Genomic DNA, 72089 nt, shown 5'->3' on the forward strand with positions numbered 1-72089 from the left:
TACATAAGTCATTATTAATATTCTATATAATAATATAAATGTTAAATATGTTAATATAAAAAAGTAAATGAATTTAAAAAAAAATAGATATAGAGATTATTATATAAAAATTAATTTAAAGCTAAGGTACAAAGACTTAAGGGTATGGTATTAAATTGATTAAGTGAAAAATATTAGTGAGTTAAACAACTAAGACATAAATTAATCACATAGTAAAAAATAATACATATAAAATTACTAAATTACATAATATTTTTTTTATTTTTTTTAAGCACATATCTCACATATATAAGTATAATTTTTTAAAATTTTGGGGGAGAGGAGGTTCAGGCCACTACTCGCCTCCTTCTAAGTTCGTCTCTGATATGATCTTCTATTAATTAATAGTGTAAAACAAAATAGAATTGTCCACGTATTTCATTGCTACCACATATGCATAGAAACGATACAGTTTTGGATAATGAATAATTTATTTTTTTTTAATTTTTTTATACCCTTTATTAACTATTTTTTATTTATCATAAATCCTACCAAAATATGTGAAGTTATGTTTCAAAAATTATTATTTATGTAATATCAGAATAATTATCAGTATATATAAATATCACAGTTAAATTTAATTGATAAATTAATGAAAAGATATTACATATTCACTATTTACTATTATAAAAAACTAAAGAATAATACCCCAAATAGATTTCCAAAGATTTGGCCATACGACAGATTTGTACCCTAGAAAAATTATCTAAATCCTTGATCCCTAAAATTGTTAGATATATGCCATATATGTCCCTAGTCCAGGTTTAGTCGGTTAACCGAACACTCTCTCTCCTGCGTGGAAGTGATCAGTGTGACGTGTCAGGTTACAGGCTATGCGTCACTTTCAGGACACATTGGTCCCTGCACACGTGGCCAAAACGACGTCATTTTGGTGCTTCTTCGAATGATGTCGTTTTGAGTGGGACAGATTAGTCCCCAACCTTTCTGATGGAAGTGTTACAAAACGATAACGTTGTGAATGGGAACCTAGTATAAAAATGCACGTCCATTCCCCTTTGTCTCTGTAAAATTACCTGAAACCCCAAACCCTCACCCAGATTTTACAAAGTAACCTTCATCTTCCTCAACTTCATTAACGTTGACTGAAGTCTGTAACGGCGGTTTGATGGAATTGACGGCGACTGACTGATGGCGGTGGTGTGTCGTGCATATCGCCATTGTTGGAGGTACGTTTATTAATTTTTTTTTCTGAATTAATTTGGAGGTGAAGATTGAAGTATGACGAACATGCATGTCATGTGTAGGGTAGATCAAAGATAGTGTGTTGCTAGTGTAAGTTAAGTCAGAGTTGTAAAGTGATTTAGGTTGTGCCGTTTCATAATAACGTTAACAATGTCAGTATTTAAAAATTGGATTCTGTTTTACTGCTCTTGTAATGTGTTTGTTGCTTGTTGAAGTTATGATAGATTTTTATTTTCTTATATTTAGATGAGTGAAGACATGGTATCCGTATTTCACTACGATGTAAATTTTGTTCGAGACAATAAAAGAGTACTTGTGTACATCAATGGAGAAGTCAAAAAGTTTCTCCCAATGGACATTGACTTAATATGTTTTTTTAACATGAAAAAACTGTTTTTGGATTTGGGTTACCATGACTACAAGGCAATGTTTTGGTATGATCCTACTTCTGCTAACCTGAAATCCGGTCGTCACCCAATTCACAGAGACAAAAAATCAGAACTTTACAAAATAATAAGATGCTAAATGAGGATAATGACAAATTTTACATCTATTTTGACCATCCTATCATGGAAGATACGGAGTTCATTGATGACTATGATGATATTAGTGTTGAGGAGGTGAATGTGCAAAAGGTTAGTGCAAAAGATGATGGACTTGACAATGATGCAGATGTTGAGAGTTCAAATAGTCGACAGAAAATGCATTGTATAAGCCCCTACCTTCTGGATATGGTTTTTCCGATTCAAGTGAAGAGGAAGAGCCTGTCGAAACTGGTAAGAAAGAAAAGAATAATGGAAAAAAGAAATCTCCAATGAAAACTCTGCATAAGAAATTAAAAGTTAATAAGTCTGTTAATGGACCAGTTAGCAAGGGCAATAAGAAGTTAAAAAGGACACGCATTCACAACGCTATCGTTTTGTAACACTTTCATAAGAAAAGTTGAGGATTAATCTGTCCCCTCAAAACGACGTCGTTTTAGTGCTTTGAAACGTCGTTTTGGTCACGTGTGCAGGAACTAATGTGTCCTAAAAGCGACGCATAGTCTATATCCTCACACGTCACAGTAATCACATCCACATAAAAAAAAGAATGTTCGGTTAACCGATTAAAACCTAGATAAAAGACGTGTATGACATATATCTCTAACCATTTTAAAAATCAATGACTTGGATCATTTTCGTGAGAAATAAATCTATTCCTACAATTAAGTTCTTAAATAAATCTATTCCTACAATAAATCTATTTGAGGTATTACTCAAAACAAAATTGATAAAATCTTGGAGGAGTTAATTCTCACATGACTTTACAGTGTATTATTCCTTTATTCAAGATTTTATGGTGAAATACTGAAATGAACTACACTACCAGCTTCAAGTCCTAGCCTCCTAGGGCTCTTCAACTGACTATCTTTCTCTCAATCTCCTCATTATTCCCTTTCCCACCTCCAATGCTGCCGGCAAGGAAGCGGCGAGGGCGACGGCCACGGACGACACAAGTTGTTAACTTTGGGACGCCGAAAAATGAAGTTCCGAGTGATAATAATGTTGACCTTGACAAAGACGCCAAAGACGATGATGGAGCTACAAATTCCTCTCTTGTTCAGAACTCCAAGGGAACAAGGCAGGACAGAAAGCGAAAGATGGCGAAGATTTCTAGTAACGTCGGAACTAGCAGCAGAAGCAGGGCTGAGAGTGAAGAGGATGAAAATGGTTATTCGACGGCGACGGAAAGTGAACTTCCGAGTGATAATGTTGAGCTTGGGTTGGATAAAGATTCTCAAAAGGACGTCGCCAACGGCAGGAGGTTCCTACTTCGGAAGCATCCACAGGAGACACCCAAATTCATTAGGAGAGGCCCTAAAGTTCGTTATTCCCTTTTCTTTTTCCTTTTGATTAGATGTTCAAAATTTGGTGTTAGGTGATCATGTATATTGAAATTGTGGTCAAAACTTTGTTTCTTAATCAACAGTTTTTTGAAGAGGAGAGCTTAATGTGCCATCAATGTCAGAGAAATGACAAAGGTGACGTTGTGAGGTGCAAAAATTGCAAGCGGAAAAGATTCTGTATGCCTTGTTTGGCTAGCTGGTATTGATTTCTGTTTTTTAGTTATATATATATATATTTGGAGTAAAGCTATATTTAATGGTCAATGTCTCGAATATTAGAGTTTTTGTTTTTTATTCTTTAGATTTCTTCTTGAGAACATAATTTCGAGTGACAATGGCAAGAGCAGTAACCTATAAACTGTAAAGTTATTGCAAGTTTAAGCTGTGCTTGGATTGTCTTTCCATTTTTAGTGTTTCTTTGTTTTCACTTGTTTCTTATAAAATCATGAAAAAAAAAAAATTGAAGATGAAACTGCAACCAAATTGACCCCTAGATTTTTTATGATGAAGACTTATCATGCTGTCAGTTCTTGATATTTTTGCTGTTGCATCTTTAGGTATCCTGAATTAAAGCCGGAGGATGCAGTGTTATGTCCGGTTTGCCGTGGTAATTGCAACTGCAGAGCATGCTTGCGATCTACAGAATTAAGTGAGGTCAGTATATCCCCCCTTTTATATTGGCTTTACCCGTGAATTACTGTATCCCAGATTTACAATATGGCCATTTGGTTTTCTGTAGGCAATGAGGCGTCGTCGTGTGCCAAGGAACGAACAGGAGAGATTTGAGCATTCTAAGTATTTGCTAAAACGGCTTCTTCCTTATTTAAGACAGTTGGATAAAGAACAAATGATTGAGAAGGATATAGAAGCTAAGAGGAAAGGTAATATTTTGATTGAGGAGTCTCTGTTGTGGTCACCGATGTGATGTACATATAAACTTTGCTCTGAAATAAATCAATTTGATCCTGATGCAAATTAAGTTGGACTAGTGTATATGCATTTTTCAGTACTCATATTTCTTTAAATGACTATAAGTCTATAAGGATGTTTTGAATGAGTGCCATCAATAGTTCAATACACCTATTTGCGCGATGAGGGCTTCAACAAAAAGTAAAAAGTGTTGTATTTTATAAGATTTGACAAGCAAATCTTGCCTCTTGCAAACCATGTTTTCCAGTTTTTCCCTTCCTCATATTACATGGTTTGCTTAGTTAGTGTTTTCTAATTCCTGGTTTTGGTTCTTTACTTTTAGGATCAAGTGATTGGCTCTCTCTCTCTCTCAGATTATTCTGAATTAATTTGATAATGCTTCTTGTATGTACCTTAGCAATATAGGTCATCTCATGCCACCGTCAAAATTCAGTATATATATCTACTGTTATTTAGTTTGGTTGTGGGATGTGCACTGCAGGGCTTTCACTCCCGAAGCTAAATATTGAAAAGTCAGAGTACTGTAAACATGAACGTGTCCACTGGTTGGGATTTTTCTGATTCTCTTTTCTTTTCAGTTATCCTCATATTCTTTTAGTTGGTTGACCTTATATTCTTTTGTAGTGATAACTGCAAGACGTCAATATTTGACTACCACAGATTCTGTAGAAAATGTTCTTTCCGCCTTTGTCTTATCTGTTGCTATGAGCTTCGCAATGGAGAGCTACTAGGTGGTGCAGATCCAGATGAGCTTGGATTTGTCAACTGGGGTATCAATTATCTGCATGGTTGTGAATATATAAGTGGAGTCAAGTCGAATTCAGCACATGAGGATGCTAAGCCTGACTCTAAGAAGAATTTAGCGCATTCTGATGCTAAGCCTGATGTTCGTGGATGGTCAAGATCTGGGTGGCATGCAAAGAGCGATGGCAGCATTCCTTGCCCAAAGAATAAGTGTCGCAACAGGTTTCTTGAACTGAGAAGTGTACTTGGTCCAAATTTTATCTCAGAGTTAGTACACAAAGCAGAAGAAGCAGAAGCACATAAGCTTCACAATGCAGTTGAGAATCCTGTTAGCTGGTGTTCATGTTTGAGGCTCAGCAGAAACACAGATTGTAGAAGTAATAATAATACACTGAAGGCGGCTTCTCGTGAAAATTCCATTGACAACTTTTTGTACCATCCTCAGGCTATAAGTCAAAAACCTGAAGAGTTGAAACATTTTCAATGTCATTGGAGTAGAGGCGAGCCTGTTATTGTAAGCAATGTGCTTGAACGTACATCTGGTTTAAGCTGGGAACCACTAGTCATGTGGCGTGCATTCCGATTGACTAATATGGGCAAGGGTAATCAACATTTGGATATGAAGGCACTTGACTGCCTAAATTGGGCACAGGTTTGTTTAATTTCTCAATCCTAAGTGTTGACTTCTGATGGCTTTATTTGGAAATTCTATTTTTATATGGATTCTCAAATCTCATGGCTCTTATTTCTCATAACACTTGCACTGATTCTCATAACTCTTTGATGCCATTGTCTTCCCCTGAAAGATTTAGTCCTTCCTCTATGGTTGCTTCACTGTGTCCTATTGAAGCTACAAACTTACCTATAGCCCATGGAAAATATCACCCTATCCACAAACTTACCCATGGAAAATATCATCCTTTTGAAAATGTAATTCCTACACTGCTTGCCCCATTCATAATTTGCTTACTTGTCTTCATCCAATTATGTGTTTGCTTTTGCTTTATCCTCTATTTCCATCCCTGAAATTGTTCATGAAGCACTTGTCCATCAGGTTGGTGATAAGTGATGACTCTTGAGATGTTTGGATTCTGATTTGACGTGTATTCGTGTTTCATTACCTCATGGGATTTCTATAGTTGGTTGTCATTAAGCCTTTATTATTGAGATTGGCCTTGATGGTTAGGTGGATCATTTGAAGGCCGTATAGCTAAATTCTAGAAAGATATTTAGACTCGGTTACGGTGACATCTCCGCTTTCTAAAATGGCCACTGCTTGTCTCTTCTTGTAATCTTGTCTAAGGTTGCCATAAAAGCTGGCCCTTGTGTCAGATAGATGCCAAGCCCAAGAGAAGTAGAGAACCATGAGTGCCCAATGTTTGTTGCATAGGGAAGGGAGTGTTAGTCCTATACTTGTCCATTGTGCAATTTCTTAAGATGGTCTTAAGTATTCTCTTCAAGCATGGTTTTGGATGTTCAGTAAGGTCTTACTATATGCAAGGAATATTCCATTTAATCTCATTTTTTCTAAGGGCTCATATAAACAGGGACATGAATCCTGATTAGGAAAACTTATGCAATGTAGGACATAATTAAAATTTTAGAATATAGTAACTCAAAAAGAAATTGAGTTAAATAGTAGAGACCTAAATATTAATTGAACCTTAAATTTATGAACAACAAAACATGTGACAAAATTTCCCAAATAATTATCAATCAGAAGAAAATATTTTTGTTGATAATCAATGGATCAAAAGAATTTTCGATAGGTGATTCTTTTTATGGATCCTTTCTGTTGAAAATTTTTTTTCTGTAAAATTAACTTTCATAGGTATTTAAAAAGTTTCTTCAATAATTCTAATGGTTTTCTGCATTTTTCTAATAGTGTAATGTGTTGATGGACTATGCGACTACAGGAAAGTTATTGATAATAAATAGAAGAGTATAGTTTGTTAAAATATTCTAATATAGACTATCAAAGAATGGGGTGCAATACTGCGGTAGTGCGGTGCTATTTTCAGAAATCCCAAATTCCCAATAGGGTTTTGTGTTATTTTCCCAATTTTTAATATTAAATTTTACATCTTTGAATTTGATATCACCATCTTTTTTTTTAATGAGATTTGAGAAAAATCTTTTTAAGGGAAGCTTTGGAGCAACGGTTGAGTTGTCTTCGTGTGACCTCATCATGGTCACAGGTTCAAGCGTGGAATCAACTACTGATGTAATTAACATGTTAGACTGCCTATATTATATCCTTTGGGTGCGGGCTTTCTTCGGACCTTGCGTTAATGTGAGATGCTTGTGCACCGAGCTGCCCTTGAGAGAAGTCTTTTGAAATTTTTGAAAATTTACAACTATTTTTTGATGGATTTCATGTCAGAAATAGTTTCTAGACATTCTGCTGTCATGGTAAGATTGAGATTTCGGTCAAGTTGGATATTTATCAACACAAAACACCCATTTTGGATGGCATGGTAGATGCTTGTTGCCAGTATGTTGTTTCTCCTCGCCCTGTCAACAAATACAAAACATATTTGATCAGTTTAGAATGCTGTTAGTATTGTCATCTTTATCCCTTCTCGGTTTTGCTTCCGATCTTAACATTTTACATTTACAACTTATATTTCTTTCTGTTATCCCTGTCTGTTTTGCTTTCAACCATCCAAATGTTTTGTAGTTTCCCTTTCATCCTCTATTTCTGGTTTCCTACTATGTTTTCCATTTTGTTTCAGTCTTACAACATCTAGCTTATGTTGGATAAGGCGTACATCCTGTTTACATTTTCTGGTACAAAATATTATTTTCCATCTGTACTAATTACTTTCTGTTCTATGATTAGAATGAACTAAATCATATGTGCTTTGTTTTTCAAATTCTTTATAGTTTTCACTTAATATGTCTGTTTTGTTGCTGGTGATGTATACTTTCTCTACTTAAAAGCAGGGAGATATTAATATCCACCAATTCTTTACTGGGTACACAACTGGTCGTTGGGATTGGTGTGGTTGGCCTCAGATGCTGAGATTAAATGATTGGCCCCCTGATTTCTTCAAGGAACGTGCACCACGTCACTATGCAGAATTTATGTCTTTATTGCCCTTTGGGGAATATACACATCCTTTTGGAGGTGTTCTTAATCTTGCTTCTAAAGTACCACGGACTGGTTCAACACCTAACATGGAGCCAAAAGCATATATTGCATATGGATTTCCTCAAGAGCTTGGACGTGGTGATTCTGTGGTTAAACTCCACTATGATATTTCTGATACAGTATGTTTTATTTCCTCAATTCTTATTTGTTGAAGGATATCTCTTTTGAACTTTTTGAATTCTTTTCATGTTTATCTTCGAATGCAGTCCCACATATGAAGGATTAATGTTTGTAGATGTATAAATGTATACATTTGTTGCTTCCCTTAAGACTATGCATTTCTCTGTGCTTTTATGTATGAGCAGATTGTCATTTCAAGTTCTCGTCATAAATTTGTGCTCATTGTGTTGTCCATACTCCATAGTCCATAACCTCTCATTTCATGCTATGTTTTCTTGGGAGATTTGATAATTTGTGAGATGAATCTACTTAGGATTCGCAATATACAACATCACAAAACCTTATCCCATTGTTTGGGATTTGTTACATGGAGAAAATGACAACATTGCATCCTGTCATGTATCATATCTGCGGTAAGCCCATTTATACTTAGATCTTTGTTGAATACCTCATTCAGAGACTTCTTAGGTTTCCCTTTGCTCCTAACCCCTACTCAATCTTTCATCAAATTTAGCTTCTCCACTAGATTTGTTGTTGGTTCCCCCTCCCCCTACTAAACGTGTCCAAATCACATAAAACATGATTTCACCATCTTTTCAACAATTGGCGCACCCTTCACCTTTTCTATCATGTCCTTATTCCTTACCCTGTTCATTTGCGTATAGCCACTCATCCATTTAAGCATTCTCATTTAGGTCACACTAAATTTATGTTTGTGTTCACCCTTTACCACCCAACACTTTGTTCTACACAAGTTGGTCTAATGACAGTGTGATAAACTTTATTCTTAAGTATTATAGGTTATTTTTCGTTTCAAATGAATTTCGAACCAGTCTTTCACTTTGACCAACCTATTGAATCCTATAGTTTATATCATCCTCTATTTTTCCATTGTCTCGAATAATTCAATTGAGATACATAAATCTCGACTTGTGGTGTATGGTGTTTTCTCCAATTTTCTTTTATATGTTAAACTTCTCTCTTCTCGTGCTGAATTTACACACGTAGCTTATGTGTAAACCATGTACTTGTAAAGCTTATTTCCACAAATCTAATTTTTTATTTAAAATCTTCCTTTGATTTTCCCATAAAAATGATGTCATTTGCATCATGGTATGGGTTCCTGGATATGCTTAATAATTACCACAAAGACTAGTGTGAAAATGTATCAGGGTAGAGATTACCCCAACTGTAACCTACAACAATAGGAAGTTTCTCTATTACACCTCCTTGGGTTCTCATATTGTAATCCTATTGTGCATATCTTTAGTTACACAAAAATATCTGCTACCTTAACTTTCCACAGGACACCCTATCATATGCCATTTCTAAGTAAATGAGAATCACATGTAAATCTTTCTTATTGTTCCAGTACCTCTCCATCATTTCTTCTGAACAAGCATATTGCATCACTGGTAAATCTACATAGCATAAAACCAAAAGCCGACTTTCCAAAGTCCAAGTCTCGTGTCTCAACTTTCGCTCTATCACACCCTTCCATAATTTCATGGTATGAGTCACGAGCTTATCTTTATGTAGTTTCCACAATTATGTATAAATTGTTTTTGCATATGGGAATCAAAGCGTTTTCTCTCCATTTGTTTAGCATCTTCTTAGACCAACCAATTAATGCCTTTTTCTCGTAGATCTTTCCTAATTGATATATATCTTCTGACCCACTGCTCCACTATTCTTCATTCATTTTCGGGCCTCTTAACTCCAAACTCTCGCATTCTCCGATAGTGATAAAATTTTGGGTCCTCCTTCCTTGTGTGTAGCAGATCCAAACACCAGAGAGTCTCATATCTCTCATTGAATAATTTGTGATATTAGTTCTCTATCTTTCGTTAATGCTCCTTTTGTGACCAAAACCTTACCCTCCTCATCCGTAATACACTTGTTCTAAACCTCGTTATTCTTTCTCAATCCTCTGCTATTTGTGATTTAATCTCATCAATTTCCTTACCAAATCTTTCTTAACATTGTATTTGTTGCTATATATAGTGCTAGGATTTATATGTATTGAGATATGAAATTGTGTCTCCTTTCTTTTATATTAATTTGGCCATTTTAGGTTAATATTTTAACTCATACTGCTGAAAAAGTGAGGTTGACATCTGACCAACTTAGAACGATTGAGCATTTGAAACGGAAGCACCATGACCAAGACAAGAGAGAGCTCCTTGTAACTTATCAGGAAGAAAGCAATATATTAGCTGGAGGGGATGCTTCTGATGGTGTCCTTTGGGATGTTTTCCGGAGACAGGATATTCCTGTGTTAAAGGAATATCTGAAAAAGCATTTCAAGGAGTTCAGACATAACTATTGCTGTCCCTTAAATAAGGTAAATTAGTATAATAATTTTGCATTACTTTAAAGGATATTTCAGTTTGATTCACTAATTATGCCTTGCCAATGGTGAATAGTTTAATTGCTGGGAGCATTCTTTTTTATTCTTATGACCATCATATTTTTGGTATCTAGGTCTGCATCCTGACCCGTTTACATTCTATCTTTGCTTCCATAAAAATACATTACATATGATGTATTCCTTGCGTTCTTAATTAATTGTCTACTTTTGAATTTTCACTTGAAATAAGAATACAATTAAAAATTTAAAATGTACCTGACTTACAAAAATTTAATTTCAATTTACAAAATTACCCTTCTACGAGTTATTTAACGAATGACAGAAGATTCTTTCCAATCTTGGTCGGTTATACATGAGGGAAGAATATCAAAACTTCGACTACTATTGAAGGATTTGAGACTTCAAAGTAAAAGATGCTCTAAAATTGATGAAAAATGGCAGGGTAGTAGGACTCGATAATATTACGATTGAAGTTTGGAAGGACCTTGGAGAGAAAGGCATCTGTTGGTTAACTAAGTTTTTTAATGAGACTTTAAAGTCAAAGAAGATGCCAAATGAGTGGACAAAGAGCACCTTAATACCTATTTTACAATAATAAGAGGATATACAAAGTTGCAGAAACTATAGAGGGATCAAGCTCATGAGCCATACCATAACGTTATAGGAAAGGGTGACAGAACGGCGGTTGAGAGAAGAGACACAAATAACAAAGAACCAATTTGGTTTTATACCAGATAGATCTACTACTGAATCGATATACCTGTTAAGAAGGATGATGAAAAAATATCGTAGTAATAATAGAGATCTACATATGGTGTTTATTAATTTGGAAAAAACGTACGATAGGGTGCCGAATGAGGTCTTATGAAAGGTTTTGGAAAAGAAGAGAGTAGGGATCGTATATATTCATGCAATCAAAGACATGTATGATGGGGCTACAACTAGTGTGAAGACTCAGGGTGATGTGATTGAGAAATTTTCTATTAGTATAGGATTACACCAAGGATCATCCTTAAGTCCATACATTTTTACATTAGTGTTGGAAATACTCACAGAGCATATCCAAGAGCTTGTGTCATGGTGCATGTTTTTTGTTGATGATATTGTCCTTATGGGAGAGTCAATGGAAGACCTAAAAGTGTATGGTCTGTGCATAAGCCGTAGCAAGATGGAATATATGAAATGTAAGTTCAGCCGCCGAAGGAGAAACCCTAATATAGAGGTGAAGATTGGAGAAAACATCCTACGAAAAGTTAAAAGTTATATTGGATGCTTTATAGGAGAGATTGAACAGGATGTAAATTATAGGATCCAAGCAGGTTGGTCAAAATGGCGGAATGCGTCTGGTCTTATATGTGACAAAAAGTGTCTTTAAAACTTAAAAGTAAATTCTATCGCAATGCTGTCGGACTGGCTATGCTTTATGGTACAAAGTGTTGGACGGCCAAAGAAAAGCACGAACATAAGTTAAATATGACAGAGATGAAGATGTTGAGATGAATGGGTGACCATACGCGATTGGATAAAATAAGGAACGAAGATATAAGAGAGAGAGTTGGAGTAGTACCCGTTGTGGAAAAGATGGTAGAATCGTGTCTCAGGTGGTTTGAACATGTGAGAAGAAGACCGACAGAACACCCAATCAGGAGGGTGGATGAGATGGAAGATGGATAAGGGGTGAAAGACAGAAGAAGACCTAGAAAGACCATCTATGATGTGGTCAAACGAGATCTACATGTAAACGGTCTCTTTGTAGACATGATACATGATAGATCTCAATGACGATGTTTGATCCATGTAGCCAACCCCACCTAGTTTGACAAGGCTTTGTTGTTGTTCTTAAAATCCATTGTCTTTAGAGTGTTTATAAGTACGAGGCCCCTATCACCTCTTGAGCTTGTTTTTGGGGTGAGTTAAACCCACAATTCTAATATGGTAGTTTATCCAATCCAATCTAGTTGGACCATCCCATATGTTCATGCTGGAAATCAAACTTCACGCTCTAGATGTTCATTCTTGGGCATGTATTAAAAGTCTCACTTCTTAGATATGGTTTTTAGAGTGTTTACAAGTTTGAGGTTATATAGATAGTAGAGATGTCAAACATGCAAGAACTATTAGAAGTGGGAGAATCAGTAGTCATGACACCCGATAGAGATAAAATCAAGGAGTTTGATGATGCTTTAGGTGGACTATTGTAGTGGAAACAGCCCGGATGAATGGTGTAGTAGTGTCAGGGCACTGTAGAAATGCAGAAAATGCAAAAGATGAAAAGTGGTTGAAAGAGAAACCGACGACCAGATCCGGAGGATGGTGAGATCTGAGATGAGCATGGCGGTGGAAAGAGACGGCTGACGTGCTTGCCTGCACCGGTGAAAGCTGCGGTGGTGAATGGAATCCAAGGGAGAAAATAGTGCGTGGAAGTGCATGAAGCCTCAAACCTGGATGGTATTGGCTCGGCTGGAGATGATGAGCTTGACGGTGCGGTCAGTGATTGGTGACAAGAAGGTGCCATCAGTGCTAACAGCAACTTAAGGCAGAGATATTTGAGCTACTGACTCAGTGGAGGCCACAGTGGCAAAGACATTGGTAGCGACAGTGATGACAATGGAGTGGAGAGGGTGGAGAAGATAACACGACATAACTGCAGTCGGAGGAGGAATTTTGAGACTTTTCTCAACTTGTGGCGGCAGTGACTCAAATAGGGATTTGCGAGACTATCAAACAAAGAGACAGAGACAAGGTGGCTTAATCGAGAAACAGAAATAGAGAACACGAGATAAAAGATTCTTCAACATAGAGCTTGATACAATGGAAGCATATGAGATCACGGAAGATACCATGACTCGGATACCATGTTAAAACCCCTGATTAACCTGAAAAATTATAGAGTAAATAGTAACTCAGCAGATGAGAGAGAATATGTCATTCCTATGTGATCTGTCATGCATGAGAAGAATACTAGCATCTATTCATAAGAATAGTAAAAATATAATACTAATAAGGAAACAATGATAAATATCAATGCTAAACCTAAGAGATCATATTTGATATTCTTTGATATTATATGATTCTATCCTGATTTCTGACAGCATTATTATTGAGGTTGATTAGAGTATATATATAAGTGATATGACTGGAAAAGAAAAATAAAGTTACATTCAATTTGCTAAGTAGACAATTATTTGGGAAAATTGGAATTTCAGAATTGGACAATTAATTAAGAATAGAGGGAGTGTCATTGGATTTTGAAACGATGAAGGTTTTGATAATAATAGTTTTGAATTGTTCTTTTCAAAACCGAAAGAAGTTATTTATGATCAATCACTATTTATTTTAGACATTGGCAAGCCGCATTGATGGGAGCAGCCATATTGAAGCATATCATATATTTTATGAAATATATTTATTTATTTAGTTTTATAGATATGTTGAGATAAGTAACGTACAGATTTAACTTCATTTACTAGGAGATTTCTTTCTTGTAATCAAGATGGATAGACATGGACTTATAACCAAATATGTACAATGTCCAATAGAGTCCCAAATCATAACATGGAGATAGCTAAAGTTCTCCTCCTCAGGTAGGCCAATTACTAAGCAGAAAACAATCCTTCCTTTGTGTGTCCTAGTGGGGCTGGATTAAGCATATCAGCCCAGAACCAAGATGAGACTAAGCAGTGTTTTCTCTCTTCTCATTCACTCTAGTGTCAATGTGTATTTAAAGTTTATGCTTTCACCTATTTATCTTTGGAGAAGTATGGATTACACTGCTCTTAGAGTATATTGTATACAGGAAAAAGTGGTGGTATGATCGTTTATTTTCATTTTGTTGTAATTTTCTATTATTCTATAGGACCAAATTACGTTTACAAAGGCTGTACATGCAGGTTAGGACTTACCTCCATTTCTAGAGGATATTAACAGAGTTAACCTATCAAATAAAAGGTCCATAATACCCCTTTTGTTGATCCTATCTCGCCTCCAACAAACCCCTTATGTCACTCTCTTGTTCTATACCCATCCTTTTCTGGCCCCCAACTTGTTCATCATCACTCCCATCTCATCCCTTCATCTCACTGCTGCTGTGGTGATGTGGCAGCTTGTGTGGTGGTGAAAGTTGGTGGTGCCACACTGGTTTGGGCAATCCAGAGTGTTGTCATAGTTGATGGCACACAAAGTTGAGGGCCAAAAACATCTTCCACTCAAATGTTGCCAGTTATCACAGCAACTCCAGAAGCATCATGGCCCAGACTCGTCCTTCTAATCAAATGGATCTTTTTCTGAAAAAGCTTTTAGAAAGATCCAAGCTTTCAGTTTTTCATCAATTTGCATTTTGGAGTTTGTTAATTTCTCTCTAGATAAAGTTACTATTTTCGAGGGGGTGAGTTGTTTCCGTGTAACCTCAAGGTTACGGATTTAAGTCACAGAATCAACCGCTAATACAATTATGAGGTTAGGCTGCTTACATTACATCCTTTGGGTGCAATTCTTTCCTGAATCCTGTGTTAATGCGGGATGCTTGTGCACCGGGTTGCCTTTTTTATAAAGTTGCTGTCTTTGTTGTTTGTTTGAAGGCTGTGAGAAGAACTTATTTGTTTTACTCGTTGTTTTGTTCAAAATGTATACTGATTATACTAAAATGGAGACAGTTTGCCCCTATCTGGTTTTTTTTTTTTTTTTTTAATAATCTTTCAAAATAAATTAAGGGTGTCAAATGTCTACTTCAAAACATGTTAGAATTTTGGATATCCTGTATATTTAGATGTTGTGTGAGAAACAATGAGAAGTGCTTATTTATATTTATAGGTTAATATACAATCTAATCATCACGATAATCACCCTACTATCAAATTGAATCAATACAAGATATACCTAGATACTATATCAATCCTAAATATATTCTAACTCAACAGGGGGATATCTGTGGTATTGAAAGATCTCAAGGGCTTAATTGCAATTTGCCTAATTTTATATTTATAAGCATCGCTCCAGACATGGGCTTCTTCCCAAAAAACTATGGTAGCCGGATGTTTAGCAATAGGAGGCAGCATATCAGTTTTCCTTTATACTTTACTTGGATCTGTTTTTATGCTATTAGCTATTCTGTTGATTCTTGAGATCAAATGATTGATGGCTTTTCCTTCTGCCTCTCTAGAGATTATAAAAACAGTAGAAGTATTTGTACCAAAAAGAAAAAGTAGGTCAAACATATATTTACAGTAGGAAAAGTATTTGTTTGTTTTATATATTGATATTGATTAGGATATAATTATTACTTCTCCTCATCTTAAGGATTTTCTTTTCAACATAATAAGAAAAAGAGTAAGAAAATATAGTTTTTTATGATAGGGAAAAAAAGGGTAAAATTTGATACAAGTTTGAAAAGGAATTGTCTTCCATTTCCCTCTATTTTTCTCTTGATGCATCCTTCTATACCCGAAAATTAAGGTATCTTCATTTCACTGTGCAATTTTGCTTCTGTTTGAATGGCATTTCTGTTGGCAACGTAGGTTATTCACCCCATTCATGATCAAACCATCTATCTGACTGTGGGACATAAGAGGAAGCTAAAGGAGGAGTATGGTTAGCAATTTCTTTTAAGCTTTCCTAATTTTTTGGTGGATGGAATGTTTTGATTGTTTGTGCTGTACCTTGCATTGATAATTCTTTTATTATTTGATAGGAATTGAGCCCTGGACTTTCATTCAGAAGTTAGGAGATGCTGTTTTTATTCCAGCGGGATGTCCATACCAAGTTAGAAATCTGAAGGTACAATGGAGAAATGTGGTGAATGTATATTCTCTTTAATGTATTTATAGTGATGCGTGATATGCCTAGAAGAGTCTGATTCTGTCTTGAGATTTATTCAATTTGTTGATTTTATAGTAAAGTTCCGGTATGTATCAATTAGGAACATTTAGGTTCCTTATTAGACATTGTAATTATGATCAATGATTACTTCGGTGTATATAAAACCCACAAGCTGAGAAGGTTTTCTTCTCAAGCATTCACATACTAATCACCTCTAGAACACAATTATTATTATTATTATTATTATTATTATTATTATTATTATTATTATTATTTTACAGCCAATGTCACAGTATGGCAAGACTAAATTGCTGGTACTTTGAACATAAACCTACTGTGATAAAATTTTCTTGTGCCAGATTAAAACGAAGAATAGTAAGCTCTTTCTTCGCAAAGCTGACCTTAAAATACAATAGTTTTGAAAACACAATAACAGCTGGACATATATGATTTCATACAAAATACTTAAATCCTTTGCTATTAGTCCATGTTTTCTGGCGTGAGTACTTTTAATCTTTAGTACTGTTTGAAATGTTTATGCATCGTTCTTTTACAGTCATGCATCAATGTTGCGCTTAGTTTTGTGTCTCCTGAAAGTGTTGGCGAGTGTTTTCGTTTGGCAGAGGAAATCCGCACACTTCCGATAAATCATAGGTCGAGCGAGGACAAGTTGGAGGTATACTGAACAACTTTATTTAATTGTGCTGTTTATATGTTTATCTAGTTTGTGATACGATCTCCTATTTCTTGGTGCCTTCTTTCTTCAACTTGTTATATTTTGAACTTTCATTGACTGCAAGTTTTATTCAAATTGCTCCTTCAATGTTACATCACATCAAATTAGTCTTGGAAGATGATAGAAAGTTAGAAACCCACCTAACCCTCCTAAGCCCAGGTATATTATATTAGGGAGAAAGGAGGGAATGGGCCTGGATGAAAGTAAGCAAAGTCAAGGAGAAAACTCAGAAGTTTGTTAAGTTGTCTAGAAGAGAGATCAAAGATCCGATGTTTCCTGTACAGGTTTATGCATGAGTTGAGGAGGAGGAATTTAGTTAGGAAGTTTATGAGTGAGCTAGGGATCCCAGGTCCATGCCAATATACAAGATTTTTCAGCATTTTAATTTTTTTACCGACACTAGCTCTTATAGAATATTATTTTGAAATATTTATTATTGGAGCACGAAAATGGATTTCCAATCTTGGCATGTCGCAATGTAGTCTGTTGCTTACAAACTGACTTATATTTTCTCAGGCTGCCATATGTTGAGTTTCTGCTTATTAGATATTTGTGTTTGAAAAGTTTATGTTGACCAATGTGATTAATTTTTAAAATAATTCATTGACACATTATCGAACAGAGAGGATTGAACTTGCCAATAGTTTCTTTTGGGGATTTTATGTAAATTCTTCTTCCCATTTGTACTGCTTTGGAAACAGGTGAAGAAAATGACAATATTTGCTATAAATGATGTCCTTGAAAACTTGTCAAGAGCAAGGTTAGTGGCTGCGAACTTTTCCCAGTTGTATTTTGATACTAGCATTTGCTGAGTCCATGTATACTCTTCTCTTGAAAGCATTGTTGGATTATGTCTTATGTACTTTGCACATCCATTACATACAGTTGTGTTTGGTTTGTATATGCCATGAGATGTAGATACAAAGTATTAGTTTATGTGTATTGTATTTGGCAAAAAGCAATGAACAAGACACAACCAAACTCTAAAAAGTCTATATTACAAGTAAGTGTTTATAAGCATAAGTGTGCTTGTATACAAGATTAACAAATGATCCAAGTCTAGGTGATTTTTATTTTATTTTCAGAAATAGCATTTACTTTGTTGGAAAAATCATCTTGTCTCCGGTCTTTTTTTTTTAACCTTTATAGATTCAATTCATAGAATAAGTGAACCTTACCCTATCATTATGTGTCATTTCTTGGCCATGACCAGAGATATTCACTTTGCTTTTACCTTATGTTGTTCCCTGTCATTTCCTTACTATTTGACTACATTTCTACTTTGCTTTCTCTATATGCCTTCTCCATCCTTCTTTATATTAGTATATTTCCTTTATCATTCATCAAATGAAACCAAGAGTTTTCTTTTTGCTCATAGTATCCATGTTCTTTAGCCATTTGGTATCAGCATACTGCATATCAGACTTTGCACATGTATACTATACTCACGTTACTCTCAAATGAAGAGCTTTACAGTAGTTCTGAATTTGTTATTCATATTTTATGTGCGCATAAGTTGGATACATGGTTTTAGCGTATGGTTTTATTTAATGTAATTGTACATATTAATCTTATTTTCATTTAGCTCTAGAAATAGGTACATATTTTTCAAACTTTTTCTTAATTGATTATTGTTTCTTTCTTGGAAGATGGTCAGGAAAACAAAATTGTTATTTTAGATGCATATTTATCTACTTCAAGTATGATATTATCATTAAATTTGTTCAATATTTTGAAATTGGCTGCTCATACTTGGACAATATAGCTTGAATGAAAATCTGAAACCTGAAAGGAATATCCAAGAAAAGCAGCCGACCGGAGAAAAGGATAAATGGGACGAGTATACAACCGGAGTTTTCTTGGACGTATGTGTTGAGGAAATAGCTTCAGGGAATAGAGCTGACGCTGACTTCAATGAAGAGGGATGGATTAATGTAATTGCTAAGTTCAATGGAAAAACAGGTCGTAACTATGACTGCAGGCAATTGAAAGATAAATGGGACATTTTGAAAGGTGACTTTAATTTATGGGAAAAGCTTCTTGAAATTGGTGTGGGATGGGATCCTGTTAAAAAAACCATAAAAGCATCTCAAGAGTTTTGGGTAGCTAGAAGAAAGGTATGTCTTATTGTTATTATCAGTTTGTGCTACTAATTTAATAATTTTGGTTGCTGCATTATGTGTTTATTATCCTTTCACTTATTTGTTCTCCCTTTTCGATTTTAGGAGAACCCAGAATTTCTGAAATTTAGGTTTCAATGTCCTTCACACTTGGATAAGTTGGAAGCATGTTTTAAAGATACGAAGGCTACAGGTGATGTAGCTTTGAAAACACATGCAGATCCATCATCAGCTGAGGTGAGGGTATGTGGGAAAGAAAATGAGGACAATCATGAATTAGGGGCTTTTGGTGAGGGTGTTAGGGACAGTGATAGTGTTGCTTATGAAGAACCTCATACTTCATATAGTGGTGGCCACACTACTTCAAATGATAATCCAAATAAAAGGCAGATACAGCTAAATGATAAAAAACAATTTGGTAAAGTCAATAAGCTTCAACATTCTGTTAGGTAATGTTTTTCTTTTTCTGTATCTATTTTATTTTATTTTTCTCTGTTCCGCTTTATTCATTGTTTGTCTACACTTCTTCTTTGCTATACTTATATGCCTTTGAAGGGGAGCGTTGGAGCAATGATTAAGTTGTCTCCGTGTGACTTCAAAGTCATGGGTTCAAGTTGGGTACATTACACCCTGTGGGTGCGGCCTTTCCCAAACCCTGCATTAGAGAGGGATTCTTGTGCACCAGACTGTCCTTGTACTTATGTCTTTCGTTAGAATTGGAATCTATTTATTGATGACTTACAAGTTACAAGATAGAAAGGATATTCAAGAGACATCCTGACTGCCAGGACTTCTAACAAAGGACAAAAGATACTCTACTATTTCCTTTCCAATTACACTAATATTAACTGCAACATTAATGGGGTCATAACATGCTTCCACTTCCTTCACTATATTTCCTTTATATTAAAATGAAACAACCATCTCCCTCCCCCGACCCGATATATAGGTTATTACTTACAATCAACCTGACGTTACATATTTACCGTCACATATCGATGGAGAGATATTAAGAAATTTAATGAATTATGTTTTCTTTTTAATTAGATAGCAGATGTTGTTGCTTTTCCTTGTATTCATTGTGTTTTGTTTGCTCCCGTAATATATATTCTTTGTGCATGATTTTGATAGTTGGCATTAGAGTGAGAGTTAATTTTAAAGAAGCTGTAAATCATTTTCTGATTTTATTTTATGCTATAAATTTTTGTATCTGCTGACAATTGGTTATTTGCTGGTAATTTCTCTAGTAACACTTTAATTTGAAGGAGTTTAAAATCCTTCCTATGTGGTTCAACTATTCTCATCATGTGTCAAGGTTTTTTCTTTCTCATGGTGGGGTGCTGTGGAGGGCCAAAGCCTAGTTCTGTTTGATACTTTTGCTGTTGTTTCCTTTTGCTCTGCTATTTAGTTGTTAGTTTTCTGTTTTCCTTGAGGAAAAAGTTTTTCCAGCTGAACCAGGTATCCAACACTAGACCCAGTGGCTTAAATCTTAACCTGATATATGTAGTTGTGTCTAGGTTAATTTATTTCTGGACTTTTGTTTTGTGTGTTGTTAGGGACTTGGGTATTATGGGTGCTCAAAGTCCCACATCGAGTAGTATGGGATGCTTGATGTTGTATATAAGGAGAGTGGTTCTTTCCCCTTAACAGCTAGCTTTTAAGGTGTGGTTTCCCACTTTCCTTGGATACTTAACAATGGTATCAGAGCGTGGTTGTCGGCGCCATGGAAAGGGCTACCTATAGGCTGGATTAAGGTGAATACCGAATACTGATAGACCGTAGCAAAGTGGCTACCGTTGGGTCAGTGTCGATAGAGTGAAGCCGCCGTGGACGTCGGCCCTCTCAGGGCCGGTGTATTGTTAGGGACTTGGGTATTATGGGTGCTCAAAGTCCCACATCGAGTAGTATGGGATGCTTGATGTTGTATATAAGGAGAGTGGTTCTTTCCCCTTAACAGCTAGCTTTTAAGGTGTGGTTTCCCACTTTCCTTGGATACTTAACATGTGTTCAACGGTTTGTGTTTGGTCCGATATAAAATAGGTGAAATCTTGTCTCTTTTTGGAGATTGATCTCAATGGTAGATGATGAAAACTTAAAAATATAAAATATTACTTTTGTTTGATGCATTTATGTAATTAAAGGTATGATTGTTATAATAAAAATTGTGCAATATTTTGGTATTGTTTTATTGTATAAATATAGCGTGTCTTTGGAGGAAGAGGAACATAGCATCCCTCTGGAAGTGACACATAGAAGAGCTCCTCAAGAGAATCAGCCAATTCCAGACAATGATAAATGGGATGATTTCACAATAGGAGTTTTCTTGGAAGTATGTATTCAGGAAATAGCTGCTGGGAATAGGCCTCATGATGACTTTAACAAAGAGGGATGGAACAATGTGGTTGCCAAGTTTAATGGAAAAACTGGTCAAAATTATGATCATAGGCAATTGAAAAAGGAACTGGACAATCTAAAAAATGATTTTACTTTATGGGCAAAGCTTGTTGAAAATCAAACTGGTTTAGGATGGGATCCTATTAAAAAAACTGTCAAAGCACCTCCCAGATTTTGGGAATCCAGAAAAAAGGTACATCTTTTATGCTATTGTTTTTAATTTAGTAATTTTAGTTGTTACTTTTCTATTATCTATTTACGTATTCTTGATCTCCTTTGGATTTTAGGAGAACCCTGCATTTCTAAAGTTTGAGCATCAAGGTCCTCCACACTTAGATAAGTTGGAAGCTTGCTTTGAAGATGCTAAAGGTACAAGTTATGTAGCTATATATGCAGATCCATCATCAAATGGGGTGGGTTTTTATGGTGAAGAGAATGAGGATAATCTTGAATTAAGGGCTTCCAATGAGGATGATGGGGACAGTGGTGATGTTGCTATTGAAGAAACTCATCATACACAGAATGTGCAGCATAGGGAATATAATGAGAATAATCCTGAATTAAGGGCCTCTGAGGAGGGTTTCAGTGATGATGATGTTGCTATTGAAGAAACTCATCATATGCATAATGTAGAGCCTAGGAAAGAGAATGAGAATAATCCCGAACTAAGGGCTTCCGATGAGGGTGTCAGTAGTGCTGATGTTACCATTAGGGAAGAGAATGAGAATAATCCTGAATCAAGGGCTTTTGATGAGGGTGTCTCCGGCAGTGATGTTGCTATTGACAAAACTCATGATACGCATAATGTGGTACTTAGTGAAGAGAATGAGGATAATCCTGAATTAAGGGCTTCCCATGAAGGGGATGGTGATGTTGTTGGCATTGCTAATCTGGAGCCTCTTGGAGAGAATGAGGATAACCTTGAATTAAGGGCTTCTGATGAGGGTGTTGGGGATGGTGATGGTGTTGCTAATAAAGAAACTTATCATTCACATAATGCAGAGCCTGGTCCTTCAAATAGTGTTCCGAAGAAAAGGAAGAGACTGAGGAAAAGACTGAGGAAAGCTAAGAAGCATTCTGGTAAAGCAGTTAAGGCACGACATTACCTTCATTGCATAGTTGATGGATTGACTAGTGTGCCAAAAGCAAATAATACTGCCACTGGTTTTGAATGTAATCTGGATTTGGATAGCTGTCTGACGTTACTTGATAGTGTGCCTGGTCTCGAGAAAGGAAGTACTTTGTACTTCATTGCCTGCAGAGTTCTTACAAAGATTGTTAACAGGCAAACTTTTGTGCATTTGATGCGAGATGATCCTAAGTTGGCATTTGGTTGGCTCAACACTTTTACATTGGAGGACCTAAAGAATTTGACTGGCTGAACACAATGCCTTTTCTAGTTAGGATTTAAGGCTATGGTTGTATGTTTTGTTTGCTATTAGTGGTGTATTGACTTTTTGAGTTGGGCCATTGAAACTTGGATGGTTAACTTGGTAACTGTTTATTTTGTGATCGATGATGAGTAGTTTAGTCATTGTCAAAAATTGTGTTTATGAAACTCGGTTTATATCGTCGCTCTATAATATAACGAGTTGTGCATGATAGCTTAAATGTATAAATTTCTGATTTCGAAATAGACAAAGACGTCGAAGCTTTGGAAAATGTACTGTAGAATCAACCTCAACCTATTTAGGTGATGAGGGTGCATGGTCACAAATCGTAGTAATCTATTACGATTTATATAAAAATATAGACTCAAAGTCTTGCCACCATTGATCTGAAAAAGAAGCTGAGAATTTACCACATAAATTGTGAGATACTTCTACGATATATATATATATATATATATATAAACTTAAACAACGTTCTAACATGATTTATATAATATTAAAATATGACATATGTATAATTAGTTTTGATTTAGAAAATTTTAGTAATTTGATTATTTTATTTTATTTACATAAAAAGGTCTATTATAAAATGTGATTTGATTGTAAATATTAAATAAGCAAAAATTTATATATTGTGGTTTTATGTGAAGTTGATTATTAATAATTTAGTTAAATATTTAAATTATTAATTTTATGTAAATGACAACTGTATTCGAATTAAAAAGTTCGTAAATTATATATTTTCAACACAAAATGAAAAACAAGAAAAAAAGGGGGCAATGAGTAATAGCTCAAATGACATAGACTTCCCATACTCAATTAAGAGGTTGCGGGTTTGAGTGTCCTGTCTTTTCAAATTTATGCCTAGCTCAAATAACATAATCTCCCCATACTCATCTAAGAGTTTGCGGGTTCGAGTCTTCATATCTTTGGTAAAAAAAAAAAAAAAAAAAGGAAAAAAAGGGGTGAAAACTGAAAAGTGAATGGATGGCTGAGCTTAGAATCCACAGGTCAATATTTGAAGAACGTAAATAGAAGAGGGGGGAAATGAGACAGTGGTCAGAGGGACACAAACGCAAGGAACAAAGATTCATCATCACCTTCACTGCAAATGGCGACACCTCAGGAATCATCCAAATCCGACGTACCACTCCCTTCGCCTGGCACAAGTGGCTCCCTTCCCGCTTTCAATGAAACGACGCCGTTCGTCGACTACGTTGTTGGCCAAGCCCAGCTCTACCATGCCGCTCTCAACGACGCCATCGATTCTGCCATCGACGCTTCAAACTCTCGTTTCTCTCAAATCCGCTCAACTTCTTCCGCTCATTTTCAACAAACCTTGGTGAAAAAATATCTCCTCCACCCCCCTCTTTCGTTGGTTTACCAGATTATTTTATTTTCTTTGAAATTCAGGGGAAGATAGTGCATGACAGTGAAACAGTGGGAAGTTTATTTTGTCACAACCGAATTCGATTTCACATGACACCTTCTGTTGAAATTGTTAGTATTATTATTATGGGTGAAACCATAGGAATGCTCCAATTGAAAGCAATCCTATTCAGGATTTGAGATCTTATAGGAGGCATAACTTTCCGAACACTGGTTTTTGCATACCGTGATAACCCTAGAGCACTGATTAAGGGAAATGAGTATCTGCCACTTCAACCGATCAAGTGTTGGTGTTGTGTTAGTTTGCTCGTTCGTTTAGTGTAGTTAGCTCTTCTGACAATGTGATGAATTTTTGTAGTTTTGTAAATAATTGAACATTTGAACTAGGTCAAAGATTTGTCTTAGTTTTATTCTGATGAAACTGATATCTTTTTGAATTTCTGTTGAATGTGGATTGTAGCTTGCTTTGGATGATGTCAAGGCCCAGTACAATGCTTATGAGGATCTTATGTTTGGAAAGATTAAAGGTTTGGAATTTTAGTTATGCACTGAGATTAGGCTTTTTTTGGTTTCCATTATGATAAGTTTCTAAATTTTACGCTTTTATTTGTTAATCTTCCATTGCAGAGGGTGTTCTTGTTGCTGCTTCACATCCACTGATTACATGTGGGACCACTGCTGTCTTGGGAGTTTTGGCGTTTAAAAGTAAGATTCTGTGCTTGTTTTCATGAATGTGGTCTATTTTAGAGATTAGTTTTTTTGTACAAGCACTGGCGTTAACACCTCATCGCCTATTTCATTTTCATACTTTAGAAGTTAAATTACAAAAATACTAAATGGTATGAACAACAATTCACAATATGAGATAGAAATTGACAAAAGGAATTGCTTATTTTGCGTTTTGGCTTGTTTCTATGTTTGCACTGGCAGCAGTGTTTCTCTCTCACAACTTTGTATATGATCCTTTATTGGTTGATTATAACCTGATTTATGACACAGGCCTGAAATGGTTTTTGTAACTAATATTGCTGCTGATGTACTTATATTAAGATATTACTGTTAATTTTTAAAACCACAATCTTTTTCTTCTGGAATGGCGAGATGATCCTCCAATTCATTACCAACAATCAGTGTGTTGGTTGGCTGTTGCGGTTGAGAAACTGGAAGTTTCTTCAACCCTTATTTGCTTTGAGGATATGGTGGAGTAGCAAAGGTGGCCTTGAGAAGAGGCATGGGGAGGAAATAGTGTAACACCTTGGTGTCAAGAGTAATCAAGAATGAGCGAAATAGTAGAAGGGCATACTGAAAGAAATAGGAGATGGAATGACAACAGTGTGCTATCACCCAATTTCCCAATGTGTTTTTCTATTATTTACGAAAAGAAAAAGTAATGAAGAAAAATAAAAATGGCAGACATTCCAGAGCCTGCTTTCTTTCTTCCTCACCATCCAAAATGCCTAACCTCATTCTCAAAACCCTCCGCATATGCTAACTCTCCTCTCTCTCCTCTAACTGAATCCTCCTCAATTCTCACTCCCATAATAGAATTGCCAGACTGCAACTATGTTATATATAGCCACTGGTCCCACCTCACTCTTTTTCTCTTCTCATGGATATTTAAAGTATGCCATGGAAATCAGTAATGTGTTAAATTGTAATGGGATGTCAATGCAAATTTATCTTTCGCTATTAGTGCATAGAAGTTGATCTCTTCATTTCAATTTTTAAATGTTTTATTTGATATTTTATTCATCATATAGCATGTAATGTATACCTATATATATAAAGAAAATTGGAGTACATGGTTTGGTCTCTTTGGTCTCCCACTCATATGCTTTGGTCTCTCTTATTTGGTCTTTTTCTTAAGAAGAAACAATTATTTCTTCTAGGATTTGATCTCAAGACCATTGGTTACGAGACTAAAGAACTTACCATCTTTAGTAATTTCACATTAATTTTTTTTAAACCATAACATAACTAAAAAAGGTGGATTAATCCACTAGTGGTCATAATATAAGTTATACAGTTTATTGGTTTAAAATTATGGCCGACACATAAATCTTTGTTTCTTTGTTGAAGGATTAAGTTGTTGGTGTTATATGTATATCAGTTTCACTGCTGCATGTTTTTTTGGAGGCAATGCTATTGAATTTGTTCTATATTACTCAAAATGTTAGTCGATTAGGGGGAGTAATATTGTCTTAAAATTTGTTTGCCTTGTAGGGCCTCGACGATTCTTGTATTACAACACTTTGCGTCTTTTTGTCAGTGAAGAGGTGAGTATTGATCTAATTATAATTGATGAAGAGGAAAAAAGTTGTAGGATTTTGAGTTCAATTTATATTTAATTATATACATGTAACCACAAGGATATTAACCGTTTTTTCTGCATATCTTATATTCTTTGTTAGAATCTTGTAAATACAAGATCAAATTTGTTGTCTTGTGATATGGAATCAAGGACATAATACTACCATTCTAAGCACAAAAGTGGAGTAGAGGGGATTGAGGAAAATAGTTCAATTGGAATTTCCTTTATTTAAGTTTATTTAGGTAAAATAGTAGAGAATTAGAAATTCAATATAAAATGCACAGCCTTAGAATATCACTATTAAAAGCAATCTCTTAGTTGAAATGTGCTTCAAACATTTATTGACTAGCCACCAACTATTTTATAAAACATTATGTTGGAATTGTGAAGTTCATGAAATGTTTCATAACAATTAGCTGAATTAATGTTTTGGTGCTTGTTTGTGTATCCAGGCTTTGATTTCCAGAGCTAGTGCTCAATTGAAAGAATTGCGCCAATCAATTGATCTTCTAAAGGCTGAAGGAGAAAAGTTGGAGGTAAAAATGCTTCATATCAGTTCTAATCGAGTAACTTTAAGCATCTTTTGCATTACATGTTTGTGATATCTTGTGCTTCTATGCGTATTAGATCTTTTTGGCTTCCTTTGTAATGTTTCTAACTCTGCCCCTGCCTCTGAAAGACTAAAACATGTTGAGCTAAGGCTAGCATTCGAAAGGGCAAATGGTTAAATAGAGCATTAAAGAATATTGGGGATCAATATTTGTAACCAACTCTCTTGAGTTGGCATGGGAAATGAGGTGGCTAGATCTATATAAGATGTGAGAGAGTGCTGAAGGGGGGTATCTCAGAAAATTGGAAAATAGAAATTTGGCTAGGAGAGTGCTAGGACCTGTTTGGTTTGTATTTACGTTTTTTGTTTTGATTTTCAATGTGAGGATTTTCTCGAGACACAGTAAACACAGGAACAAAATAGAAAACTGGATTTTATGGGCTCGTGTACTTTGTGATTTCATGTTTGTTTTTAAGATTTTGCAAAGGAAAAAGTGAAAATAAGAGATGAAAATAGAAATTAGGATTTTTCTTGTTTTCTATTTTTTCTTCATTGAATTATGAGAACAGAAAACATTGAAAATGAAGATAAACAACAAAAACCAAATAGGCTCTTATTCTCTGTTCACTTTTCTCTTCACAAAATATTGAAAATAAAACATTAAAAATGAAAACAGAAAAAGTTTTCTCAAACCAAACAAGTCTCTCAAAAAGTCACCAAAAAAAAAAAAAAAACAAGTCTCTCAAAATCTTAACAAGGCCACTCATGTTTTTTCTTTAATTTGTCAATATATACAAAGGGGAGTAGATCTGTAAGACAAAGGTATTGATCAATTCGTAGCAGTATTATTCAGGGGGAATTTGGAGCATATGGTAAGATAAGGCTAGAGGACATGTGTCGGTTATACATCTTGTTTTTATCATTGCTGCCTATGATATCATCATAGAGGATGTCTTCGTGTTCTTGGGAGTTTGGTCAAGAAACACGTTCCAATTCTTTGTGACTTTTCTACCTTGTGTAAAATGCTTCAATATTTTTTGTTTGATTGGTCAGTGTCTTGGAGTTCTTATATTCCAGAACTAAGTTACTTATTCATTCTCATATTCCGTGTGCTTGTGTCTGGACTAAAGTTCTTTCAGGATTGTTTACCAGTAAGTATTGTCTACAACACTTTAATCCCTTTGTGACTTTGCGCAAAAGTCAGCTTTAGGTATTCATGAGTAGGAAGGATAATAAAATTCATGGCATAATCTTTTTAGTGACTGCTATTTAGGTATTCATGGTATTTTGTTATGTTGTTTTCAGAAAAGGGCATTACACGCAGAAGAGGAATTCTTACGTGGAAGGACAAAATTGAGGTTGGTGACTTATAGATGAGTAGATGTAACATTCGTTTTGTAATTTATATGCCTATATCTTTTACTTACACACTTCATATTTTTATATTAGACACGCAGGAAAGCAAATCCGAAATGTGATTCAGTCTGCATATAAAATTGAAAGACGGGTAGGAGGTATGGTATAATATTATACTTAATTTGGGAAAGAATATTAGGAAAGAAGATCTAACAATTATGGTGATATGAGTGTATGTGCCTTTGATGATTTCGCATGATTTTGGTGCATTAGGTTTGAAAGATCTTCTTGGAGAACTTCCTAGAAGAGATGCATCTCACTTTAGGTCACAGGTAATTATTCTATTGGCTATAATCTCATCTCAGCATTTCTTGTGCCCGGAGTAATCCATCAAATGACATTGAACAAATCTAGATCCTATTTTTCTTTATCATGCATAATTTGGAAAAGTTGTAGATAGTGATTGGATACACCTCTTTGATAGAAAAATAAAAACTAAAAGTTAGATACCAAGTCCTCAGTAATTTGGGGACGGAATGAAGTTTTGTTGTATTCTCGAGGATATATGCTATATTTAAGAGGTGAAGGACAATATTGATTATGGAGGCTAGAACTATGGTTTAGAATTTTGGGAGACTGAGCCTTTCCAATGTTCAGGAACTACTTTGTGCTAATTTTATCAAGGCTCGAGTTCATGAGCATGTTGATCCAACTATCTACAACTGTAACCATTTATAAAGGGAAAGTGTAACTCTTCGTACAACAGACAACACTAGGTGAAATAGAGTCAGAGAGATGGGAATTGGATATGTAATATTATGCTTGAATGGAGTTGTTTGAGATGGATAGATTCCGTCCAATTCCATTGAAACCTTTTGCGGTGTCAAAGGTGAAAGACCATTTTATCCAAATAATGGAGTGGAGTGAAATTCCACTCGTTTTGCCCTATTCCGCTCCCTTAAATCACATGCTACTTTGCTTTCATTACTTTCCATCAATCCAAACGTGCACTATAGGCCTCTGGTTTAACCTGATGGGTCGAGCCCAATTATCTTGCAAGAAAATTTGAGATTAGTACAAACTAATTTAATGGTTTAGCTTAAAAACAGAGACATTCAGACCTAGATATCAACATACGATTGCATATTCATATAGTTGGGAAAAGGAATGACAATTAAGGTGGCAAAACCCCTAACGGTTGGCATCACCACATCCAGAATTTTAGTGAGGATGGCATCATGCTCCTTGATTCCCTCTTACATGTCGATAGTAGTGAGCATGACGATAGGTTTCAATTTGTGGTATTCATTTAGATGGACATGGACTTGTGTAATCTAGTAATGGCATTGTGTAATCTAGTAATGGCATTTCTTCATTTGTCCTAATTATAACCAATTTCACTCAAGGTGAGCTCACTACAGCATTGTCCAAGTCCAAGACCCATACTTTGACTTTTGGCTAATACTACATTGGCATCATTGTGACCCTTCACGGGCTTCGAAAAGGAGCTTTTGGTTGTGTTTCTTATAATTTATTATTAGCATTGCATGGACTTCCACTTGATAAAAAATTCAGACAAACAAGTTTATGGAATAAGATTAGATGTTTGGCATCTATTTGGTATAAAATTCATTATCTTTTTAGAGGTCATTCCTTGTCAGACATTGTGAGATACTAGAAAGCTAGATATCTCTTCTCTTCTTTTGATTTAAAAGATTCTTAGTTAATGCAAAATGCTGAACTTTCTTTCTCTGGCTTACAGGTTTCCAAACTTGCTTCTGAGGCAAAGCAAGAAAAGAAGTCCTTGACAAAAGAGATCTCGAAAATTAGCAACTATGGCATCTCGGTGTAAAACCCTTCTTTCTAAATTATTTTGTTGAACTTCAATCTGAGTTTTCTGAGAATGACCATCATATCCGTGATCTTTCTAGCTTTTATTAGGAATAATATAATCCTCCAACCATGTTTGATGTGTATGAGAATGAGACCATCAATGTTTTTTTCTTTTATTTTTTATTTATTTGTTTGGTTCCAATATCTTATTTCCGAAGTTCACAAGTGGGGGAAGGCCTCATGCCCAAAGTTAGAAGGGATTGCTGTTAACTTGCTATAGGAAAATTTGTCTCCGAAGTGAAACGCATTCAGGCTTGTATACATATGAGAAAGCATAATGCAGATTGATGTGTAATCTTGAACACACTCAAACTTGTCAAACTTTCTGGTCAAGTGAATGTGAATTACCTTAAATACGGTTTCATTAAGATATAGATATTGCAATATTTAAATTTTACATTGCCAGGCTTTAATTGAGATGCTGGAAACTTAAACCAGTACACTGTGGTCTGTTGTCTCAGCCAGCTACATTGCGATATAATTAATGAACCCAAGAATGGGAAGTTTACTCTTAATCGTTAGTTCAATGCTGCTATTCTCAATTTCGTTCTTATTTTGGGTAGTTTTATGTAGTGCCCTATGTTCAATGAGGTATATTTTATTAACTTTGTTCTTGTAGCTTTACTTTTACACAATAATTAATTATCATATTCGTTAATATAGTTTGATGTTTGATCATTGTAAGTTGTGTGATTAGAAGTTTACAAGTTACAACAGATCAAGTCCTATTTTACCAAGTGAAATCTGTTATAAACCGAATCAAGGAGCAATATAATGATATGTGGTGGGTATGTTTATTTGAGGTTTGAATATGTTTATCTTCCTTAAATAGTCTTTTTCTTTTTTTGGTCATACACCCCTAACACACACATCCTTCCCTCCCCGTGAATTTCATATTCATATAACCAGGTCCTAGTCATAGTTAGGATTTGAACTCTGATTCACTCTAGCAATAGCAAGGCATACACAACTGCCACTAGACCAAGCCTTGCAGTGCAAATATTTAAGTTTTACAACAGGTTTCAGTTTTTGCGATTCAAATGATCTTGTTATGGGTTCTAGGCCGTCCCAAATCCATAACATTGACTCATTGACCATTGAGTTTGGGCAAAGGGGTGCAGTAATTAGGTACGGGCAAGGCATACCTCAAAAATCCTGAGAGAATTATCAACAAAATAAGCATATATTCTAAAATGTAGTATGATTAAGCAATGGATATGAATGGGCTTGTGAAATTAGGATACCCATTTAGACACACATTTAAAATTCCAATGGTTACCAAAAGAATGATGTTCGGGGTACTTGCCAATAGAAAATTAGAAACACAGCCAGTCAGCCACAAACTAGATCAATATATAGTCATGTCACCAGTTCAACACAACTATATCTTCTTTCTCTATTTAGCATTAATCATTAGGCACATCCCTAGAAAAGCAAAACAGCTTCATAGACCCCTCCCCCTTTTTTTTCTCCCCATTTTCCTTTTAGTAACTTTAGGTTTCATTCAAAACTTATTAGCATTTAGACCTTCTTGTTCCTTGACATTGCCATCTAGACCAAACAAAGGATTTTTTTAGGTATTTTCTAATTTGATAAGTAAAGGACGTTCATCGCGGATTGGAGCTTTTTTTAAGGGTTTGCTACTGGCTAATGAGTTTCCATACATAAAGTGAAAATCAAACTCCCAACAATTGTTTAAGGAGACGAATGAATTAATCGCTTGACCAGCTCAAATTAGTTTCAAACAAAGGAATTTTAACTAGACTCTATGTGTTGTACATCAGTAACAACTACACTGAAAAAACCTCGTTACTACAATGTTTGTCACTAGTTGAACTACTGTCAGCCAAACCTCATCACAATTAATCGTCAACACCATCATAGGTTATTTGGATAAATTATTTTCCGAACTAGACACCCAAGAGGGGGAAAAAAAGGAAAAATATTAGGATACCAATATTTTTTTTTATCAATATTAGCTAATATTTTGGATTAATATTTTACTTTTATGCTATTAAGATTTAGGATTTAGGATTTTCAATTTAGTATAAAAATATTTTTATTAGACAAAAATGATAAGTATTGTTAGTTATATAGCATTGCTCAATAAATAAAACTAGAAAGTCATTGAAGGCTTTAAAGATATCTAAGTTATTTTTATCTAATAAAGTCTTATATTTTCAAAATATTTTTTATAATTTTCTGAGAAGAATATGTAGTACTTACTACAGTTTTTATTTTTAATAAAAAATGTTATTGTACTAAAATGCATGTCAATAAAAATAATATGTTTTAAGGATATTATCAATATAATTTTTGTTTAGAAAAAAATATTGAATAATATATCCTATTTTTGTACTCAACGTTTACATTTTTTTAATTTTATTTTTGGGTTTGATTTCAATTTTACCCGAACACTTCAATATATTTTAATTATACCATTGAGACAATATTTGACGTAACAATTCTATACTGATGTGTCATTGAAGATTGACTGAGTGTTGTTATGTGTTGGTAGCATATCAACACAAATTATCACATCAGTATTTCTGTAAAATAAAATTCAAAACAAAATTATTAGGATAATAGAAACATATTTAAAACTTTAAAAATAAAATTAAAACAAATTAAATATTAGGATATTTTAAATTTTTTTAAAATATTAAGAACAAAAAATATATTTTACTTTTTTTTTATTAGAAGTGCAAAATGTGGTCAATAGTTTTGTAGCTAGTATAATAAAAAAAAATAAAAACCTATTAAATATTTTATTTTTGTGAAAATTAAAAAAGAATAGTAGAAATAAGTTGCATTTGCTAACTACGTAGTGGTTTAAAAATTATTAGTACTTAGAATTTCTTAGTTTTTTATGTTGTGTAAAATCATGCTATACCACCACCGTCAACCAATTATGTTTAAAAATTTAAATGACCATTTAAATATTGTGTGAGAAATTTGCTTGTAATGATTAATGTGAGAATAAATAAGCTTTTAGTATCAATATATTCAAACTAAATCTAAATATTACAAATTAACAGATACGCTGACACAATTAAAAATTATAAAATTCGCAAATAAATTAAAAAAGTAATCAAATCAACTACTGCTTAATAATTCTATTAGAAACATTCTAATAATATATATTAGACTTGAATGGTACATAAAAGGTTCTGGGATTATTCTAATGCTCTAAAAAAAAAAACAAAATCTACTTAATATAAAAAGAAGAAATTAAAAGTGTACATCTATAATTATTTTAAATGACCTTATGGAGCACATGCATGATGCATTTGTTTAATTGGTGCTCTTTAGATATGATATATATGAAATTCAATTATAATATCATGAAACCAATTATGAAAAGGAGAATCTTCTGAACAAAAAAAGAAAAAAAAAAAGAGAATCTAAGTGGCCAGCCTAAACGGTACACACCCAGTGTAAGTGTGTCAGAATCTCAATGTTGCAACTTAGAAGCACATCAGAGTTGACCGAGTCGTATCTGCTTACTTAAAAGGTGAGTAACAAGTAACAACAACCACATTATTATTAAAAATTATATATGTTAATTTCTTTTTTCTAATTAACAAAGTTGAGTTAGTCAGTTAGTTATGACACATATTATAGTTCACAGGTGGATTTGTTGGCTTTGATGCACAATGCACTTTTAAGTTGCGTTTGTTTACATAGACAGAACATTGAGACAAGGATGTTAAGACATAAAATTGTGTTTGGCAGAGGAGATATAGACAAAGACAATGTATCCAGAGACATTAAGTGTATTTTGTGTCCATCCCAGGAAAGACACAGAGACACTAACAAGAGACACAATTTGTTTTTTATTTTTTCTTTCATTATTCTTGTTAATTTCGTAATTATATTTTTTATTGTTATATTTTTCATTTCAAATTTTTTGAATGAAAAAAATGTGAATAAATTAAATTTTCATAATTTGTTCTAATTTATCACTAAATAGAATACAAAAACACAAAATTTTGTATCTCTATCCATTAGTATCTTATCCTATCCTGTTCTCAGTGTCTTGTTCTATGCTATTCTTAAAAACAAACGCAACCTTAGATTCCACTCCACATTGTGGATCTTCCTTTAAGCAATCAACAATACTACTTAATTACGTTCTCACGCTTTCTGCGTTAGCCTGTTTCAATAAAACCTAGTAAATATTTATGAGCAATTAATACAATGACCCGTATAATTAATAAAAGCAAGCAAAACTTAAGGGATTGGTAATCCTTTTTAAAAGATAGAATGAATAATAACAAGGATGCTGGAAAAATTAAGATGAAACTCACTAGAAAAGGTTAACAATATGTAAAAGGTTCTTAATTTAATTAATTTGATGTGTGTTAATAATCTTGCGGTTACACATGAATTTACTAATTAGGTGATGTGTGTTAATTCATGCATTTATGATTTGTGATTTATCACGTACTAGAACGTCATGGTGAGAATACTAGTCCCAAACTAATTCTTTATGCTTATTAAAGGAATATTGATAAAACGAAACCGCAACGACAAACAAATCTATAAGAAATTAAAAAAAGGAAATATGGGAAGAGAGGAAAAAGTGCAAGAGACCAAGAGTAGTAGAGCCAAACTAAAACAAAGTAATTAAAATCCATGACCGAAACATAATTCTCATCATCACTGTCAGGGACATCTGGTGATACTTTGCTAAGAAAGAAGAGTTGGAGCCATAAAAAAATTGCAGGCTAAAAATTAATTCGTCATGATTAAAATTTTATTTAAAAATTTGTTATTGACTAATAAATTATTATATACACAAGATAAAATTTAAATTTTTTATATTTATTTAAATAGATTAATGAACTAATCACTAGATCAATCTAAATTAATTGAATAGGCATTTTAATTGATGGGATTCTAATAGAAGATAAAACCGGTATGTGATTCTCAAAATATGTACATGTAAGCTATTTAATAAAATAGGATTCAAAAGAACAAACCTACTTCCTGACCTCTACTAAAAATGTCAATTACTTGAAAAAATAACTGAATGTAAGACTAAATTAGAAAATTAGGATTATCTCAATTAAGACTTAGTAATTTAAAGTTAATTAGAGCCCGTGTTACGATCGAGATATATAAATATTTATTTGTTTTTTTATCTGTTTAAATTTAAAAAAAGTAATTTTATAATATAGTATCAAAATTTTTATAAATGGATAAGAATTTAGAGTTGAATCCTTATAATTATTTGTGTGGCCTCCTACTATCATGATTCATGCATCAGTTAATAGTAATTTCATAATACATCAACACAATATATACCACAATATTTAAAATACAATATAGGCAATATCATTGAGAAAAAAAAAAATTGTAAACCAATTTTTTTAATTTAACAATCAGTTAATAATTTTTAATTTTTTTTATTTCTCTCTTTCAATTTTCGTCATCCAACATTATTTTATCTACTAATTTTAAACTCAAAATTTTCTAACAAAACCAGAACCAAAATAGACTTATATTAATGATTGAATTATGAAATGATTATCAATTTTTAGAGAATAATAAAACCTCAGCTCAAATTGGTGACAAGTTTTGTTAGTCCGTTCCGTTATGCCCTTTTGGTATTAAAATGTTATATATAATTGTTATGAAAATAATACGTGATTTGCGTGGAGCGTAGTGTTGATAATCGTCGTTGATGGCTACAACCTTTGATGACTAACTTACCAATTTTTATATTCCAACTCCAAAAGCCACAAACCGGACAAAAGCTGTTGAAAAGGAAACTATAAATAAACAAAATAAAAATAAAAAAGAATTCTAGGTAAGAAATTATAATCAAAGCTAGCTCACCCATGCTCATGGGTCACAACTCTCTCTCTCTCTCTCTCTCATATGCTACTTTTAAGGTTCTCTCTCTCTTGGGTGTGCCTGCCCTAACTGAAAATGACTGCAAACATCATCCTGTGGTCTACTTGTGTGTGTATATAAAATAGAAAAATAAATTCTAATAATGAAAACACATTTTTATAATAATAAATTAAATTAATATATAAAAGAATAAGATGTATATAAATTTAGTAGTTCTCACGCTCATACAATAATAAAAATGATTTCAGTTGTCCACATCTGAATTTATATAAATCACTCTTTTTGTCTAAACACCAAGTTTTAAAACGAGAAGAGAAAATACAATTAGGTTATGTGAGCAATTTACTTATGTTAAAATTATCTAATGTTACTTGTTAGTCATAGCAATATTATTAAAAGGTTTTTTAAAAAATTATATAATAACTCTATCTATCTATTTCATAATCTTTTTCCAAAGCAAAAAGATATACCTCTTGAGGGAAAGAAAAAAGAATCTTGAATAATATGAAAAGATAGAATTATATTAAACTCACAGAGAAAATAAATTTCAATTAGTATAATTAATCTTTCTTAAATTTACATTATTATATAAATATTCTTTTTGAAAAGTTAGTATTATCTAGATATTATAAATAAATACTAAACAAATAAAATAGACTTTTAAAAACTAATATTTTGAATTCTTAAATTATATTTATATCCAAGATTTAATTTCATAGGTATTAAATAAAAAAATAAAAATAAAAACTCAAATATAATTAATTTAATATAAAATTAATAAATAAAAATTATTAAATAAATTAATAAATTTAACTAAATTATTATTTAACAACTCTTAACTATTAACTCTACTAAAATTAAGTGCCATTGAATTTTTACCAAAATTAAATTAAAGTAAAAATTGTATTCCTAATATATCGAGTGGGATCCACTTAGATGCCAACATCAATTTTGGGTACACATAGTTTTTTTTATTTTATTTTGTTTTCACCGACTCAAATGCCCACTGCTCGTATTTCTCAATATAAATTCTCCTTCAATTCTCACTCTTAAATCTCTCTCTATCTCTATCTCATACCTCACTCCTCATTCTCTTCTTCCTCCTCTCTCTAAAAAGAATGGTGGATCTTCAAACCGTTTGCTGCATGTGCGGTGATGTTGGTTTCCCTGACAAACTTTTCCGTTGCAACAAATGTCGAAACCGCTTCCAGCACTCGTAAGCCTCTTTCATTCTTATTCTTTTTCCCAATCATTCTCACACATAAATATACATCTACATACGTATATATATACGCCATGTTCGTATGTGTTTGTTGTTTTCTTTATTGGAGATCTCGAAAGTATAACAACTCTCACGGCACCAATTTTTTTATATCAAAATTCGAACTCCATACACTACCTCTATCTTCTGTATGTCATCGTAACCGATGATGATTAATTATGATCATGTGCAAACCAACTGTTCGTCGAATGGTTTTAAGTAAATAATGAAGTTCGAATTCTGTTTTGTATATGCAACTACTTGATTAGTCAGATTGAGATCACGTGTGGAGAAAAAATTATGATCATCATGTGCGGATTTTTATGCTAAATTTTCTTGTTGATCGTATAAGACTACATGTGGAAGAACTTGTGTTGAATCAAAGCTTTAAGTTAAATAATTATTGTTAATGTTGATTGTCAGGTATTGTAGCAATTACTATGGGGAATTACCGGAGATACAAGTGTGTGATTGGTGCCAAAGCGAGGAAAAGAGCAGCACAAGGCATCTTATTGGATCCTCCACTTCCAAGAAATCCGTTACGACCCCCGGAAACGATCCCGGAATCACCAACCGTTCCGAATATTCCGGCGACAAAATCAAGCACCACGATCGCGAAGACGCTGCCGCCTCCGACAAGGGAAAGAGCCCCACGCCGTCGCCGCGCCCCACCACACGCAGGTACAAGCTTCTCAAGGATGTAATGTGTTAGACAGAGAGAGAGAGAGAGGAAAAAAAAAAAAAGAGAAAACGTAACGAATTAATATCATAGGTGAGTTTTATTCTTAATTTTATTATGTTTTAAAATATGTGTTTATTATTATTATTGTAGAGTGTGTATGTTAGCTTTGCAAAGAGTGTGTTCGTTCCTTTTTTGAGTGTTGTTCTACTTCATTCTCTTGCGTTGAGTGGCTTTTCATCAAGTTGTGAATAAAACTACTATGTAGCTTTAATAATATAATATATATAAATATGTACACCCTAATCTACGGTATAAGTTGAAGCTTGATCTTCTACCCCTTCGTTTTCATTAGCACGATTATATTATGATCATTATGATTCCTACTTTAACACTGTATTATATAATTATTTCAACTGTCAAAGTAAATGGGGTCAACCAAAACAATCTAGTTGATTTTTTTTTTTCATTTGTCTATTTTATTGCGAGGGTATAGTAATAATGCATAGTATATGGTACACAATTACACATGAAGAAGGTTTCGTGCATGAAATTTTCATTAAGTGACGTGACTGAAAATTAATATTTTATTGCAATCCAAATTCAAGACGCAAAGTTTATTAATTTAATTGACACAATCACTAAGTTTGTTGAACTATTTTGTATGTTCAAGTATGGGATGTTTAATTTCTTAACTTAAATATTATTGCACAATTTTTTTTTTCCGGTCATGAAAATACTGCACATATATACAAGCTAAGTTAATTTCAGTCTGTAAATTCTTTCTTTTTCAATATTGTTTGCTTCGTTGACTAAGAGTCTTGTACCTTATTGAGGTGATGAATTGAATGCATTGATTTCCTTTTGGGTGAAGAAATCATTTATAGGACCAGAAGCCTACCACTTTTATGGATTCGTTGAAGGCCTTTAATGCTTGGTCTCTCTATTATATTGTTCATGTCTAAGAAAAATAAAAATCTTGATTATAAGTGGAGGATTATTTTTACATCACTAATGGGGTGGCATCAGTGGAGGAGCTTGAAATTGATATAATGGTATTTATATTTAAATATTAACAAGAAGTCAATCGCTTTATAGATAAAAATTATAAAGTATATACTTTAAGGGCTAAGGCCTTTTATTCATTATCAGTCCTTCAAAGGACAAAGTCTCTTAGTCATTATTTTTCGGGATTTGAACTCCTAATTGAGGGGCAAGGGTTAAATATATAGAGAGTCATTATTTATCAACTAAACTAGTTTAGTTTCTACTCTATGCTATTATGCTTTTGCACTAGTTTATAGTCTGTGTCATGGCCCCATGTTTTCCAAGAAAAGTTCCGTCACTAATTGGCATATACATACCTTAAAAGTTAGTTTGTTTGTTTTTTGTTCTTTTTTTTGTTTTTTGTTTTTTGTTTTTTGTTTTTTTTTTTTTTTCTCTTTCTCTTTCTCCTCTCTCTCTGTTTTCTTTTTAAAGTTATGTTTAGTTGATGATAAAAGGAAAAAATAAATTTTATTTAAATAGATTCTAGTTTACACATAATGCTTTTCAGTAAACTTTTTTCCAATAGACACATACCCTTAATATAAGAGATTAGCCTTTATTTGTGGAATCTCAATTACATTGCCTATACAAAAAATCACGCGAGTCTTCTTTATTTTACTAAATTTTATTGATAACCTTTTTTGAAAAACGATATTATATAAATAATTTATTTTGACAATTATAATTAATAATTATATTAAAAAAAGAAGAAATTCGTATCTTATATTTATTGTGTAAAGTTTATAATAGAGATTTTCTTATTTTTAAATAATTATTTGAAAAATAATTAAAATATTCTTTCAAATTTTCATCCATAAGTTAAATTGGTCTTTTAAATATTTAGTCAATTAAATTAGTCTCCCAAATTTAAAAGGAGTTGAACAATTTATTTCTCCTCTTTTTATATTGCATTGATTTTCATTTCACTTTTTGTTTGATTCAAGTGTGCATATTTTGAAAAGCTACATTTTAGAACAATTAAAATTATATTTTTAATTTATTTTAAACTATATTATAAATTTGTAGTAATTTGAAATTTTACAATAAATTTAAAATATAGCTATACTCGGGTAAGGTTTAAGCTAAGCACTCCAATTCAAATAAAAGCCCCACAAAATGAGTGATAAATAAGATTAATGTTAAAAATTTTAGAAGATTAATTTAATTAATTGAGTGAACATACACTTTAAAAGCCAGCATAACTAACATATAAAGTTTTAAATGCCATTTTAATTATTTACTCAATTGTGACAAAAGATAAAATAAAAACATTAAGTATAAATTAAAATCAATTACCAAAATTAGTTATTAATGTATTTGTATATAAATATATGTATAATTTAACTATTTTTAGTATGTATTTTATATTAGTGACTGATTTTAGTACGATGTACATTTAAAATGGTTGAAAAAAAAATATGTACTCAATTATTGTCACCTAAAAGCATGAAAACTAGTTATTTAATTATATAGAATTTGTTTGTTTGAGACGATAGATTATAGAAGCAGCAGTGATGAGTTTGTGGTGGTTGTTTCTCGACCGTACATTTAAGTGAGGAGTGAGGAGAGTGAATTATTGTTTATTTGTTTATATTCTGAGCTCCCCTAACAGGATTGTACAGTGTTGACCCTTTGTTTGTGATATCTGCTTCAACTACAGAAGCTGCTATAAGCCTTTCTCTTCACACTGCCTTTCATCTAACCATTTCTTACAAACCTACAAAATCCCTTATCATCACCCTCTCACCTCCCACACACAATTAAATCATTATTCCTTCTAACCAAATCATGCTTTTCACTTCCCACTTTCCCTGTTGGTTTCATCCAAGAAATTAAAATAGGTCAAAATACTTTTTTGTGAATGTTTTTGTCATAAAACCACCTCCTCCAACCGTTTAAGCAGAATGTTTATGGATGGTTATATTTATAACATACTTTTTAAATATTTTTTATTTTTATTTTTTTTAATTTGTTTTATGCTATTTTTTTTCTTTTATTTTGAGAATTAACAAAGATCGAAATTTATTTTTGATCGTAAAAGTTTTAATATTATGTCATAAAATTATTTTTTAAAAAAATTAAACTGACGTAAGAAGATGCATATGAATGGTTATATTTTTTGTTTTATTTATTTATTTAATATTGTCGAGATAATTACTTTTAAATCTCTTGTATAGTATGGAATGTGAGAGCTAATTGAGGTTGTAACTGTTACCAGCATAAGATTGGTTGGTCAGATTGTAAATACTTTGAAGAATTTTTTAGATGTTTTAAGAGGAAATGAATATTCTTGATGCATTATTCATTTTGTTTTATATTTCTAGCTATGTTAACAATATGGGTCAGTTTGTGATTAATTTTTAGTTTACTATTTTTTAAAATTTAAATTAAAAACTAATAATAAACTTATAATATATATTGACATAAAAAATAATTAATAAATCAGAATAACAATATTGACTTACTTTCTAAAGAATTAAAAATTTCTCAATATTTTTATAGTCTTTTTAACCAATTATTTCAAAATCAAATTTGAAAACAAAAAATTCTCGCGGAATTCATTATAATAAGATCTGGATACAAGATTGATAAATTCCCAAAAAATCTTGAGGATATAAGAATAAGTAATTTTGGATTTTATATATGCTCTATTTAATGATTTTATTTTTAAAATAATTTTTGTAGGCATTTTTAATGCTATTTTAGATGTTTATGTATCTAATAATTCATTTATATTATTATTAATAATAATAAAATATTGTTAAATATTTCAATAAACAAAATTCATAAATATTTCAGAAAAAACCTACTCCAATAAAAATATTAAAATATTTTTTAGTCACATTTTAAAAACATAATTTATAAAAAAATTAATATTTTAAAAAGAATAACAACACTTTTAAATAAAATAACACTTTATAATATATTAAAATTAAATTTTACAATCTACTATTCAACAATAAAAATTATCTTTATATAAAAATAATTATAAAATTTTCATTAGACTATTCAGTGTTTTGGAATGGCAAAAACAAATATGTTGAAATAATAATAAGCACGAGGAATAGTGAATTTTCAGCCTTATATGTAACAAGTATACTTGATAGTTGATACCCTTGTCCGACCCTCTTGTAAGCTTCCTCTATGGTTGGTACCTTCTGATCTAAACGTACACATACCTTTATGTCCCAAATTAAGTAACTGCCAAATGTTCAACAGTGCCTGCCTAGTAAAAATAATAATTAATCGGAAGACTAAGTTATTATTTGATATTTCAAAAAATTAGTCTCGGACAAAATAATCTAACAGAAAGAATCCATGATATCTTGATTTTTTAAAAATTTAATTTATATGTCTAGTAAAAAGCACTAAATACCAACAACAAACGTACTATATATGCCTAGAAAAGCTATTCACTAAATTAGCAATTATATATATATTATTTAATTTATTGTTTAATATATATTTTATTTTGTACTTAAATTTTGGTATATACTTGTTCTGAGTTGACTGGTAATTTAGTCGAGGTGTAGTCCAAACTCCTTGAGCGCACTGTATTCTTGGCGTCACTGATCTTTCTTTTCTGCTCAGTGAGAACTTCGATCCGTCGGGAGTCCTGCAGAAAACACTACGACGCTCAAGTCAGTAGAGTTTCTAGAAATAAAAAGATCTTTTCTTTTTTTTTCTTTTGATATTGTTCTATTCGACGTGTCTTGTTTAGTTGGTGTCTTCGTTTTTTATAGACGACAGAACTTACTGCCTTGTAATGGCTTTAGAGTTAATGAGCCCTGTTATTCAGGTGGTTAGGTATGTTTCGAATTTCGAATATTAGGTTCGTGGTTATCGTGTTTGCTCGGATCTCGGTCCTTGGAACATTGCCGAGGTTTTCTTTCTTTCCGATATATGTTCGTTTGTTTGTTTTATTGCCGAGGTTATAGGTATAGTTCACAGCCCCCAAGTTTAGCCTGTAAAATAAAAATAGGTTTAGCTTTTTTGTGTCCTCGACTTAGAGTATATGTAGGAAAGAATGTAGTTGTGAGACCCCAAGGTCAACATATTTTCTTTCTTTTGTGTTGGGCCATTGATATGGGTCGTAGGTAGATCTATATCTCTTTCTTTTCTTTGTATTTTTTTTAAAGAGAAACGTGCAGGTAGTGGGAAGAGAGATAGGGTGCGGGGTTTTACTGTCTTAGTAACTCCCAAGTAGGAAAAATACGTTGTAAATTGTTTGTCTTCCTGGAGTTGTACTGTTTCTGAAGGAAGAGAAAACTATGAATAAGAAAGGTTAGTAATTTGTTTTTCTGTTTTCAGGATTATCTGTTTATTGTGTGTTTGTTGGGTGATGGGGAAGAAGAAAGTGGTTGTTGTTGATGAGGGGGATCCATATGGTTGGGTTGATGATGATGTAAAAAGTCAAATTTCGATTTTTAGCACAGTTGGGTTAGTGTCGCAACTGAATGAACTGAGGTGGATAAAAATGGTGAACAACTGGAGGTGAAGTTTTTGCCTTGTGGGGAGAGTGATAGAGTGTGTGAAAGGAGGTCCGATTGGTCTTAATTTTATTTATACACTTGCATGTTGACGGAATTGGGCATGAGACTTCCATTTTTTGACTTCATATGTGAAATTTTGTCTCATGTTGAACTGTGCGCTGACGCAGTTACATCCTAACGCCTTGGCCTTTGTGCAAGCTTTTGAGTGTTTGATGGAATACTTGGAGTATTACCTGTCGTTAGGGTTATTCTTTTCTTTATTTTAGGCGAATGATTGAGGAGTGTTTTTGACAGCTATCGCAACGTTTGACTTTGTTGATGCAGTCTTGTTTCATCGTTGGCCAGTAATACCCTGCCCTGGCTATCTTTGATGTTAGACTCATCCCGCCGATGTGATTGCCGCACACCCCATCATGGACTTCAGTCATGACGAGGTCGCTTTTATCTTTCCCCAAACAACGCAAAAGTGGTTGTGAGAACCCTCTTTTATATAATTCGTCTCCCAGCATTGTAAATGAAGCTGCTCATCTTTTGAATATTGCCGGGTTTGTTGTTCCAGCTGGTATGTTTCCTGTTTGTATATATTGCTTCTATGATTCTCTCTAATCCTGGACCTATGAAATGGGAAAAACAGCTTTGTTGCTGAAGCTGGGTTCAGCAAGGGTGAGTTGACAAAAAATAGATTCATTCATTCATTTTCTGGTTGTAGCTAATTTTGATAATGCATAAGCTCGGGTGTTATGTTCCCGAGTTATATGTGTTATTTGAAATGAAATAAACTGAGAGATGAGGTATTTTACCATTGTAAATTATTTTTCAAGTAACTGTTCTCGGACTTGAAAATGACCTGTTACCTGTTGGACGACCAATAATGAGTCGCAATATACCTATATGTGAGTGATGTTTAAAGACTGAGCCCGGCGAGTAATGCTTCGTACTCTTCCTGTTATTACTTGTTGGGAAAGAGAACCGGATTGACTGTTCGGTATGTAAGTCATGTTGGTTGGTGAGTAGTACCCCTGCTCTTAATCCTTCTGTGTTGGCCGCCCCGTCAACATACAGGTGCCAGACGCCGATCTGTTCTACTTGTGTTGCTAGTTCGACTATAAAGTCGGCTAAAAATTGCACTTTCATGGTGGTCCAAGGTTCATAATTAATATCAAACTTAGATAGCTCGACTGACCATTTTACCAATCGTCCAGATACCTCAGGTCTTGTTAGGATTTGCCTTAAAGGTTGGTTTCTTTTGACAATGATGGTGTTGTTGTGAAAATAATGTCTTAGCCTTCGTGCTGTGATGACTAGTGCATATGCTAGTTTTTCCATAGGTGAATATCTTAGCTCGGCATTTTGCAAAGACTTGCTGACGAAGTACACCGCTTCTTGTTTATTCTGTATTTCTGTGACTAAAACAGAACTGATGGCATTACTAGAAACTGATAAATAGACTAATAAAGGCGTACCTTGGGGTCGGATTTAAATCGGCATTTTGCATTGTTTTCGCAGTATATTGAAAAAGTGGTGAGAATGACTAGAAATAGCAGGCAAAAACCTGGATAGTTTGACCAATCTACCGTTAAGTTGTTGCATCTCCTTTATTGTTTGTGGACTTCACATGTTTATTATAGCCTGACATTTTTCGGGATTTGCTTCGATGCCTCTGAAGGTGAGCATAAAACCCAAAAATTTTCTTCCTTGAACACCGAATGCACATTTTTCAGGATTGAGTCTCATGTTATGCTGTCGTAGCTGATCAAAGATTTCTTTGAGGTCCGCTTTGTGACTTTGACACTGCTTTGTCTTTACCACCATATCATCAACTTAAACTTCAACGTTCCTTCCGATTTTTTTAGCAAAAATTTTATCCATTAATTGCTGATAAGTAGCACCTGCATTCTTTAGGCCAAAAGGCATTACCTTGTAATAATAATTGCCATATTCAGTTATTAAAGTTGTTTTATCCTCGTCTTTGGGGTGCATTAGAATCTGATTATAGCCAGAGTACACATCTAAGAAGCTTAAAAGGCCGAAACCTGAAGCATTATCTACTAGTTTGTTAATACACGAGAGGGGATAGACATCTTTTGAGCATGCTTTGATTAAATTTGTAAAGTCTACACACATTCGCCACTTACCTGAGGCTTTTCTTACCATGATCACATTAGACAACCATGTGGTAAAGCGTAATTCTAGGATGAAATCTGCTGCTAGAAGCTTTTGGGTTTCTTTCAGACAAGCCGCTTTCCTTTCCTCGCCCATGTTCCGTTTCTTTTGAGCTATAGGTTGGACGGTTGGATCAATTTTCAATTTGTGGCATATGAAGTTTTCAATGTCTGGCATGTCTGCAAGGGTCCAAGCAAAGAGATCCATGTTTTGTCGGAGTATATTGATGATTTGCTCCTTATCATCCGCAGACAGAGAACAACCTATGTAAGTAAATCAATTACCATTGTCGTCGAAAATTACCTTTTCGAGGTCGTCCCCTGGGGAAGGCCTTTCTTTAAAATCCTCTCTTGGATCAAGTTCGGCTGTGTTCGAAATGTCGATGATGTTGTATATAGCTTGTGAAGGTTCAGTCTTTGGTGGTTGCACCGGTTTGGCTTTCAAGCTCGTGTTGTAATAGTGTCTTGCCTCCCCTTGATAAGAATGAATAGTTGCTACCTAGTTACCCTGCACATGAAACTTAACACACAAGTGAACAGTAGAAACTATTGAACCAAAAGAATTTAAGGAAGGTCTATCGAGAATGATATTAGAAGGGCTAATGCAGTCGACCACTAAGAATTGAACATCCATTGTTTTAGATAATAGGTGTTCTCCTAGTGTCACCTTTATCCCCAGGGGTCCGAGGACGGGTACCCATTCTCGGGGGAGAAGCCCACCGGCTCCCCCGAGGAAGGTTACATTGCTTTTTCACTTAGCTTCATTTTCTGGAATATGTAATAGAATAACATGTCGACACTACTTCCTGGGTCAAGGAGGACCTTCCTTACTAAAAGGTCCCCTGCCTGAATTGAAATGACAATTGGGTCATCTAAATTTGTTGCCTTTGCTTGGTAATCGGAGTGCTCAAAGGTGATTGTGGACGTGGATGATTGTGGTGCTACTTCTGCTGGCATCCCTTCTACCACTAGCATTGCTCAGTAGATTCTTTTCCTTGCTGAGCTTGTGAGTCCCCCCTGAGAACCCTCCAGAGATGCAGTTGATTGCTCCTCTTGTTGGGGGTGGTTGGTATTTTGACTTTTTGTGTGTGCTCGGGACATTTTCTGATTGTGTGCCATTTGCCTTTGACTGTCCTTGTTGTATGCGGCCATCTACATACTTATCCAAAAGACCTTGTCTGACTAATCTTTTCAGGAGATCTCTAGCAATGATGCATTCATCGGTAGTGTGGCCAAACTTTTGGTGAAAAGCACAATGTTTAGATTTGTCCACGTATTTCTGATCTTGGTATGATCTGGCCCTGCTTGGTGGTTTGATAATTTTAGCATTGAGTATTTTTTCTATGATGTCTTTCCTCTTGGTATTAAATTGAGTGTACACATCGAAATTAGCTCAAAGGGCTTCTTAATATATTTGCTTTGTGGTTTGGGTTATTTTTCCTCTTCTCGGCGAGGTTGTTGATGTTTTCCTAGACGCCAAGCTTCTCGAAGTTCCTCGATTTCCATTTGTCCTATAACTTTTTCTCAAAATTTTGCTAGTGTTTTTGGTTTAGTCAGGGCTATGGTCTCTTGAAACTTTCCTGGTCGAAGGCCGCTCTTGAGCGCGTGCAAGTGGACGTCTGGGCTAAGATTAGGAATTTCCATAGTCACCTTTGCAAATTACGTCATGTAATCCTTGAGGCTCTCGTGTTGTCCCTGTTTAATGGTACTAAGGTAGTCTGAGCCGTGAACATATATTTTAGAGGCCGCGAAATGATTGGTGAAGGATTCTGCTAGATCCTCGAAGCAAGAGATTAAATCTGCAGGTAACTTAGAAAACCACAATAAAGCAATACCATTTAAAAAGGTCGGAAAAGATCAGCAAAGTATAGGATCGAAAGCACCGTTAAAGAACATCATAGATTGGAACTTGGTGATATGAATGTTGGGGTCTCCCAAGTCTTCATATAGCTTCAGCGTGGTGGGCAACACATGGCATCGAAAATTTCATTATATTCTCCGAGAAGGGGTTAGATATCGTCTTCTTTTCTTTTGGGGGAGTCACCTCCTTCGGGTCTCATGATTGTACGCTATTATTGCATTTGGGATCTCCAGTATTGTTCTTTCCGTTCCTTTTCTAAGCTAGTAGTTCGGTCATCTTTTGAACCTCGGCCTGACTTTCTGCGTTTCGTGCCATCAGCTTGGATGGAGTTAATTCTGGGATTCTATTGTCAGACATACTAAAATGATCCTGTAAAATAATGCTCAGAGATAAAAATAAAAAAGTGAAATTTAGTGGGGTCAATTTACTCGGCCCACGGTGAGCGCCAAAATGTTCTGAGTTGACTAGTGACTTAGCCGAGGTATAGTCCAAACTTCTTGAGCGGACTGTATTTTCGGCATCGCTTATCTTTCCTTTCTGCTCGGTGAGAACTTTGATCCGTCGAAAATTCTGCAGAAAACACTCCGACGCTTAAGTCAGTAGAGTTTCCAGAAATAAAAAGCTCTTTTCTTTTCTTATTCTTTTGATATTGTTCTATTCGCCGTATCTTATTTAGTTGGTGTCTTTATTTTTTATAAACGACAGAATTTACTACCTTGTAACGGCTTTAAAATTAATGACCTCTGTTATTCAGATGGTTATGTATGTTTTGAATTTTGAATATTAAGTTCGAAGTTATCGTATTTACTCAGATCTCGGTCCATGAAACATTATCGATGTTTTCTTTCTTTCTAATATATGCTCGTTTGTTTCTTATAAAAATTGTAATTTAATATTAAGTGAATTTTTTTAAGTCGATAACGATTTTTTTTTAAAAGAGTATTGATCGAATTTAACCTAATCTTTTATATTTATTTTTAAATAATTATTTAAATATTTTTTAAAAAATGTTATAAAAATGGTGCATTTTTCCAACAAGATTAATTTTTACGAGGCTAATGTTATAATATATATTTTTTTTGAAACTATTGTATTAATTTTTTTTTGTTGTCTACGGTATCTCCTAACTCAACAGGTTAAGGATTAATTTGTCGTGGATCTGAGCTTTATTTAAGGATTTATCGTTGGTCAATGAGTTGTTATATACACAAAGTGAAATTCAAACACCCAACACTTATTTAAGCAGACAAATAAAGTGACCATTAGACCAACTCAAGTTGATTTGTATTAGAATCTTTTAAAAATCAGAATAGTGGTATACTCTAAAAAGAAAAAGACTTGTAGCGCCTAAGGTGATAGGCAACTAGAGAGACTACCCAAAATAAATCCTATCCATTTGAGAATGCTTCATCACTTTAGGCTAACTGCTATTTTTCAATAATTTTTCTGTCTTAGATATATATGAGCATATATCTCATTTTCGCCATCAACATCACCATCGTCATCATCATTCTATCTTCTATGCACATGATGTTAAATTTTAAATCCTAAGCATTACACAAAATTGTACTAGCTTAACTAAAAATTGAGTTTAAATTTTGATTAGATCATACAATATTTTTAAAAATACCATGTTAACAAATATTCTAAAAGTATTTCTAAGAATATAAAAGTACAAGTTTCTTATAAAAATATTAAAAATTTGAAATTTTTAATATAATAAATTAATTTAATTTTTATATATTATTAATATATAAAAAAATTATACAGTCTTTTAAATATGTATTGTTAAATAAATTGGTAATACTAAAAAGTAAAAACATAATCCAAATTTATCTTATTTAATATTTATTAAATAATTAATACATGCTAAATAAGATAAATTTAACTGTGTTGGTTATTTTATTTTCAAACATTATTGATTATAAATAACTAATTTTTAAACTCGTTAGTTAAAAATTCATCCGAATATATGAATTTAATTTAATAATTATGTAAAACTATTTATACTCTCAATGCATCAAATTGAACTCTATAATAAATTTATATAAACTATTTTATCTATAAAATTTCTTTTATTTTTATTTTAATAAGTAAAACTGTGTCCATTATATATAAAATTAGTTGCACTTGAATAGAGAAAAATAGTATTGCAGACGATGACCCCAGTGGTTGGTCTCCTTCAATATTCATATGTCCACAACACTTTCCTTTCTTTCTAATCCACAATCAAAGATGAGTCACATGCTTCACTTCAATTCATTCATTCATGCCACTCCAACTTTACTTGTCCAACTTAGAAGCAACTTTCCAAATGTAGGATCTAACACATATTAACACATGCAATAATGCTGATTCCACATGCAAAGCTCAGATCATCACACTCAATTCTCATTCTTCAATGCTATCATTTTAAATCATACTATTATACCAGCAACCACACATTTTTTTTTGTTGCAAACTGTAGAACCTAGCTAGCTCCCTTCCAACCAACTTAGTTGTTCTAGCTAGCGGTTAACTCCCTAATATAATATTTAAGTAAGAATTAAGAGTTTGAATTATGTTCTGAGTATACAGTAATTATTGGCCAATAATAAATTTTTAAATAGAATTTTAATTTGCGATAAATTAGTCTTTAAAACCTACTGGACAAAGAGATCCTGTAAAAAAAAAAAGCTAGTTACTTTCCGTACCCATTATATATCTACGTGTCAATAAGCTAACTTGGACTTGAAAACTTTTTTTTTTTAACGTGTAATTTCATCAATCAAGCACCAAAGTACACACCAAAATGCGTAGTTTTATTATCAAATGTACTGCTATACTATTGTATATATCTACTACTATACTTGCATTTTTAACCTATTTCTAACACAAATGGATAATGATATTTGGACAAGCTTTTAAGTTTTTCAAATAAACATACCTATTTCCCATGTTATTATACTGATGGAGTCTATTTGGCAACATTTGAAAAATATTGCAGAAATGAAAATTACATTTTTTTTTAAATTCAAAATGTTTTTACTAATAAATAGCGTAAATTAATTTTAATAACATTTTAAAATATTATCTAAATTATATATACCTATTCAGTGACGGATCCAGAAAATTTATGTTGAGAGGCAAAAATAATACACATTACTATCAAAAGATATATTAATTCAAATTTAAAAAAAAAATAAATAAAAGTGCACATTAATTATTCGAATACAAAAAAAATAAAAAATAACATTAGCTGCTAACTTTTTTTTCTTCAAATTTTAAAAGTACTTCTCTTCTTGTTTTCATATTTTATAAACATTGAATAATTGTTTCATTATCAACTTGATTGAATGTCTCTCTCTATATATGTAACCAAACAATCATTTCTATTTTAAAATATTTTTCTATTACTATTTATAAAAATAAAAATATATATACTAAATTAATAAATTGATCAATTAACTTTAAAAATTTATATACAACATAATTACATATAATAAAATAGAACAAAAGATAAACAAATAAATAATAAGGATCACTAAATTGAGAATAAAATAAAAGATATAAATTTATGAAGAGAATAAAAAATTATATTAATACCAAAACTATAATTGCTTGAATTAAAATTTGAAATTGAAAATATTAAAAAGAGAAATAATGAAATTAAAAGATACATAGAGTCATAGACAGGTATATAAAAAAAATAGAGAACTTAAAATCTACCTTTTGATGAAGAGAAGATAACTATTAAACAAAGAATAGAAAAAGAAGGTTGAAAATATAAAACTAAAAAGAAGGTTTAAAAGAATAAAGGAGTAGTAACAGTTGAGATTTGAGAATAAAAAAATATTAAATTTAATTAGGTTAATTAATAATTAAAATAATAAAAAAATAAAATAAGTTTAAGATTTTAAATAATTGAACTAAATTTATTTATAGTGGAATTATTTAAAATTTAAAATAAAAATATTATATATATATATATATATATATAAATTAAAATAAGAGTGGGGCAAGTACCCCATTGCCCTATGTAAGTCCGTCCTGTACCTATTATGTTTCACTACTATATTACAAAGACAAAAATGTGTGGATGAAAAGTGATTTTTGTTTATTTGACAAATCCCAATGTTTGTTAAAAGAAGAAAAAAACACTTTTGTTGTAAAATAACTAAATAAATAAATAAGGAAGATATAATATAAAATAAAGAAGTGTTGATAGAAGATTCTAGCATTAATATAATTAGTTCAATAAAAATTATTCATATATTTATATGTAGTAATAAAAGAGAGAGAGAAACTATGTATAAAGAGAGAGTGATATTTTATTGCTTCTGTGTGTGTTGTACGTAAGACTATGAAGCCTTATTTATAGCTGTACAAATTCAACCTCTATTAAAGATTGGTCTTCAAATTTCTCTCTTGAAAACTTCAGCCTTGTGGGAAAATGGACATCCACCTAGGCTATCTTATCACAACACTCCCCCTTGGATGACCATTTAGGATTATTGTCTCGTTAAAACCTTACTAAAGAAAAACCCAGTGGGAAAAAAATCTTAGTGAAGGAAAAAGAGTACAATATCTTTTAGTGATAGGGACTGCCTCATTAAAAACCTTGTCAAGAAAAACTCCATAGGAAAAACCTGACCAAGGAAAAAAGAGTACAGTCTCCCCCTCTTGCCGATATTATTTAATGTCTCGAAATCGGCGCATCTCAATCTCATGTACCAGTCTTTCAAAGGAGGATTTTGGGAGTGACTTTGTGAATAAATCTGCTAGATTGTCACTTGAACGGATCTGTTGGACATCAATTGTCCCTTGATTTTGAAGATCATGAGTGAAGAAGAATTTGGGAGAAATATGCTTTGTTCTATCACCTTTGATATATCCGCCTTTAAGTTGAGCAATACATGCTGTATTATCTTCAAACAGGACAGTTGGAGCTATCTTCTGATCAATCAGTCCACATGATGACAGAATATATTGAATCAGGCTCCTCAGCCAAAAACACTCGCGACTAGCTTCATGAATTGCTAGTATTTCAGCATGATTAGAGGAGGTTGCTGCTATTGTCTGTTTCGTGGACCTCCATGATATAGCTGTACCACCATATGTGAATAGGTATCCTGTTTGAGATCTCCCTTTATGTGGATCAGAAAATTATCCAGCATCTGCATAGCCAACTAATTGTGACTTGGATTCATAGGGATAAAATAATCTCATATCAACCGTTCCCTGAAGATATTGAAATATTTGTTTGATTCCACTCCAATGTCTTCTGGTTGGAGAGGAACTATACATTGCTAGTAAATTCACCGCGAATGATATGCCAGGTCGCGTATTATTAGCAAAATACATTAGCGCTCCAATGGCACTAAGATATGGTACTTCAGGACCAAGGATATCTTCATTTTCTTCTTTAGGACGGAATTGATCCTTTTCCACATCTAAAGACCTTATGATCATTGGGGTACTTAATGGATGTGACTTATCCATATAAAATCTCTTCAAGATCCCATTTTTTATATACTCGATTTGCAGGCCGAGACAAAATTTAGTTCTTCCAAGATCTTTCATCTCAAACTCTTCTTTTAGAGTTTTTATAATTGTTGGAATCTCTTCAAGAGTTCCAATGATATTTAAATCATCAACGTACACAGCAATTATAATGAATCCAGATGCATATTTTGTAAATCATGTTGCTTGTATGCGAAGTTTGTATTCATAGGTTTTGATGAATGACAAACCAACAAACGACATGAAAGACAAACCAACAAACAACTTGAATGAACAAGCATATTGAAAGATCAACCAACATTCAACGTTGAGGAATGAAGAGTTGAAAGCAACACAACAACAACAAGAAACTCAAGTCCACAACATTTGAAGACAAGTATAGTGTCTTAGGACTTAGGTAACTTCTTGTTAAGAACCAATTGCTAAATCTCTCAACACACACTCACAAAATGTTTTGATGCACATCTTGCAATTCGATGCTAGCCAAATGGTTTAAAAACTTGTTTTCAAAGGTACAAAAGCATAGGAATTGACTCCAACAAGTTTGAGATCAATCCTAAGTATTTTGAAGTGATTTTAAGCCATTCTTTAAGGTTTGCATCGATGCACACTCATCTTGCATCGATGCAAAGCATGCAACGACTTGTTGCATCGATGCAAAGATGTTTGCATCGATGCAACCTAGCTGAAAATTCAAATTTCAGCTTCAAAGACACATTTGCATCGATGCAAAGTGTTATGCATCGATGCAAATGATTCAAAAACATAAAAAACGGCTAGTTTTAACAAAACGGCTCCATCCCATTAACTCCCAAACGTTTCTAAGGTTTGGGAAGTCTATAAATAGATGGATTGAAGCCTTATTTCAAACACGGAAGTATTTGCAAACTATCTTGTTCATATTCTTTCATTCTACACTTTTTTAAGGTGTTATAATACACAATTTGAGAGAGCAATATCAATTGGTTCAATAGTGCTAAACTTGTAATCATACACTCTTCTAGAGAGTACTCATTTCATCTCAACAATTCTTTGAGAATTGTTTTCTTGTAACACTTTGTAAATTGGAGTGTGATCTCCAAGGTTGAGTCAAGAGTTATAAACACTATAGTCGGTGAGGATACCAAAGAAGTATACTAAGTACTCAAGGCAAATCTTAGAGGAGGTATCTCTAAGTGGAGTGGGTTAGTATACGAGTGGTGATCATATACCGTGAGGTGTTAGAAACTAAGGACTCGAATTGTAAAAGGTTTTGCGCGAGCACCTTGAAGCTTGGCAATAGTGGAACTTCTCAATAGCGATTGAGAAAGAAAGTGGACGTAGGACAAGGATTGTGCCGAACCACTCTAAATAGCGTTTGCATCTCTCCAAACTCATCTCTTCAATATTATTGTCTTTTACCTTTGAGCAAATAAATTGTGATCGAAAAGTAGCTTCGTAAGTACTTAAGGAATAGCTTAAGTCCGATTGGTGAAAAGCTTGATCAATTTATTTGAGTTGGTGTCTATTGGAAAGTAAAAGCTCCTTATAAATGCTTAGCAATTGAGTTAAGCTCTTGGAAAAATACTAGTACAATAACACTTTTATATATTGTCTTTAACTTTTGCAAAAAGATTCATTGTTGTTGCAATTCTCAATTCACCCCCCCTCTTGAGTAATTGTGCATAGGTTCTACAAGTGGCATCAGAGCTTAACCCTTTGAAAGACTTAACCGTTTAAGGGAAAAGATCATGGCAAGCACAAGCTTTAACAACAACACTAGTGAAGGTAACTCAACCGCTAGACCTCCTCTTTTTAGCGGAACAAATTACTCTTATTGGAAAAATAAGATGAGAATTTGGATCCGTTCTCAAGATGTGAGAATTTGGAAAGTGATTGAGAATGGAAATCACATTCCAACAAAGACAACAAGCGCTAAAGAAGGAGAAGTCTCCGTCTTAAAGCAAGTACCGAAAGGAGAAAATGAATATAGTGACGATGATTGGAAGAAAGTGGCAATGAATGATAAAGCCATCAACTTCATTCATTGTGCACTTAACGAGCATGATTATATGAAGATCTCTACATGTGAAACCGCTAAAGAGATTTGGGATAAACTCCAAATCACTTACGAAGGAACCGACCACGTTAAAGAATCAAAGGTATTTATGTTGGTTCATGAATGGGAAAATTTTAAAATGAAAGATGAAGAGAGCATTGAAGAAGCTCTTGAAAGACTCTCCAAGATCTTCAACAACCTAAGCATGCTTGGCACAAAATACAATGATAAACAAATTGTGACCAAGGTGCTTACAAGTCTTACACCAAAATGGAACTCCAAAGTGAACGCCATTGTAGAAGGAAGGCTCTATGATCAACTTACATTTGATCAACTACGAGGTAATCTTCTCACCTATGAAATGACTATGCTAAATAGACAAAAAGGTGAAGAAAGCAAGAAGAAAAGTCTCGCCCTTAAAACAACATCACTACAAGAAGAGAGTGATGATAATGAAGAAGAAGGAGATGAAGAATTTGCACTCTTATTAAAAAGATTCAATAAGTTTGCAATGAAGAAAAACTTCAAGAGCAAAACAAAGGTACCAAAATGCTATGAGTGTGGAGAAGTTGGACATATTAAACCCAATTGTCCAAAACTTCAAAAGGAGGACAAAAACAAGAAATTTAAGAAGAAGGAGAAAGCATACATATCATGGGAGAACGAGGATGAATCCGACTCCGATGACGACGAGGTTGCAAATCTTTGCTTAATGGCAAGTGAAGAAAAGGTTAGTAATGACAACTCCACTTCTTTTAATTTACAAGATGAATATGATGCCTTACTTGAGGTGTACACAAAACTTACCCAAGATTATTCTCTCCTAAAGAAAAAGAATATGGATCTTTTAAAACAAAATGAGATGTTAAAAAACGAGAATATCAATCTTGGAAAAGATAAGTGTAGCACAAGTAGTGATCCATACAAATCTTGTAAAATGCATGAAAATGAAATTACAAATCTTAAGAACACTTTAGCTAAGTTCAATGAATCTTCAAAGAACTTAGATAAAATGTTGAAAAACCAAAAGCATGTTCATAATAAGGAAGGTTTAGGTTTTGAAAAAGGAAAATTTAAAAATACTAAAACTCCTATTAGGCAACCGCAAGCCCAAAAGGCAAGCATGCCTAAAAGGAATGAAGCCTTTAAACATCCTCCTCAACATGCTTCATTTAGAAATTATAATCACAATGCATATAGATCAAAAGATGTTGCATTTAGGAAACAACTTAGGCAACCATTTAGAAACATGCATAGGATGCATAATCCAAATGTCATATGTCATTATTGTAATAAAGTAGGTCATATAGCACCCGTATGCTTTACTAAAATTAAACATATAAACTTTCGTAGTCAAGATACGAGATGGGCACCTTATGGGCATTATGCTCATACTAACCATCAAGGACCCAAATTCACTTGGGTACCTAAATCCCAATTTTAATTGTTTTGTAGGTACGTGTTGGAGCTAAGGATACAAATTGGTATGTTGATAGTGGATGCTCCAAACACATGACCGGCGATGAATCAAAATTCACCGCAATAGAGCCTACAAACGGAGGAAATGTGATCTATGGAGACAACAACACCGGCAAAGTAATCGGCGTTGGAAAAGTTGGTAAAAATTCTTCTACCTCCATAGATAATGTTATACTTGTCAAAGGTCTCAAACATAATCTCATTAGTGTTAGCCAACTTTGTGACAAAGGAAACTTAGTTACCTTTGACTCAAAATGTTGTTTGATAAAAAAGCAAGACACTAATGAAATTGTGCTAATTGGACACCGTGTTGACAATGTATACATGATTAATATAGATGAAGTTTCCTCAAATGATGTGAAATGCCTTGTTAGTAAAAATGATGAAACTTGGTTATGGCATCGTAGAGTAGCTCATGCTAACATGGACCATCTTAGCAAGTTGGTCTCTAAAGAGTTAGTAATTGGCTTACCAAAGCTACGTTTTGAAAAAGACATCCTTTGCGACGCATGTCAAAAGGGAAAACAAGTAAAGGCCTCTTTTAAATCTAAAAACATTGTTTCGACAACAAGGCCATTACAACTTTTGCACATGGATTTATTTGGTCCTTCCAGGACTATGAGCTTTGGTGGCAATTACTATGCTTTAGTTATTGTTGATGATTACTCTCGATTTACATGGACCTTGTTTCTAGCAAACAAGAGTGATGCATTTCGAGCATTCAAAAGATTAGCCAAAGTTATTCAAAATGAAAAGAATTTGCATATATCATCTATTAGAAGTGATCATGGTGGAGAATTTGAAAACAATCTTTTTGAAACTTTTTGTGAAGAAAATGGCATTGAGCATAATTTTTCCTCTCCTAGAACACCACAACAAAATGGTGTGGTTGAAAGGAAAAATCGTCATTTAGAAGAAATGGCGAGAACTATGCTCAATGAGGCTAATATTCCTAAGTACTTTTGGGCGGATGCGGTTAGTACCGCGTGTTATGTTATGAATAGGATTATCATTCGACCTATTCTTAAGAAAACACCGTACGAATTGTACAAAGGAAGAAAGCCAAATATTTCCCACCTTCACGTCTTTGGCTGTAAATGCTTTATTCTAAATAATGGAAAAGATAACTTAGGCAAATTTGATGCTAAGGCTGATGAAGGAATCTTCTTAGGCTACTCTTTAACTAGCAAAGCTTTCAGAGTATATAATAAACGCATCATGACTATGGAAGAAAGTATTCATGTCACTTTTGATGAAACTAACCGTTGTTGTGCTAGAAAAGATTTTGATGAAAATGTAGAAAACTTTGATTCACTAAATTTGAATGGTGAAGACAAAGAAAAAGATTTAAATGAAGCCTCTATAACAAAGGATAGTGTTCAAGTTGAAGAAATTGAACCATCACAAGCACAAATAAATGCACTTCCAAAGGACTGGCGTACTTCAAAGGATCATCCTCTAGACAACGTCATTGGTGATGTTTCGAAAGGGGTAACAACTCGATCTACTTTTAGAAATTTATTTACATATAGTGCTTTTGTTTCTCAAATTGAACCATCTACCATTGAGTCCGCAATTGATGATGAACATTGGGCTATGGCAATGCAAGAGGAGCTTAACCAATTCAAACGAAATGACGTTTGGGAATTGGTGCCTAAACCAAGTAATCAAACAATTGTAGGAACAAAATGGGTTTTTAGAAATAAACTCGATGAAAATGGTACAATTGTTAGAAACAAAGCTAGATTGGTAGCTAAAGGTTATAATCCAGAGGAAGGCATTGATTATGATGAAACTTATGCTCCCGTAGCTAGATTAGAAGCTATTAGGATGTTACTTGCTTTTGCATCCTCTTATAACTTCAAACTTTATCAAATGGATGTTAAGAGTGCCTTTCTTAATGGTTTCATTCAAGAAGAAGTATATGTTGAACAACCTCCCGGTTTTGAGGATTATGAAAATCCTAATCATGTTTTTAAACTCAAGAAAGCTCTTTATGGCCTTAAACAAGCTCCAAGAGCTTGGTATGAACGTTTGAGCAAGTTTTTAATAGAAAAGGGTTTTAGAAGAGGGAAGGTTGATACAACTTTATTTATCATGATTGAAAACAAAAATATCCTTTTGGTACAAGTTTACGTCGATGACATAATATTTGGTTCAACTAACGAATCACTTTGCAAGTTTTTCTCAAACCTCATGCAAAGTGAATTTGAAATGTCCATGATGGGCGAACTCAACTTCTTCCTTGGTCTTCAAATCAAACAAGGAAAAGAAGGAACTTTCGTTGGCCAAACCAAATATTGCAAGAAATTGCTCAAAAGATTTGGAATGGACAATGCTAAGGCAATGGACACACCAATGAGCACTACTTGCTACCTTGACAAAGATGAACAAGCCATTGTTTTGTAGGTTTATGAGTTGATGAATGAGTGATTAATCTTGAGGTAGATTGAAGAATTTGAAGATTATAAACAATGGAGGATCAACAAATTGAAGATTTTTTTAACATCAAGTCACTTTTTATTGCTTTATGTTTATTTGATTATATGAATTGTTAAACTAACTCCTAGTAAGCTAAGGATTTCTATTATGGTTTTAATATTTTGATATGCTCTTCATAATTTTGTTTAATGATTAATGCTTGTATGCTTATTTGGTGAATAACTCAAAATAGGCTTGGTACCCCTATTTTAAGTTAATGAGCATGCTTTAATATATTTCACTTATTTAGGGGGAATTATGCATGCTTGTTTTATATATAAAAAGAGGAAATCAAATTCTTTTTGAAAGGGGGACATATCTATTTTCATTGTTTTATGCATGCTTCTATGACACATTTCAAAATCCTTTCTTTTTGATAATGTCAAAAGGGGGAAGAGAAGTTTGAGGATATTTGAAATTTTAAACTTTTGAAAAAGAAGAAGTTTAAGGATTTGAAAAGAAGAAATAAGTTTGCGAAACAATTTTTTCAAAAAGACTTCCGCTAAGCAAAAACTTTGATATCTAAATTGTTTTCTTTGATAAACGCCCATTAAGGGAACAAATGCACATATTTAGGGGGAACTCCTGCAAAATTTTTTTGTGAAGTCTTCTCCAAAGCTTTCTATAAAACAAAGTGCATTATTGTTGCTTTCAAAAATCATTTATAAATGCATATCCTCAAAATTGGTTTGTCATTATCAAAAAGGGGGAAATTGTAAATCATGTTGCTTGTATGCGAAGTTTGTATTCATAGGTTTTGATGAATGACAAACCAACAAACGACATGAAAGACAAACCAACAAACAACTTGAATGAACAAGCATATTGAAAGATCAACCAACATTCAACGTTGAGGAATGAAGAGTTGAAAGCAACACAACAACAACAAGAAACTCAAGTCCACAACATTTGAAGACAAGTATAGTGTCTTAGGACTTAGGTAACTTCTTGTTAAGAACCAATTGCTAAATCTCTCAACACACACTCACAAAATGTTTTGATGCACATCTTGCAATTCGATGCTAGCCAAATGGTTTAAAAACTTGTTTTCAAAGGTACAAAAGCATAGGAATTGACTCCAACAAGTTTGAGATCAATCCTAAGTATTTTGAAGTGATTTTAAGCCATTCTTTAAGGTTTGCATCGATGCACACTCATCTTGCATCGATGCAAAGCATGCAACGACTTGTTGCATCGATGCAAAGATGTTTGCATCGATGCAACCTAGCTGAAAATTCAAATTTCAGCTTCAAAGACACATTTGCATCGATGCAAAGTGTTATGCATCGATGCAAATGATTCAAAAACATAAAAAACGGCTAGTTTTAACAAAACGGCTCCATCCCATTAACTCCCAAACGTTTCTAAGGTTTGGGAAGTCTATAAATAGATGGATTGAAGCCTTATTTCAAACACGGAAGTATTTGCAAACTATCTTGTTCATATTCTTTCATTCTACACTTTTTTAAGGTGTTATAATACACAATTTGAGAGAGCAATATCAATTGGTTCAATAGTGCTAAACTTGTAATCATACACTCTTCTAGAGAGTACTCATTTCATCTCAACAATTCTTTGAGAATTGTTTTCTTGTAACACTTTGTAAATTGGAGTGTGATCTCCAAGGTTGAGTCAAGAGTTATAAACACTATAGTCGGTGAGGATACCAAAGAAGTATACTAAGTACTCAAGGCAAATCTTAGAGGAGGTATCTCTAAGTGGAGTGGGTTAGTATACGAGTGGTGATCATATACCGTGAGGTGTTAGAAACTAAGGACTCGAATTGTAAAAGGTTTTGCGCGAGCACCTTGAAGCTTGGCAATAGTGGAACTTCTCAATAGCGATTGAGAAAGAAAGTGGACGTAGGACAAGGATTGTGCCGAACCACTCTAAATAGCGTTTGCATCTCTCCAAACTCATCTCTTCAATATTATTGTCTTTTACCTTTGAGCAAATAAATTGTGATCGAAAAGTAGCTTCGTAAGTACTTAAGGAATAGCTTAAGTCCGATTGGTGAAAAGCTTGATCAATTTATTTGAGTTGGTGTCTATTGGAAAGTAAAAGCTCCTTATAAATGCTTAGCAATTGAGTTAAGCTCTTGGAAAAATACTAGTACAATAACACTTTTATATATTGTCTTTAACTTTTGCAAAAAGATTCATTGTTGTTGCAATACTCAATTCACCCCCCCTCTTGAGTAATTGTGCATAGGTTCTACATATTTCTTTATGAAAACGCATGGACAGATATCATCATTCTTGAATCCATTTTTGGCCAGATACTCAGTAGGACGATTATACCACATTCGTCTAGATTGCTTCAGACAATATAAAGATCTTTGCAATTTGACTGAGTATAACCCTTGCGAATATTCATTGGATGGTTTATATATCTTTAATCCTTCAGGGACTTTCATATAGATATCACGATCTAATGAGCCGTACAAATAGGCTGTTACCACATCCATTAAATGCATATGCAGTTTATGATATGCAGATAAACTGACCAAATAACTTAATGTTATCGCATCCACTACAGGGGAATACGTTTCTTCATAATCTATACCAGGCCTTTGTGAAAAACCTTGTGCCACAAGTCGGGCTTTGTAGCGCACAACTTCATTTTTCTCATTTCGTTTTCTCACAAATACCCATTTGTATCCAACAGGTTTTACATCTGCAGGTGTACGGACTACAGGTCCAAAGACTTCACGTTTTGCAAGTGAGTCTAACTCAGCCTTCATGGCTTCTTTCCATTTTGGCCAATCATTCCTTTGTCGACATTCTTCGACTGATCTTGGCTCAAGATCCTTACTTTCATGCATGATATTTAATGCCACATTATATGCAAATATTTCATTGACAATTATCTTATTTCGGTCCCATTTCTCTCCTGTAAAGACATAATTTATCGAGATCTCATCATTTTCACAATTTTCAGGTACCTGAACGTCTTCTGGCGTTAAAACTATATTAGAATTTTGGACAACTGCAGGTGTCTTTACAATGTCTTTTTCAGTAGGAATAGTATTTACCTCTTTTCTCTTTCGAGGATTTTTATCTTTGGAACCGACAGGCCTGCCACGCTTCTGGCGTGTATTTGCTTCAGTGGTTATTTGTCCTACTGGGACATCAATTCGAATTGGGACATTTTTCGCCCTGCCACGCTTCTGGCGTGAGTTTGCTTCAGCGGCTACTTGTCCTACTGGGACATCAATTCGAATTGGGACATTTTTCGCTGGTATATAAGATTTGGTTATCCTCTTTGTATCAAAAAATGTATTAGGCAATTCATTTGCTATTCTTTGCAAATGTATAATCTTTTGAATTTCTAGTTCACATTGCCCTGATCGAGGATCTAAATGCATCAATGATGATGCATTCCAATTAAGTTCCTTTTCAGAAAGCTTATTCTCTCCCCCTAATGTTGGAAATTTTGATTCATCAAAATGACAATCCGCAAACCGGGCTTTAAACACATCTCCCATTTGTATCTCAAGATACCTCACTATAGAGGGAGAATCATATCCAACATATATCTCCAATTTTCTTTGGGGTCCCATTTTGGTGCGATTAGGTGGTGCAATGGGAACATATATCGCACACCCAAATATTCTTAAATGGGAAACATTTGGCTGCTGGCCAAAAGCTAATTGCATAGGAGAGAACTGATGGTAACTCGTTGGCCTCAAACGAATAAGTGATGTGGCATGTAAAACTGCATGCCCCCAAATCGAGGTTGGGAGATTTGTTCTCATAAGCAAGGGTCTAGCAATTAATTGGAGGTGCTTAATAAGTGATTCTGCTAACCCATTTTGTGTGTGAACATAAGCTACTGGATGTTCAACACTTATTCCATTAGCCATACAATAAGCATCAAAATCTTGGGAAGTAAATTCACCAGCATTATCAAGGCGAATTGCTTTGATTGGATTTTCTGGAAATTGTGCTTTTAATCGAATAATTTGAGCCAGTAATCTTGCAAACGCCAGATTGCGAGAAGATAATAAGCACACATGTGACCATCTCGAAGATGCGTCTATCAGGACCATAAAATATCTAAAAGATCCACATGGTGGATGAATAGGTCCACATATATCACCTTGAATCCTTTCTAGGAATTCAGGGGACTCAAATCCAATCTTTACTGGTGATGGCTTTAAAATTAACTTCCCTTGAGAACATGCAGCACAACAAAATTCACTAGATTTAAGAATCTTCTGGTTCTTTAGTGAATGTTCATGAGAGTTTTCAATAATTCTCCTCATCATGGTTGTTCCCGGATGACCCAATCTATCATGCCAAGTTATGAATTCATTTGGGCTAGTAAACTTCTGGTTTACAATGGCATGTATTCAATTGTACTAATCTTGGTATAATACAATCCAGATGAAAGTGAGGGTAATTTTTCTAATATAACTTTCTTATTTGAATCATGAGTTGTGATACATAAATACTCATGATTTTCCTCATTCATTGTTTCAATATGATATCCATTTCGGCGAATATCTTTGAAACTCAACAAGTTCCTCAAGGACTTGGTAGATAATAGTGCATTATTTATTATAAATTTTGTTCCTCCAGGAAACAAAATTATAGCTCTTCCGGAGCCTTCTATCACATTGCCTGAGCCAATAATAGTATTAACATATTCTTCTTTTGGCACAAGATGGGTAAAATATATATCACTTTTAAGAATAGTGTGCGAACTTGCACTATTCGCAAGACAAATATCTTCAGAATATGTCCTTGCCATTTTTCTTCAAAAACAAATAATAATTATAAAATGAGTAGAGGTACATGCACAGTCAAATTATTCACATGAATACTTAACAAACACATACACATATCAAACTATTCCATCATTGATCAAATAGCCAATATTAGCTTCAGAATCCTTAAAGATATTAGATACATCATAATGAGTGGTGGAATTTTCATCATTTGAAACAAAATTTGTTTCCTTTTCTTTGTCATCCCTTTTCAATGATGCTTGATAAAGATCAACTAGGTGCCTTGGGGTACGACAGATACGTGACCAATGGCCCTTTCCACCACAACGGAAGCATTTATCCTCAATTGATATACTTTGCCCATTATTTCTTTCTTTATCCCACTTCTGGTGAGATTTTTCTTGTGAACATAATTTTTTTTTCCTTCCATAATTTTCTTGTTATCAAAATCTTGCCATTTACCTCTTCTGGGGTTATAATTTGTCGCATTTGCTTCAGGAAATGGGGCGGCGCCATCTGGGCGCGCTTCATGATTTCTTAAGAGCAACTCATTGTTGCGTTCAGCAACAAGAAAGCAAGAAATTAGCTCAAAATATTTTTTAAATTATTTTTCTCGATTGCTACTGTAGGAGCACATTCGAGGCATGGAAGGTTGATAAAGTTTTCTCTAACATATCGGGCTTGAAGAGGTATCACCGTCTTTTGATGATTGTACCTTTCTTCAAGGTCTTTCCACAGATCTGCAGGATCTTTTAATGTGGGATATTCATTTTTCAATTATACGTCAACATGATGACGAAGAAAAATCATGGCTTTGGCTTTATCCTTCTGAGATGCATTATATTTCAGCCTTAATGGTATCTTCAAGATCCATTGAATCAAGATGGATTTCAGCATCTAATATTCATAATAAATAATTGTTTCCAGATATATCAAGAGCATTATATTCAAGATGAAAGGGTTTCAACATAATAAAAATTTGTTACCTGGAGTCTTCCTAAAATTTGATCAGAGTCTCGTGCTGATAACGTGTTGTAAAACAACTAAATAAATAAATAAGGAAGATATAATATAAAATAAAGAAGTGTTGATAGAAGACTCTAGCATTAATATAATTAGCTCAATAAAAATTATTCATATATTTATATGTAGTAATAAAAGAGAGAGAGAGAAACTATGTATAAAGAGAGAGTGATATTTTATTGCTTCTGTGTGTGTTGTACGTAAGGCTATGAAACCTTATTTATAGCTGTACAAATTCAACCTTTATTAAAGATTGGTCTTTAAATTTCTCTCTTGAAAACTTCAGCCTTGTGGGAAAATGGGCATCCACCTAGGCTATCTTATCACAACAACTTTTTTATTTTCTACGATATTTTTTGATTGAACCGACTAAAAATTAATTTATCATAGATTTAAGTTTTATTTAAAAATTATCATTGACTAATGAGTTACTCTATATATAGGGTAAAATTTAAATTTTTAATATTTATTTAAATAAACGAATAAACTTAATCATTTCACTAACCTAAATTAATTAAAAAAAATCCTTTTTTTTTTACAATTCTCAGTTTAATTTGTACAAATATTTACGAAACAAATTAAAGATAGCAACATAATTAATCATCAGCATCAAATAGATCTAGCTTTAATTTCTGATAATATTTGGTCTTTTAACTCAACTTGATCATATTAATATAAGCACCAAAAAAACTAGAGAACATATATTTATAACATCAACATCATGATGACACTTATTATGTTAGCTTAGACTATTAATTGTTTAGCAGTTCTCCCTCAGATATACGTATATATTTTTCACTACATGTTATATATCATCTTAAGTTGCGTGGATTGGACATGTAGTATGGCATTGTATATATACACACGCGTGTTGTATCGATGTTATCTTAGTATAGAAGATATCTATGCGTTAATATGGATTCTAAGGATTACATAAAAAATAAAATGGTATAAATTTAAATTCTTAAAAGTTGTTAGCAAAATTATATAAAAATTGTTGAGATTGAGTTAATCTAATTTTATATATATATATATATGAATGCTACTCAATCCTTTCTAAAATAACGTGTAAGTTACCCTTCATTATGTGTCACATTATAATTGGTCTTTATCTTAACCATAGTTGGGGCGCCAACGTCATCGCCATTTACTCCCTCCCACACAACCTCTCTTCCTAGTATAGCCAGCGCCTTTTTTTTTTTTTTTTTTTTGCCATGGATCACTTCTTACCCACATAATTAATAGTTAATTTGGTTATTAAATTTTTTTATTAAAAAAACATATCTTTATTTAATTACATGATGGAACATATATTTATATGTAAAATATAATTAAATAATAAAGTACGAATAAATTAAAAATTAAAAAAATAAAAATACTATAAAAAATACTTGTAAGAAAGTTAGATTTTATCATTTTAAACTTGTGTTATTAATTTTAACAATTTATTTTTTTAAAAATAATTTATGTACGATAAAAAATATGTTTTTTTCTGATTTTAATGATACTTTTAAGTACTCTAAATAGAGTTATTATATTATATTTTACATATGAATATATGTTCTATCGTGTAATTAAATAAAGATTTGTTTTAATAAAAAAATTTAATAACCAAACTAAACATTACTTAGGTATGTATTTCATATTTATCTCTTAAATATTTATACAATTTATTTTTTAAACTGTTATATTCGTCTCTTCTCTAATATAATACAAAAAATAAATTTTCATAAAAATAATTTGTTTAATTATTAATTAAATAATAAAGTACTAATAAATTAAAAATTAAAAAAATAAAAATACTATAAAAATACGGTAAAAAAGTTGAATTTTATCATTTTAAATTGCTGTTATTAATTTTAATAATATATTTATTTTTTAAATAATATATGTATGATAAAAAAATATGTTTATTTGTTTGGAGTACAAATTTTATTATTATATTTGTATGTTCATGATTTTAATTATACTTTTAAATACTTTGAATAGATTTATTTTATTATATTATATTTTACATATAAATATATGTTCCATCACGTAATTAAATAAAGATATATTTTTTTAATAAAAAAATTTAATAACCAAATTAACCATTAATTATGTGGGTATGAAGTGATCCATAGCAAAAAGAGGCGCTGGCTATACTGTGGCGATGACGTTGGCGCCCCAACTATGGTTAAGATAAGGACCAATTACAATGTGACACATAATGAAGGGTAACTTACATGTTATTTTAGAGGGGATTGGGTAGCATTCACCATATATATATATATATATATATATATCCAAAAGTTGAGTGTATGTTTTCTGTACCTGCAAATAATTGTGGAATGGGATCTATTAGAAAAGATAAAAGACAGCAATAGAAAAAGATTTTGTGTTTATTCAAGTTGTGTAAAATGATACAATATAAAAAAGGTATATATAGGTGTTAAGAGTATCGAAATAGTAAAGACATAATATCTTATAATAAATATTTAGATATGTTAAATAATTATAATAAATACTAATTTATCTTAATATGTTCTAACATCTCCCCTCAAACTCAAGTGACAACTTGAGTTTGAAATTTATTTAAAACCACAAAATAAAAAAAAACTGCATAAACTAATAGAAACGGGTACAGACGGAACTGTCGGAAAGAAGCGCAGACAGAACTGCCACAAGGAAACGCAGACGCTGCAAGGAATGCACAAACGAAGCTGCCGTAAGAAAGCGCAGACAAAATTGCAGCAATAAAAGCGCAAACGAAGCTGTCGCAAGAAAAGCGCAGACGAAGCTACCGCAAGAAAAGCGTAGACGAAACTGTCGCAAAGATGGCGAACTGTCTGAAAACTGCTGAAAAGTGGTAAAACTGTGAAGAGATGGTAAAATACCGGAGGATGATGAAAAATATTTACTTTCTCTATGAGAATAGGTAAGCAGCAAATGACAGTAACGTTTGATTCATTAAACTTGAAAAGACACAAGACGAAAATGATAGACTAATTGGTGAGGTAAAAAAAATCAAAGGAGTGACAAAAAGTAAAAAAAAAATGACATAGAAGAAAAGTGTAAAGATTACGATGATTTCACCAGAAGAAAACAACATATCCTCTTCAAGAAGGATACCATGGCTCTGATACCATGTTAGAAAGGATAAGAGAGAGCAACAGAAAAAGAATTTGTGTCTATTCAAGTTGTCGAAAATGATACAATATAAAAAGGTATTTATAGGTGCTAAGAGCATCAAAATAATAAAGACATAATATCTTATAATAAATATTTAGATATGTTAAATAATTCTAATGAATACTAATTAATCTTAATATATTATAACGGGATCTGAATAACATTCACTACAACAATTCCAGCAGATAGCGGCGAAAATTTTGCGGCCGCAAAATGACAAACTACGGCGCATATCGCGGCGGTTAGGGGTGGGGCTACAATCAGCCTTGTATTTAGCGATGGTTTTCCTAGAACCACCGCTATATGTACCGTTGGGTGAATTATCGTTTTACATTTTGCGGCGGTTTTCTTCCAAACGCCGCAAAATGTGTATAACCACATATTTCAATGTTTTCTTTAGTAATAACCATGTGGGTATAATCTAGTTATTAACACTACTACTTTAAGCTACATATGTTTAAATCATTGTTACTTAAACTCGTAACACTTTTTCTAGATTCGTTTTACGTAAAAAATTTCACAAGTTAAATAAGCTATATATGTTAACTCATGTGAACAAATTTACCAATAAGATTTTTTTGTTTACTTTATTGTCATTTAAATTTGCATTCAAACATAAATGTAAAATAAGAAAATAAAGTCATAGTCTGAATTTATAAAGTTAAAATAAAGTTCTAACGAGCATAAACTAAAGTTACTCCTCTTTGAAGTTATGCCTTACTAAACCTAAATAAAAAAACTCTAAAAGTAGATAAACATGTAAAATTGCAACCCAAATCATTAAATTAAGGGAATCAACGTAACTCTTATAATAAAAGATCAAAATTTCTCTTCAACATTGTATTGACCTGGCGAAAAATACTCTGTCAAGAATCTATGGGCTTTACGTTTTACAGGATCTGATATTTTATCTCCATACCATGGCTTTTTATTCAGATTAAAGCACATTTTCTTAACATGTATATCATTTTCTCTTTGTTGGTTATCAGCAGTATCAGGTGAACCTCAATTAACATAAATGAATCAAAATTAGTTTATTTTTGAACAAACAGTAAAAAAGACTCAATCATCAACAAAAACACATACAATTTATTTCTGGATCCAAATGAACTTGAATTAAACTAAGAAATGAACCGAAATTACTTAAGGAATAAAAAGTTTGGTCAATACTTATCAGCAGCATCAAGTGATCAAACTGCATGGATCTGCCAATTCTAACAGAGGAGATATCATCTAAATTGTCTTCTAAATCAGACTCTTCCCTATCTAGACTATCAGGAACTATTTCTCCAAAATATTCAGGTAATACTGAAAATATCAACATACATACCACAAAATAAGTATACCCAGAAGAAACTGAGAACTCCCAAGTCATTAGATACTGACTTAGAAAAAAACGGACGGCAATATGCCAAGACAATTTTAAAACTAAACGCAAATTATCGACAATTACCATTTTCTTTGTTGGTAGTTTTGGCAAATTTCTTAGACAGAAGCTCTGTAGCGAATGTTGTGCTTGTAGAGGATGATGCAAAGTCCTCAATTTTTATTTTTTCTGTTTCACTGTCATATTATGTTCACTAATGTTTTAAAAACATAACACTATTGGAATTGATTTTGAATATTAGATATCAAGATTATCAAAACTGCAACATTAAGAACAACAACAACTGCAGCATTAACGTAAACTAACTTTTGACGAAAAAAACCGTTCAAAGAAACGGAAAATCTGCTTTTACTCATGAAAATTCACAATACAATAAATACTTAACTGCAAATCGAAAATACACCAAGTTTTTTGTAACCAAAGAAAACAACGTACAATGTTGAGTTTATTTAACTTAGTTCATGACACAAAGATCCTTTTAAAATTACGTTAAAATTTTTCATATAAGCATCACGCAACATCATCGATATTCTCTGAAGCATTTTCTGTGGGGTCTTCTATATCATCCTCCCTTGTCAACTGTAAATCTCCAATGTCACCTTCCGCTGACATGTTCAACCCTGGCTGTGGAGAAAAACCAACTTCAGTTTTTTCATTCTCTTTTCTCATGTCATACAAATCTCGTGGTTTCACATGAACCACAATACTCCATTCCTTAGCTACTTCATCATCCAGATAGTATACAAGCTGAGCTTCTGAGGCCAATATGTACGGTTCATCTTCTTCTCGATCACCAGTGTGTATCGGACGAGAGAAATTAACATTGGTAAGGCCTAAATGGTCTTGTTTGATGCCTCTACTGGTAGTGGTATCAACCCAAACACATTTGAACAATACCACCGTGAAATGACAGCTATAATTCAATTCAACTATGTCTACAATTTTTCCGTAATACAGAACACTACCAACAGACACTCTATTATCACGCATGCTTACATAACTTCTTGTATTAAATGATACATATACTCTACTATTTCAGGTTTTCAACCCGTCTTCCTTTGTGATAGTTCTAAACTCGTACCTGTTAACGTTATACGCCCCAAAATGCCTTGCCTGAATCACGGGACCGCACGCAAGCAACTTCATTTCTTTCGAATGAAGCGTACTTTCCATTGGAACCTAGAACCACATAACATTCATGCTTTATATTAAAATCGGATTTCATAAAGTACTAATTCTAGGCTAAAAACACATTGGTCAGGTTAATACTCTATCAATCTCATGCTTGAACCACCGAGGAAATTCCGCATGCACAACACTGTCTATCTTAGCTTGCGACCTTGTCTGAGCCCGCAAGCTCTGATTTTTCTTTTCCCTAAATGTACTTTATGAGAGAAAAGAAAATTAGTCCAACTAGTCACTGGGAGAAAAGAGTTATATTGGTGTTTTAAAAATACATGTGTATACTTACTCAACAAACGGAACCACGGTATCGCATTTGACTAGCACATGATGATGTGCTTGATATTTTTCTATTGGAGTGAGTTCGAAATGCGAAATAGCCCCTAATGCCTTTCCAATAGCTGGGATCATAGTTTTCTCGGAATTATGTGTAACATCAACGGGTTGATCATCAACTCGCCCTGGTCGGTTGATTCTAGTCTCAATATTATCCAAATATCTAGAACAGAAAGTCAAGATTTTCTCAGATAAATAGCCTTTTGCAATTGAGCCTTCTGATTGTGCCCTATTACGAACATATTTCTTTAAACGTACTAGATCCCTATAGTTTCACCGAATTTTCAATTAGGTCCCTATACTTTTTTTCTTTTCAATTGGGTCCTTGTACCTTATTTTTTTTTAATTAAGTCCCTGCCGTCAGTGTACCGTTTCAGATAACAGAATATTCTTCATAAAAAAGGAATATTCTTGGCAATTAGCTGTAGAGGCATGGTGAAGTAATCTGAATTTTTCCCTAATACCCAAATAACCCCTCACATTTCATTCCTAAGAAAAAAAGAAACCCTAAGTTTCTCCTATCTTCTTCGTCTCCTGCCTTCGTCGACGGCGTGTGTGTCTGCCATCGACTGCAACAGTCGGTTGCTGGTGTCTGACGAATGGATTTTTGACGGTTTAGAAATTCACTAATAAAATCTCGTTGTAAAGTATAGTTTCTAAACCAAGCAATAATCCTTTCATACAAAAAGTTGTTTGTCACTAGTACAAACCCCTAAAATTTATAAACCGAAGTATTGGACCTCGGGTCGTTCTCCCTAGGAATTACAATAAAGTGTCTCGTTATTGGTTGTGAGTTATTTTGGGGTTTTGGATAAAAGGCATGAAAAGTAAATGGTAATGAAAATAAACTAACAACTAACAAGGCTCTTGGCAAGATGTGAGAACTAGAAGTCCTATCCTAGTTATCCTTCTCAATTGTGATGAGAATTGTTCATTGCTCCCACTTAGTCAACCTCTAACCATGGAGGAAAGTCAAGTGGATGAATCAAT

The 72089-nt window shown here is 33.2% G+C and overlaps 3 protein-coding genes across 4 annotated transcripts; all 3 read left to right on the forward strand.

Annotated features, from left to right (window-relative positions):
- Positions 1–2426: 2426 nt before the first annotated feature.
- Positions 2427–23132, forward strand: LOC112755284 (uncharacterized). Of its 2 annotated transcripts, none has more exons than XM_025803268.2 (16): positions 2427–3106; positions 3214–3329; positions 3688–3784; positions 3870–4011; positions 4542–4605; positions 4685–5456; positions 7751–8077; positions 10153–10422; positions 15963–16035; positions 16136–16221; positions 16820–16939; positions 17701–17759; positions 18765–19116; positions 19225–19568; positions 21322–21706; positions 21801–23132. In XM_025803268.2, exons 1-16 carry the CDS (start codon positions 2693–2695, stop codon positions 22893–22895), a joined length of 4716 nt encoding a protein of 1571 aa, XP_025659053.1. In that variant the 5' UTR covers positions 2427–2692; the 3' UTR covers positions 22896–23132. The 2 variants fall into 2 exon arrangements, with proteins under 2 accessions (XP_025659053.1, XP_025659052.1); XM_025803267.3 differs by having other exon boundaries at positions 2496–3106; positions 7748–8077.
- Positions 23133–23855: 723 nt separating this feature from the next.
- LOC112755285 (RGS1-HXK1-interacting protein 1) lies at positions 23856–30773 on the forward strand. Its single transcript, XM_025803269.3, has 9 exons — positions 23856–24246; positions 24754–24820; positions 24921–24998; positions 26517–26569; positions 27057–27140; positions 28460–28512; positions 28604–28668; positions 28784–28842; positions 30273–30773. The coding sequence occupies exons 1-9, from the start codon at positions 24016–24018 to the stop codon at positions 30360–30362; spliced, it is 780 nt and encodes a 259-aa protein (XP_025659054.1). The 5' UTR covers positions 23856–24015; the 3' UTR covers positions 30363–30773.
- Positions 30774–37268: 6495 nt separating this feature from the next.
- On the forward strand, positions 37269–38529 carry LOC112755286 (uncharacterized). Its single transcript, XM_025803270.3, has 2 exons — positions 37269–37481; positions 37950–38529. Exons 1-2 carry the CDS (start codon positions 37384–37386, stop codon positions 38236–38238), a joined length of 387 nt encoding a protein of 128 aa, XP_025659055.1. The 5' UTR covers positions 37269–37383; the 3' UTR covers positions 38239–38529.
- Positions 38530–72089: the final 33560 nt, after the last annotated feature.

Source organism: Arachis hypogaea, chromosome 16, assembly GCF_003086295.3.
Source record: "Arachis hypogaea cultivar Tifrunner chromosome 16, arahy.Tifrunner.gnm2.J5K5, whole genome shotgun sequence".
Taxonomy (NCBI): Eukaryota; Viridiplantae; Streptophyta; class Magnoliopsida; order Fabales; family Fabaceae; genus Arachis; species Arachis hypogaea.

Coding starts and splice junctions, on each gene's coding strand:
- LOC112755286 (XM_025803270.3), top strand. CDS start 37,384: ATGGTGGATCTTCAAACCGTTTGCTGCATGTGCGGTGATGTTGGTTTC. Junction 37,482..37,949: donor CGAAACCGCTTCCAGCACTC/GTAAGCCTCTTT, acceptor GTTGATTGTCAG/GTATTGTAGCAATTACTATG.
- LOC112755284 (XM_025803267.3), top strand. CDS start 2,693: ATGCTGCCGGCAAGGAAGCGGCGAGGGCGACGGCCACGGACGACACAA. Junction 4,012..4,541: donor TATAGAAGCTAAGAGGAAAG/GTAATATTTTGA, acceptor TGTGCACTGCAG/GGCTTTCACTCCCGAAGCTA. Junction 8,078..10,152: donor ACTATGATATTTCTGATACA/GTATGTTTTATT, acceptor TGGCCATTTTAG/GTTAATATTTTAACTCATAC.
- LOC112755285 (XM_025803269.3), top strand. CDS start 24,016: ATGGCGACACCTCAGGAATCATCCAAATCCGACGTACCACTCCCTTCG. Junction 26,570..27,056: donor GTCTTTTTGTCAGTGAAGAG/GTGAGTATTGAT, acceptor TTGTGTATCCAG/GCTTTGATTTCCAGAGCTAG. Junction 28,669..28,783: donor AATTGAAAGACGGGTAGGAG/GTATGGTATAAT, acceptor TTGGTGCATTAG/GTTTGAAAGATCTTCTTGGA.